Here is a 70,152-nt window from a genome sequence, read left to right as displayed (position 1 = left end):
CCACCCTTGCCCCAGGTGGGCTTGGTGCCTCTTCTGGACCCACAGAGCTCTGTGCTACTGTTTTCTTTATGACAGTACATGTCTGACATTACATGTCACCATGGATGTGACTGTTGATCAGTGTTCATGTTTGCCTGCCCCAATTGCATTGTGAGCTCCTGGATGGCAGATTAGGGGTGGGGGTGGGAGGGAGGAGGAGGCTGTTGATTTATCTCTGGGCTCCCTGCACCCAGCCGAGGCCCAGCACACAAGGAACTTCAACGGATGGAATTTAGTCCAGGGTAGAGCAGGGAGGAGAGGGGAGAGGATGGCGGTGAGATGCAGGGGGCCTGGGGCTGGGGAAAGGGGTCCACTGCTAATGGGCCAAGGGCACCCCTCTGCTCCCCACAGGCCTCTCCTTGGTGGTGGGCTTGGTTCTTTACATTTCCAGCATCAACGACGAGGTCATGAACAGGCCCAGCAGCTCTGAGCAGTATTTCCACTATCGCTACGGGTGGTCTTTTGCCTTCGCAGCTTCCTCCTTCCTACTCAAAGAGGTGATGTCTGTGGGGCCCAGACTCTAGAGTTTTGAATGGGGGGGGGTTGGGGGGGAGGGCATGATTCCTGGGTCCAGGAGGAAGAGGAGGCTGTGGATGTAGACTCTGAATTAAAAGGAGGTGGTGGCTGAGGTCCTAACCCCTGGGTCCTGGAGGAGGAGGGTCCTGGAGGAGGAGGGTCTGGGAGCTCCAACTCCTGGGATCCTGGGGAGGAGGTGACTGGGGCTCTACTTCCTGGGTTCTGGGAAAGGAGGAAGCTGGAGGCCTGGAATCTTGGGTCCTGGGAGAGGAGGGACTGGGGGTCTTGAGTTTTGGGGTCAGAGGGAGCCCGGGGCCAGCCTCTGCGACTCTGACCCTTTCTTGCCACAGGGAGCTGGCGTGATGTCCGTGTACTTGTTCACCAAGCGCTACGCGGAGGAGGAGATGTACCGTCCGCACCCGGCCTTCTACCGCCCGCGTCTCAGCGACTGCTCCGACTACTCGGGCCAGTTTCTGCAGCCCGAGGCGTGGCGCCGCGGCCGCAGTCCCTCCGACATCTCTAGCGACGTATCCATCCAGATGACGCAGAACTACCCTCCAGCCATCAAGTACCCGGACCACCTGCACATCTCCACCTCGCCCTGCTGAGGCCCCGCCCCCGGAGGGCCCCCCTTCCTCCTCTTCCTCCTCTTCCTCCTACTCCTCATGGGTCTCCCCACAACGCAGCTGCCCATCAAGTCCTCGGGACTCTTCGTCCCACCCGTAGGACGCTGCGCACGCGTGAGCCCCGCCCTCTTCCCAGTGGCCCCGCCTCGTCACCATAACCCCTCCCTCTTTCCTGACCGCTCCACTTCATTGGTCCCTGACACCTCCTTCTAGATGACCCGCCCCTTTTCCTTAGGCCACTCCCCTCCCGGCCTAGTACCACCTCCCAGGTTCCTCTGCTCCTTGGGCGAGCGGCCGAGCGCGCCCACCTACGCGAGCCATCCCCCAGCCTTCCGCCTCGCTGCAGGGGCTCTGGGCAGGAGAGTAGGTGCCAGCTGCCGCCAGAAATGCCAAGCATCCTCTTCTGCTCTCTGCCCTGGCTTCTCTCTTTCCCGGCCCAGTCTCACCTCCGGACTTTCGTGGTCCTCGGGTGTAGTGCGGCCGGGGTGGGGCTGGAGGCCACAGGTATGGTGTCCCCTCCCCCACTTCCCCACCCACGGGAGACCCCATTCTTTCTCACCTGCTGGACGCTTCTCGGCCTTTTGAAGGTTACCTGCCTTTTCGAGGGCTCTCTCTAACGGCTTTTCTTGCTCTCTCAGCTGACCTTGGCTTCTTTTCCTTCCTCTGTCTCCCGGCCTCCTCTTCACCCGCTCATCCAAAGCCCGTCGGTGCATCCAGCCCCACATACCACGCGACAAGAATGGAGACCCTAGGGTGGAGGGAATTCCTCCACGCCATTTCCACGCCTGTGCCCGCCTCTTCCCCCTCGAGGCCCCGTCGGGGGAGGGAGAGGCAGTAGCGGGGGTCGACGCCCCCCAAACCTCGAAGTCTTCCATTTTCTGGCCCTCCCCCTCATTGAAGTCCCCCTTCCCATCTCAGACCCCCAACTCTGGCCTCTTTCAAGGGTCCGTCCGCCCCCTTGGACAGATGGGGGGGGTCACCAGAAACTCACCCACCCCCTTATTAGGGGAGGAGGGGCGAGGTAGCACAGTGTTGTACACGGAACTAGAAAGGCCCCCTGGGTGGGGGGAGGGGGGCAGGGGAGGGACGGGGGCTTTTAGTTTGCATCTTAGGGGGGAGGGGGGAGGGGGGACCGCAGCAGTTAACCTGTCTTTACGCAGCGATTTTTAACGAGGCTGGGGGGAGGGGGACTTTGGGGGTGGGGAAGGGATGGGGTGGGGGGCCCGACTCTGTTATTTACCGTGTATCATATGTAAATACCGACAGAAACTTCAATAAACTTTATTTAAAACACGTCTCTGCCTGCCCAGGGGGAGGGCATTGGATACCGAGGGCGGGTCCAGGTCTCCACCCTGGCGGGGTGGGGGAGAGGCTGTGGCTAGAGTGCTACAAAATAAGGTTAGATGGTCGTTTGTTAAATAGCTTAATCATTGTAATTAACAGCCTCACTTTATAATTCAGGCCATGTAAAGCGTGTAAGACAGCAAATGACACAGGTCCGGGTCAATAAAAATTAACTCTTGGTATCACTATGACCACTTAGAGAACAGTTACTATTACTCACCTTCCTTGCTTCATTTATTTATTAAAAAAAATTTTGTTTTTTCTTGGCTACGCTGCGCAGGCATGCAGGATCTTAGTTCCCCAACCAGGGATCGAACCTGTGTCCCCTGAAGTAGAAGGGCGGAGTCCTAACCACCGGACCGCCAGGGAAGTACCTGCTTCACTTAATTTTCTCCCCAAGCCTGCATGTTGAGTTTATTGGACTCATTTTGCAGCTAGGTCCATAGAGGTGAAATGACTCACCCAGGGTCACACAGGTGGAACTTGGCAGAGCTGTGAGTTGGGACTAGGTTCAGCTGGTTCCAAACCTTGAGCTTCCTTCCTTTTGTACCGGGGAGCAGCGGCTTCTCCTAATGCCTGGTCACTCTGTGAAGAGATAACTGCTACTATTTATTGCACCTACTATGAGCCACACACTTTCCTCCCATCCATGATCTCAGGAGATGTTCCCAGCAGCCCTGTAGGTAGGAATTATCACACACATTGAGCGAGCGCGCACACACACGTTTTACAGGTGAGGGATGGAGGCTCAAAGTGGTCTCTAAGATCTGTGATCTCACCTACCACACTGAGGGATTGAAAACGGCCTGAATGTTTGATAAACTTTTTTTTTAATTTATTTTTATTTTATTTTATTGATTTTTTTATTGCGTCGGGTCTTAGTTGCGGCAGGCGGGATCTTCCTTGAGGCATGCGGTATACTTCCTTGCGGCGAGAGGGCTTCTCTCTAGTTGTGGTGGTGGGTTTTCTCTCTCTAGTTGTGGGCATGCGGGCTCCAAAGCACATGGGCTCTGTAGTTTGCGGCAGGCGGGCTTTCTAGTTGAGGTGCCCGAGCTCAGTAGTTGTGCGCGCGGGCTTAGTTGCCCGGTGGCATGTGAGATTTTAGTTCCCTGGCCAAGGATCGAACCCGCCTCCCCTTCATTGGAAGGCAGATCCTTTACCACTGGACCAGCAGGGAAGTCCCAGATAAGCTTATTCTTGAAATATATTAAAAAGGAAACACAGTGCTAGCTTGGATTCTACACCTCTTCTAGATTTAGTCTCTTGGGGGCAATCAGAACAACGTCTGCAACCACTACCGCATCCTGTAATGGCCACGGACACATTGATCAAGCTGTTGTGAGGTGTCAGAGACTGCTGAGCCCTTTTCATTTATCGGCTCATTGGGTTCTCCCAAACATCCTCTGAGCTAGGCATTCCAAACAGCCCCATTTTGTAGATGAGGAAACTGAGACTGGGAGGTAAGGTCACCCAGCTTGAAAGATGCTAAGAATTCACACCCATTCCTTTCTAATCCCAGAGTCTCCTCTCTCCTGCTGCTATATCTGACTTCGAATTTGATGCAAACTCATTCTGTGACCTTGAGCAAGTCTTTTAATCTCTGGAGTTTCAGTTTCTTTTTCTGTAAAAAAGGAGGGGGATGGGCTAGCAGGACTCCAAATCCCTCTGGAACAGGAAGAGTGGTGGGGATAGGTTAGCAGAAGAGAACTAAGAGTCAGCAGGATCAGATTCCCTGAGGGAAATACTCTGAGTCATTTTCAATGATTTCAGGAGTTTCTGTAGGTCATGCTCAAGAACTGGGATGGCAAACGTGTTTCAGCTTCTTTGTCAAGACTAACTGATCCTAGTGGCTTCTTGGAGCACAGTGTTAAGAAGGATTTGAACATCTGCTCAGTGGGAAGGGATGTCCCCATCGACTGGTGCTGTCTGCCATTCTGATCATTTGGTGCTGTCTGTCTTGCGTGCAGGATGAGTAGTTGTGGTGCAAGTGCTGAGGTGTTTGCTGATTTTGCCTGGAACTTAACAACTTAAAATCCTAAAGTCTGTGTTCTTTAAAAAAAAAATTAAGCTAGTGTTTTTGGTGGTTGTTTTGTTTTTCACATTTTGAAAATACAATGGGATTCCATAGTTAAAGATTTATCTTTTTTTTTTGAAGGAATGCTGTGAAAAGTCTGTCCTACTTCTGACCTCCTGACATCCAGAAATACCCTTCGCCCTAAGGTATTATCTTTTGATGTATAATTTCAAGAATTCTATATGCATATCTAAGCATATGTGTATGTGTTTAAATGCACACACAAGTGAGTCTGTAGCACATACATATTTATTTGACACAGAATTTATCATAGTATGCACATAGTTCTGTACCCTCCAATTTCACATGTGTTAATGGAGATCATTTAGCATCAGTTATATAACTCTACCTTATGCTTTGTTTTTTTTTAAAATTTATTTATGGTTGCGTTGGGTCTTCATTGCTGCAGGCAGGCTTTCTCTAGTTAGGGCGAGAGGGGGCTACTCTTCATTGCGGTGCATGGACTTCTCATTGCAGTGGCTTCTCATTGAAGTGGCTTCTCTTGTTGCTGAGAACGGGCTCCAGGCGTGGGCTTCAGTAGTTGTGGCACACGGGCTTAGTTGCTCTGTGGCGTGTGGAATCTTCCGGGACCGGGGCTCGAACCCGTGTCCCCTGCATTGGCAGGCAGATTCTTAACCGCTGCGCCACCAGGGAAATCCCTACCTTATGTTTTTTAAAGCTACTTAATAATAATAGTTTGCATAAATTAATTGCATAGTGTACTGTTTTCTATGTGCCAGACACTTTGCATTCAAGTCTTGAGCACTTTACATTGAATAACCCAAGGAGGTCAGTGCTTTTATTATATTATCATCCCCATTTTACAAATGAGATCCTGAGGCACAGAGAGGTTAATTAACTTTCTCCTGGTCATACAGCTAGTAAGTGGTCAAGCTAAGATTTGAATCCTGGGAATCTCCTGAGCCTACTGATACTTAACCCTAAGCGTATACCTCCGTGTATATTGAAGCCACGCAATCTCATCTTTTTATCTATCATCATGTTTACAAAGTATTTTGTACTCATTTCATTTACAGAATAGTACTATGCATCAGTGGTTCTCAAAGTGTGGCCACCACAAGGTCAAAACCATTTTCATAATAATACTTAGATATTACTTGCCTTTTTCACTCTTAGTCTCTCATGAGTACATGGAGTCCAGAGGCTGCTGGAGGCTTCACAATGGCTGAGAACACAATAGATTGAATGCAGAAGCAGATACGAGAACCTAACTTTCTTCTATTAGGCCAAACGTTGAATAGATTTTCTTCTTTCTCCCCACTCCCCCACCCCGGTGCTGCGAGGCTTGCGGGGTCTTAGTTCCCTGACAGGGATCGAAGCCAGGCCCTCCGCAGTGGAAGCACGGAGTCCTAACCACTGGACCACCAGGGAATTCCCGGAATAGATTTTCAAAAACATAAAGCATACACCTGAAACTGACACAACAATGTTAATCAACTATACTCCAATATAACATATTAAAAAGTTAAAAAAATAAACCGATACCACTATATTTTGGGGGGAAATAGTTATTTTTCACTAAAATAAGTGTTTATGCAAACATGCAATGAATTTATTATTTTACTTAAGTAATACATATTTTAAAATCTTCTCAGCTTCAATTTTGAATATGTTAAATACTGACAGACACAACACACATAAACAAAAGCTCTTTGGGGTCTGCTACAATTTTTAAGTGTATAGAGGGGTCTTGAGGGCAAAAGTTTGAATCATTGCTGCTGCATGCCATGCAGGTAATGTATCAGATGTAGAGATTTGCCTGAGTTTTTCAATGGCTGTATAGTGGTCCCTTGAATGGAGGTAATTTATTTTAACAATAAACTCATTTTTATTATAAATGTAACACAGTCATGATTTTCAAATTTAAGCAGCAGAGAAGTGTAGAAAGAAAAAAATAACTTTCTTTTCGTTTTTCTCAATCCCAGGTTTGTTCCTCGAAGGGAAAAATTGTTATCAGTTTCTTCTTCTAGATGAGTGGTTCCCTGCTCAGGGTGATTTTGCCCCAAGGGGACATCGGGCAATGTCTGGGGACATTTTTGGATGTCACAACTGGGGAGGGGATGCTATTGGCATCTAGTGGGACCAGGGATGCTGCTAAACACCCTACAATGCACAGGGCGGCCCTCCACCACAAAGAATGATCTGGTCCAAGATGTGACTCATGCTGGGGTTGAGAAAACCTGCTTTAGATATTACCTGTGCATTTATATATTCTCCCTTGCTTTTTTTCCCTTTTTTTCTTTTTGGCCTTTATTTTTATTAACACAAATGAGATTTTGCTAAATCCATTTATAAGAAGTAACTCTTAACTTGTAGGGGATTAGGGATCCCTTTGTGAATCAGATAAAAGCTATGAACCCCCAGAAAACAATACTCATATTCACAAAATTTTGTACATAATTTCAGGGGCTTCACAGGCACCAAAAGAGCCCTGCCAGAATTCCTTGGAAGTGTAGTTTCTGAATCACAGTCCTAGAGCATCCCATCCAGAGGGAGATCACTAACTGCACCCCTCCATCCCTTTTTAGACAAGAGGATGAAGGGTCAGAGAGAACAATGCTTTGGTTCTGGGTCCTTTAGGGAGGCAAGGCAAAGCAAAGATTGGAACTCAGGCCACCTGACTCACCAGAGCTGGAATATTTCCACTTCACCCTAAATGAGGACGTTTTAGAAACGCTGATCTTCCCTTCCTGGTACAGCGGGAAAACATGCCACCCGCACTCTGTTCCTCTTGAGAAGACACAAAGGCCCCAGCTGTTGTTGATGAGAAACACTCAAGCACCTGGGAAAAAGCACATTCAGGATGTGAGGCGGGGAGAGTGGTTGGGCAGGGACTGCTAGGGGGTAAGGACCCTGGAATATGTATCCACTCATTCCCTGAGTCATTCATTCATTCCTTCACCCACCCATCCATCCATTCATTCAGCACCTGTAAACTGAAGCTTCCTGTCTACCAGGGCTGGGCTCTGGGGGACACCAAAGTGAACCAGACACATGCCCATCCTGAACAGCTCCTACTCTCCTGGGGGAGACCGACCGATGTTCTGATTGCAATACAGGGTGACTGTGCTCTAATGGGAGCCCTATAGGGCATGGTGGAAGCACAGCTGTAATCCTTGATGCAGCCTTGGGGGGTCAGGGAAGACTTCCTGGAGGAAGAAGCATGTAAGCTGACTGTTCAAGAGCAGGTAGAGTGTTTGTCATATGGCTGGGAGATGGAAGAGTCCAGAAAGGGGAGCCACACTCAGAAACCTCAAAAGCCTGAAGGAGCTGGGCATAGAAGGGAAAAATAACTCCAGTTTGCTGGAGGCTGCAGTGCAGATGGCATAAGAGGAGACTGATGACCTTGACAAAAGGACACAGGTGAGGAGCTTAGATTTTTCTCCTGAGAGCAATAGGGAGCCATAGGAGAATCTTGAGCAGAGGAAGGAAAAGGTCAGTTCTGAATGTTACAAAGGAGCCAAGTGAAAATTGGACAGTGGTGTGGGCTGCTGGCACAGCCCAAACAAGAGCAGGACAGAGAGGAGGAAATAGATACGAAAGTGATCCAGGAGGGAGAGGGGTCCACATATGGAGCCTGGCTGGTTGTCAGGAATGGAGGAGAGGAAGGCGTTGAGGAGGCATTAACGCAGTATAGCCTGAGTGGCCCCTGTGTGAACTTCAAGGTGCTGTGTGATTTATAGGGAGTATTAGCTATCTACTGCTGCTTTAAAAATTCCCACAAACACAGGGGCTTAAAACAACACGTATTTACTATCTCACAATTTATCGTGGATCAGGAATCCAGCACAGTGTAAGGGGGTCTTACAAGTCTGAAACCAAGATATCGGCTGGCTGGGTCCTCACCTGGAGGTTCAGTTACGGAGAGATTCACTTCCACGCTCCCTCAGGTTGAGTAGAATTCATTTCCTGTGGTTGTATGACTGAAGTTCCTGTGGGGATTGTTTGCTTTTTGTATTTTTTGGCTGTGCCGTGCGGCATGCAGGATCTTAGTTCCCCAACAGGGATTGAACCCGTGCCCCCTGTAGTGGAAGCACGGAGTCTTAACCACTGGACCGCCAGGGAAGTCCCAGAAGTCCCTGTGTTTTGCTAGCAGTCCCCACCCTTAGGTCTTGACCACGTGGGCCTCTTTACAGTGGGGCAATTGGCTCCTTCAGGACAGCAGGAGAATCTCTTGCTTTGAGTCTCTGACTTCTTGACCCTCTTTTTAAAAATTGAAGTATAGGACTTCCCTGGTGGCGCAGTGGTGAAGAATCCACCTGCCAATGCAGGGGACACAGGTTCAAGCCCCGGTCCGGGAAGATCCCGCATGCTGCGGAGCCACTAAGCCCGTGCGCCACAACTACTGAGCCCACGAGCCACAACCACTGAGCCCGTGTGCCACAACTACTGAAGCCCGCATGCCTAGAGCCCGTGCTCCGCAACAAGAGAAGCCACTGCAATGAGAAGCCCGTGCACCGCAACGAAGAGTAGCCCCCGCTTGCCACAACTAGAGAAAGCCTGCACGCACAGCAATGAAGACCCAACACAGCCAAAAATAAATAATTAATTAAAAAAAATTGAACTATAGTTGATTTACAATGTTGTGTTAGTTTCTGGTGTACAGCAAAGTGATTCAGATATATATATATCCACACACACACATATACACACGCATATATGTATTACATATATACAATACATATATTTTTTCTTTTGCAGATTCTTTTCTATTATAGGTTATTACAAGACATTGAATATAGTTCCCTGTGCTACAGTAGGACCTTGTTGTTTATCTATTTCATATATAGTAGTGTGTATCTGTTAATCCCAAACTCCTAATTTATCCCTCCCCCACATCTTTCCCCTTTGTTAACCATAAGTTTGTTTTCTATGTCTGTGAGTCTGTTTCTGTTTTATGAATAAATTCATTTGTATCACTTTTTTAGGTTCCACATATAAGTGATATCATATGATATTTGTCTTTCTCTGTCCAAATTACTTCACTTGGTACGATAATCTCTAGGTCCATCCATGTTGCTGTAAATGGCACTATTTTATTCTTTTTTATGGCTGAGTAATATTCCATTGACTATATATACCACATCTTCTTTATCCATTCATCTGTCAGTGGACACTTAGGTTGCTTCCATGCCTTGACTATTGTAAATAGTGCTGCTATGAACATTGGAGTGGATGTATTTTTTGACTTAGCATTTTCTCCAGATATATGCCCAGGAGTGGGATTACTGGATCATACAGTAGCTTTATTTTTAGTTTTCTAAGGAACCTCCATATTGTTCTCCATAATGGTTGTACCAGTTTACATTCCCACCAACAGTGTAGGAGGGTTCCCTTTTCTCCACATCCTCTCCAGCATTTATTATTTGTAGACTTTCCATTCTGACTGGTGTGAGGTGATTCTTGACCCTTTTAAAAGAGATCACCTGGGGCTTCCCTGGTGGCACAGTGGTTGAGAGTCTGCCTGCCGATGCAGGGGACATGGGTTCGTGCCCCGGTCTGGGAAAATCCCACATGCCGTGGAGCGGCTGGGCCCGTGAGCCATGGCTGCTGAGCCTGCGCTTCCGGAGCCTGTGCTCCGCAACGGGAGAGGCCACATCAGTGAGAGGCCCGCGTACCGCAAAAAAAAAAAAAAAAAAAAAAATCACCTGATTAGGTCAGGCCCACCCAGGATAATCTTCCTTTTGACTAACTTCAAGTCAACTTATTAGGGACCTTAATTACACAAGCAAAATTCCTTCACTTTGCATATAATGTAACCTAATCATGGGGGTGGCACCCCATCCTATTCTCAAGTCTTGCCCACATTCAAGGGGAGGGGATTGCACAAGCGGGTGGGAATATTGGGGGTCATTTTGGAGTTCTGCCTACCACATGGGGTCGGGGGAAGTGAGGGTGGAGGACCTTCTCAAGGTTAGGGGCTTAGCAGACTTGTCTCTGAGTCTACAGCCTCTAGGTCTCCGGGTTAGCCCCATGGGAGACCTCGGCTAATGTGAGATGAATTCATGAGCAAATTTAGAAATGAGAGCTGAAGCGTCCATCACCTGCATCTTCTGGGACACCCCTTCTGAAGAGTCCGTCAGTGAGCTGAAGAGTTGCTCAGTGGGTCTAATATTTCTGTCTTGCAGAATGAAGTCCAGAGATGCTGCCTTATTTCTCAAAAGGATAAACATGTGATCCAGACATTCCACTCCTAGGTATACATTCAACAGATGTGAAAACATACCTTCCCACAAAAATGTGTACACAAATGTTCACGGCAGCATTACTCATAGTAGCCAAATCTGGAAATAACCCAAATATCCAATAGTTAAATGTGGTATATCCATACAATGGAATATTATCCTGCAATAAGAGGAAATGAAGTATTGATTCATGCTACAACATGAATGACCCTTGAAAACATTATGCTAAGCAAAAGAAGCCCATCACAAATGAGCATATATTGTATGATTCCATTTATATGAAATGTCTAGAATTGGCAAATCTATACAGACAGAAAGTAGATTAGTGATTACCTAGCGCTGGGTGGGGAGATTGGGGGTGACTGGCTGAGGGGTGTGTGATATCTCCTTGGGCAAATGAGAATGTTCTATAATGGATCTAAGGTGGATGCTTGCACTATTTTATGATTATAGTTAAAGCCATTGAATTATACACTTTGAGTGAATTGCATGGTATGTGGGTTCTATCTCAATAAAGCTGCTTAAAAAGGGAGAGAAAAGATATGCCCTCTGAAAGAAGAAATCATGATATAAGTCTATTAGTTAATACCACAAAATTAACCAATAGAAGAATTAAAAATACTTATAGGGAGGAAAAATGAGGTCTCCATGAGTTAAATCCTTATCTATCAGAGAGAAGAATCTACAATGTATATTGCTGACACATCTAGAAGATAATTATTATTTAGGGATGCAAAGGCAAGTAAGAGAAGAAACAGCTGAAAATGTTAAAAGACTTCCAGTATGGAGCAGGATTTGAGGTGGAACAGACTGAATTCTTTTGATTATAATCCCTTGCTACTGGCATCTAGTGAGCAGAGTTCCTGGATGCTGCTGGATATCCTACAATGCACAGGACAGCGCCCTCCCCACGCCCCGCCCTGCGAACTATCCAGCCCAAATGTCAATAGTTCCGAGATTTAGAAACCTCAGCTTATTTTATCAGCTTCATGCTGTTTTCGCCCTTTCAAAGTATTTGTTTTTGTGTTTGTTTATTTATAGTTCCCCCATTTAGGATATAAACACCCCCCTCCCCCCACCAAAGGACAGAGAAGCAGTGAAAATAGCACAGGTTCTGGAATCTGAAGACTTGACTCTGATTTACATTGTTACCGCTTCCTATGTGCAGGATGTGCTTACCTCTCTCAGCCTCGCATCTTTAAAATGGGGGCTAATAAGAGAACCTGGAAGACCTAGTCCGTGCAGGCAAATCACTTAGAGTCTGTAACATTCAGCACTCAGTTTATATCAATTACCATTATTGTCCCCAGCTGTATCCTTCTCCCTGGCAAAAGAACGGGGGGGCTGAACAAATGTTTCTCAAACGAATGAATTCCAGGCCCCTTCCCTCGAGGCTGGCATTTCTTTGCTTCTAAACCAAGGGTGTCACAATGCTTCTCTAAACTCCTTTCCCCTGAAGAAATTCCAGTGGAAATCTGAGATGCTCCTTCAGGGGAGGTGATTGAATGTGCGGGGAACTCAGGTTTTTTCTGTCTTCTGTCAGCCCCCAAAAGGGAGGAGCTGGCACAGGAATGGTTAAGTGGCTCTGAAGTTCACCTATTGCTGACTGTTCCTGGCAACTCCCCACAAAGAGGCTGCTTCATCTCCAGTGCTGACTTTGTATTTCCCGGGTGATTGTGGGCAAATCACTGCACATCTCCAAGCCTCAGTTTGTTCACCTGTAATATGGGAATATCAGTGCCCACATTACAAGGATTCTGTAAGAATTCCGTGAGACAGTATGCAGACTCCCTAGCCCAAGTCTGTGGTTATGGCTAGCTTAATTTTTGATCATGTTCCTGTGAAGACACAGTCTTGAAATAACTGCTTGTCTAGAGCAGCACGCAAAGACCTTTTCTCACCAGTGTTCCCGTTTAATTGCAGGCAGTTTTTGCACCCATTATAACTGAGTCTAGAAGAGAGGAAATGTTTTGCCCAAGGTCACACAGTGGCTACAGGCATCTCTGAGATTTGAACCCAAGACCAAACTTTCTGACTCTCATCTGAGATTTTCTCCCTGGAGTTGTCCCACCTTCTACCCACTGGCTAGTTCTAGAACTTGCAAATCCAGTCTTCTCAAAACTGTTGCATAGCCCTCCGACCCAACCCCAGACAGACTTCTTTAAAACTTATTTCCACTCAAGCTTTGCGCATCCTACTTTTCTCCTCACTCCCATCCCCATCTTGGGGGAATCTAACTCTTTGAGCTAGGGGTGGGTAGCTGGTAAGAAGAAAAAAAAATTCTTGGTGAGACTCAAAAGGCTTTCTATCCTTGTAAGTTTAGTATAATTTTATTTTCAGTGGCTCTTTGCCCTTGCCACTTCACTTGGTGGGGGGGAATGGTGGGAAGACTCGGGGAGGTGGAGCTTTCCCTTGGATTTTGGGAAAGGGGAGAGCTCCTGGGGTCCATTTTAAAAGGCCCTCCCCTCATTTCCGGCCGCTGCTGCCAGCCTTGGCTGGGCGCCTGGATCCTGTTGCTATGACGACAGGAAGAGGCGGTGGCGGCGGCAAGCGATGCTGTGGAGAGATGGAGGCTAGTGGGGGTGGGGGGTGGCTTTGAAATGGGGATGGGGGTAGGGAGCAGGGGCTGGGGATGCAGGTGGGGGAGGAGGCAGGGGTATCCTTTATCTCCGACCTCCTTCATTCATCTGAGACTGGCCCCTCTCCTATTTTTCTCCGGCTTCCTTTTGATGCCTCCCCAGTTTCTACCTCTGTCTCGTTCCCTGGGTCTCTCTCTCTCCCAGTCTCAGTCTCTCCCCATCTGTCTCTCTCTTTGGGTCCCTCTCTTTCCTTCTGCATCTGCCTTTCTGTCTCCGGGCACCTTCTGCCACTCAGACCCCTCTCCCCTAAATTTTTAAAATTTTCTCTCTCTTTTCTCTATCTCTCTCTCTCTCTCGCATTCTTCTCTCTGTTAAGACCTTTGCCCCATCCCCAATTTCTCTCCCCACTTTTTCCTTCTTTCTCTCCCTCTCTCTCTCTCCCATCCTCGCAGTCTCTCTCTGTCTTTCTCTCCCCATCTGTCTCTCCTCCCCCTCTCTGGATGACTCTCTCTCTGTCCCTTCTTTCCTTCTGTTACCCAGATCCTGACCCCCATCCTCTCCCTCGCCCCAATCTTTCCCCATCCCCCATTTCTTCCCCAGTCTCTGCGTTTCTCTGTTTGCATCTCTGCCTCTGTCCCCTTCTCTCTCTGGATATTTCTCTGTGTGTGTGTGTGTGTGTCTCCCTCTCCAACTTCCTTCTGCTACCAGCCGCTGCCTCCCCCAAATTTCTCCCTCCCCCATTTCTGTTTCCCCGACTCTGGGTCTCTCTCTTTCCGCTTCTCCTGGCTCTGTCTCTCTCCCTCCCTCTCTGGGTCTCTCTCTTTTTCCCCAGCTTCTTTCTGCCACCCAGACCCTGCCCCCCATCACTTCCCTCCCCCCAATCCATCTCCTCTCCGTGGCTCCCCCATCCTCAGCGGCTCCCCTCCCCCTCCCTCCCTCCTCCTTCCCTCTCTCGTCCTCCAGCTCCGCACTTTACCCAGCGACACGGGAACCAAATTGTCTCCTCACCTTCTTTTCCCCCATCCCGACCCCCTCTCCCTCGGGGCCCGAGCTCAGAGCTGCCCCTCAGCCTCCCCTCCCACCTCAACACCCCCATTCCCCGGACGCCTCTTCATCTCCACCCCCCAACCAGGTCGGACGCCTGGGTCCCTCGCTGCTGGGGGAGGGGAGCAGTGAGAATTGGGAGCCACAAGGGTTTTCCTGGGGGGGTTGCCGACAGGGGGGCTCAACGTCCCCTCCCCCGTGCATCGGAGAGTTGACCTATCGTTAACAGAGGTGAGAGAGATCTTTTTATTAATCGGAGGTGGGTGGATGTAAAATGAAGGCTCTGTGACCCCCCTAATTCTGGAGGAAGGAGCTGGTCCCCTTCAGAGGGAGAAGGGATGATGACCCCTCTCACATCCCGGAGCTTTCGAATTGGGGGTGTCCCCTGCTCCCTCCTTTGCTGCTGCTGACAGATGGACTAAAGGAAGAACCCCTAAAACCAAGCAGAGTGCCCCCCAAATCGACAAAATGAAAAGATCTTCGAATCTTTATATGATGAAGAATTTCCATCATTCGCCTCCCCTCGCCATCCCCTCCTTATCCCGGTCCTAGGGGGCCCAGCAGGGGAATGGGTACATCCTGTGGTCACAGGCTCACCCTCCCACCCCCCTTGGAGGCAGAAACCTGCTAGGACAGTGGAGGTGGTGGTGCTGGTGGTGAGGGGGCACAGAAGCGGGGAGAAGAGGCCGAGAGATGGAGAGGAGAGGAAACTCAGCGTCTTTCTGGAGAGGAAAGACAGGAAGCGGCCAGAAGTGAGGCCAGGGAGGCCACAGGGATGTCAGTGTCCAGGGCACTGTTGAATGGGGCCAGGGCAGGGGCCGTGCGTGGGCAGGCAGGAGTGGAGGTGAGGAGAGAACACACGTGTGGGGCACTAGGCCCAGTTGCCATGGAGACACCCCCCCCATAGACAACCTTTCCAACACCCCTCCTTGGAGCAGACCCAGTGAGGGCCAGCTGATGGGGGCGGAAGAGGCCAAGGTCACCCTGGTACTGGGACCCAGAATCAGGTTTGTTTGTTTGTTTGTTTCCTCCTCTAAGGCTTCCAGGCTCTTAACTAGAATAGGGGGTTTGGGGGAAGAAGTCTAGGATAGATAGAGTGAGTGGTGGAAGCTGGTAAGGGATGCATGCCTGGAAGGAGGGTTGGGGTAAGGTGGAAAAGGCAGGGCAGGGGGCGTGGTGATGGGGTGCTGTGGGAGAGGAAAATGAATGGACCCTTGGTGGCTGCAGAGTGGGAAATTATTCCCAACTGAAAGAGAGTTGTGGTCTTGTGGATCAAATTTTTCTAAGAGGCACTGTCTATGGAGGGGATCTTTTGAAATTTGGAAGAAGACTGAGTGTATGGTGTATGTTCCTGCACAGGTGAAATAGAAGGGGGAGTTCTGGGGGTGTTCCCAAGAAGGGAAGTCTGAGGGAGACATGAAGGGGATTCTCCTGAGCAGAAGCGATGCTGGGAGCTAGAGTAGGTGGAGGAGGGTGGCAAGAGTGAAGGGGATTCTTTGTGATGTAAGAGAAGTCAGGGTGTGTGGGGGGGAGGTTCTTATAAGTTCAAGAGACAGCGGGATGTCGAAGGGAGCTGGGGAGATCTGGAACTGGGGGGTTCATCCCCATAACAAGGGCTACGGAGAGGAGATTTGGAGGTCGTGGGAGATGGTGGAAGGGCAGAGGAAGGGGGTGGGGGATGCTGGGTAGAGTGGGGGGATTTCCTTCCACAACAGTGAATATGCAGGTCAGAGCTTGGGAGATTTCTGAATGGAGAGGAATTTGGGGTCTAGAGAAAGGGATTCCTGTGAGTAGAAAATGCCCTGCAACTCACGGAAGAAATTTTTCTTAATGGAGGAGAAAGTGATGGCTATGATGAGTTTGTCTAAGTTGTAGAGATACTGAGGACCAGATTTGGAAGACTCCTATAAGCAAACGAAAGAGTGGAGTATTTTCCTTGAGTCAAAGACATAGTAGGGGATGGGAGAGTGGTCCAAGGAAGACAAGTGGGGCGGTTAGAGGGAATGTGATGGAGATGGGGGGCATTCTTCTAATCCAGGGGGTCCAGCGGTGTTGGATTCTTTAAAAGAATCCCCCGGGGAAGTTTTAAAAACCTAGATGCTCAGGGCCACACCCCAGACCAATGAAATCGGAATTTCTCAAGTATCAGTATCCTCTGGTGGTTTCAAGGTGCCACCAAGGTTGAGAACCCTGGTCCAGAAACATAGGGTTCTGAGTGGGGTAGGGGTTCCCATGCAGAGGAGACTGTGGAGGTGGGGTGGTAGTGATGACAACTGTGTGGTTTTCTGAGTTGTGCAAACTGTGGGGATGAGTTTGGAAGATCTGAGTTTTGTTGTGTTTGTTGTTTTTGTTTTTTTCAGCTGAGGAGAGATTGAGAGATTTATTTTTCCTAAGTAGGGGCCATAGTAGGTGAAGTGGTGGGCCTTGCAGGGGAAGGTAGGGAGTGGGTAGAGCTTTATGAGAACATTTTATAAGAAATGAGTAACAGGACAGGGGTTCCTGGGGAGGAAGAGGCACTGGGGGCTGGAGTGAGGGACGCTTTCCCTGTGGGGAGGACGGTGAGACCAGGGGGGCGGAGCTGGAGGGGCCTGGAGGCGTGTCCTACGGCACTCAGGGATGCCGAGGGGTATGCCTCAGAGTGGGATTAGTGGGAAGAATTTCTTGGACACAGGGAGATTGTTTTTCAGAGAAGTGGCAGTGGCAAGCAGAGTGGAAGGAGTTTCTTCAACAGAGGAAGGAGTCGGGTTTCTTTGGGGGGCTGGGGTGCAGGTAAAGGGGTGTCCAGGGAGGTGAGCCCTCCTGTCTAATCCTTTATCTCGCTCCCTGCCCTTCACCAGCTGCCGACCATGGCTGCCTTCTGACCCCGTCCCCGGCCTCAGCCTCCTCCTCGCCGCCCCCTCCCCAGCCCCTGGCCCCGGGCCCCCCACTTCTGCCTGCGCTGTGACCCCCCCAGCCGCCGGCACGGCCCCGCCCCCGCTGCCCCGGTGGTGGCCCACGGCCCCCCGGCTGCCCGTGGTCAAACTGGAGTCGCTGAAGCGCTGGAACGAAGAGAGGGGCCTCTGGTGCGAGAAGGGGGTGCAGGTGTTGCTCACCACGGTGGGCGCCTTCGCAGCCTTCGGCCTCATGACCATTGCCATCAGCACGGACTACTGGCTCTACACACGCGCCTTCATCTGCAACACCACCAACCTCACGGCTGGCGACGACGGGCCCCACCACCGCGGGGGCAGTGGCTCCTCGGAGAAGAAGGACCCCGGCGGACTCACCCACTCGGGCCTCTGGAGGATCTGCTGCCTGGAAGGTAGGGTGGAGGGGGCCCCGGCCTTGCGCCCCTCCATTTGCGGCCCGGCCCCTCGTCCCGTCCGCGGCCGGCTGGGCTTCCTCCCCGGGAAACCTCCCAGTTTCCTGTGGTCCCCACTGCGGCCTCCCGTCTCCTCCTGGGGCTCCTTGCCACGCCTGCCCACACACCTTCCCCAGTCCTTCTCACTCTTCTCTGCGTCCTGACCCTCTTCTGAATCCCGCCCCCCTCACCTCGACCCTCCCCACTCACGCCTCTCCGTCACTCGGCACGTCCTGCGCCCCCTCCGCTCGGGACCCCCCTAATCTTATCTTTCCTTCATTCGTGGGGAAAGCCCCCTCTCCTCCCTCCCTCTCACCCCTGTAGGTGCCTGGCCTCCCTGCGTGAGGGGCTCCCTCTGCCTCGATTCCGGCACTGGCCCTCTCTGCTTTGCCTCCCCGCTTCCCGCTCACCCTTGAGCTGGGCCTCCCTCCTCCTTTTGCCCTTTGCATCTTCTCTCCCCCACGTCCTACCTCTGCCCTCTGAGCGCCCCTACCTCTTATGGACCCAGTCACAGTGTCTTCCCCATCTCCTCCGTCCCTTTGGCCTCACTTTGGCTGTTTCTCTCCTAAAACATCCCACCCTAACTGCCCGTGACTCACGGCCCGTAACTCACGGCCCTCTCCTCTTTCCTCTCTGTGGCTTGTCCTCCGGCGGATCTTGTCTGCCCGCCTCTCCCCATCAGGCCTCCCAGCCTCCCCTGCGGGTCCTTGTCCTCCTTGGTCTTTAGAAGCTTCTTCCTCATCTTCCCTCCATTCATCCTCCCTTTGACGTCCTCCTTCCAGACCCTGTTTCTTGACGCTGAGGCCACCGCCTCTTCTAATCTCCATCTTTGCTCTTTGCTTGGTCCTACTCTCCTTGCAGGCTCCCTCCCAGCTGGCTCCCTCGGCCTCCCATCTCCCCACACCAGGCCTCTTCCTCTTAGCAGCTCCTCTGTTTGTTTTGCTCTCAGCTTTGCCATTTCTTTCCACATAGCGTGGAAGTGATGGGCTGGGAAGCAGGACACCTGGGTTCCAGTCCTCCTGTGCATCTGTCCCCCTGTGTGCTCACTGTCTTGTCACCTCCCCAAGCCTCAGGGCCCTGGTCTGCAACATGAAGGAGTGGGACCAGCCAATCCCCAATTTCCCCTCCAGGGCCAAAAAGATCAAAATCCCTTCACTTCTCTTTTTATCCCTCTCTTTTCCCCATCTTTTCCTCCTCCGTTTTGCTAGGCACTCTTTTTTTTTTTAATTTTTGGCTGCGTTGGGTTTTCACTGCTGCGTGCGAGCTTTCTCTAGTTGCGGCGAGCGGGGGCTACTCTTGGTTGCGGTGCGCGGGCTTCTCATTGAGGTGGCTTCTCTTGTTGCGGAGCACTGGCTCTAGGCGCGCGGGCTTCAGTAGTTGTGGCACGAGGGCTCAGTAATTGTGGCTCACGGGCTCTAGAGCGCAGGCTCAATAGTTGTGGCAAAGGGACTTAGTTGCTCAGCGGCATGTGGGAATCCTCCCGGACCAGGGCTCGAACCCGCATCCCCTGCATTGGCAGGTGGACCCTTAACCGCTGCACCACCAGGGAAGTCCCTTGCTGGGTACTCTTGATGAGCAAGGAATGTTATTATCTCATTTAATCCTATGGGGGGGTCGGCAGGGCACCACCCTCCTGTTGAGGATGAGGAAACCGAGGCTCAGAGATGTTAGGCTACTTGCCCAAGGTAACCCAGCTGTGACTGGGGAAGAGCCAAGAGAACTCAGGTCTGATGGATGGGATTTGCAGATAGGCTTTGTCTGGTGTGTGGAGTGTTTAAAACTGAAACCAAAATCTGAATCGGTTGCCAACACTTAAAAATAGGGAGATTGCACATTGAAAATCCGATTTCCAGCTTCTTTTGAACTAGTGGAAGATCTGACAACGCAGGGCCAGTAGCCTGCAGTGGCCACGGTTGGCTGGATCCGAGTAGCAGCTGCTTCCTGAGATCAGGCATGAGGGTCTCCCTTTCTCCCATCACCCCTGGTCCCTATTGCCTCACGCCCATCCAATTTTCTCATTATGTTATAATTTGACACCCAGTTTCTCATTATACACTGATGGACAGTGTACAGCAAATAGCAGTCATTCCATGTATTCATCCCCTCCCCAACAACCACTATTTATTGAGTTTATACTGTGTGCCAGACACTGTTCTTGATTCTGGAGCTATAGAAGTGGAAGGAGAAAAAAACCAACAGCAAAGAAACCTGTTTTTTTTTTTTTTAACTTTTTATTTTATATTGGAGTATAGCCAATTAACAATGTTGTGATACTTTCAGGTGCACTGCAAAGGGACTCAGCCCTACATATACATGTATCCATTCTCCCCCAGACTCCCCTCCCATCCAGGCTGCCACACAACATTGAGCAGAGTTCTCTGTGCCATACAGTAGGTTCTTGTTGGTTATCCTTTTTTTTTTTTTTTTTTTTTTTTGCGGTACGCGGGCCTCTCACTGTTGTGGCCTCTCCCGTTACGGGGCACAGGCTCCGGACGCGCAGGCTCAGCGGCCATGGCTCACGGGCCCAGCCGCTCTGCGGCATGTGGGATCTTCCTGGACTGGGGCACGAAACTGCGTCCCCTGCATCGGCAGGCGGACTCTCAACCACTGCGCCACCAGGGAAGCCCTTGGTTACCCATTTTAAATATAGCAGTGTGTACATGAAAGACTGCTGTTTTTATATGTCTTATATTCTAGAAGGAGAGACAGATAATAAGGGAGATAAGTAAATACAACACCTAGGGTGTTAGAGCTGAGTGCAAAGGAGGAAAAAGAGCAAGGGAGGGGATGGGAAGTGTTAGGGGCAAGGGTGTGACACTGCAGAAATTGGAGATAAAGGGGACTGAGCAGGTGACATCCGAGGGGTAGGCTAAATGAACCCAGAGATGGAGCCATGTGGCTTCTGGAGGGAAATGCTTCAGGCTGTAGAAACATTGCTCAGGCTCTGCAGTGGGAATGTGCCTTGTGTCTGACCATCATGGGAGGCCCGCGTGGCCCAGGCAGAGGTGGTGAGGAGGGACATGGTAGGAGGTGCAGTCAAGGCGATAACACGAACTTCCAGGTCCTGGAATGTAATTTGCTTTCCACATCGGAGGGGAGGAGTGACAGGAGCTGGCTTAAAGGTTAAGGGCATCGCTCTTGCTGCTGTGTTGATTTAGGAGGAAAGGAAAAGGGAGAATGGGAGGTGGCTTATCTGGGGTGGGAGCCATAGAGTTTGGGTTTCAACTGCGAGTATGTTCTGCCACTACAGCGGGCAGGAATTGCTGGTGGGGCAGTTGTAGGATATGAGGGAGAAGTGTCGGGGCGTCTTGAAAGCGGGTTTCCCAACCTCAGCGCTGTTGACATTTGGGGATGGATAATTCCGTGTTGCGGCTGTGGGCTGGGGTTGGGGGGTGCGTCCTGCGTGTTGTAGGATGTGTAGCAGCATCCCTGGGCTCTACCTTTTAAACACCAGCAGCATCCACCGGTGTGGACACCAAAATTGTCAACTGTCTCCAGACTAGGAATAAAATCGCCCCTAATTGAGAGTCACTGCTCTAAGGCTGTGGCCTGAACACCAGAGAATGTGGTGGGGTAGGGGTGGGGGAGATTCATCTGTTGGAACAGCTGGTATTTTATTGTATTTGTTTTATTTACTCTTACCCAATTTATTATAAGGAGGGCTATTATGAGCTCAGTTTTGGACATGTTAAATTGAGGTGACTTTACCCCCCAAAATTACAAAAATAAATTGAGGGTGCCTATTTGAGATACTGTGTAGGACAGGAGTCAGTATAGGAAAGGACTCACAAAGTGCCGTACAGTCAGTTTCTTAGGCTTTGTGGGGCGTGTGATCTCTGTTGCTGCTACTCCTTAAAATAGCCAGAGATGATGCGTGAGTGGATGAGTGTGGCTGGGTTCCAATTAAACTTCCTTTACAGGCACTGACATTTGAATTTTATATCATTTTCACATACCACGAGATAGTCTTCTCTGACAGCTTTTCAATCATTAAAAAAAAAAAAAAAAGTAAAACCCATTCTTCGCTGGATTTGGCAGGCTGGGTTCAGCCTGTGGGTCATAGTTTGCTGACCCCCTGATCTAGGATGTTAGCGATATGATATATGAGGTCAGAGTTCAGGGGAGAGTCTGGGCTGGTGGGCGGGTCATGGCATGTGGATGGATGAGCAGAGACAGAAACAAACCAAAAAATTAGTTGAAGGGCTGAAGCCTGAGCTAGTCCAGTATTCAAAGACAATCAGAAAGATGAGAAGAGCCAGCAAAGGGAGCTGAGAAAGGAGTGACCACAGAGGTTTGGGGAAAATGAGTAACTGGGTCCTGGGAGCCAAAGGAATTGTGTTAAGCAGGGGGTAAATGAAGGTAGACTTTATTGTTATTATAGTCATCATTCATGTGTCATTGGATGCTCACAATAATTCTGTGCGCTATGTACTACTATTACCCCCATCTCCTAGAAATGAACGCTTAAGGCTCAGAGAAGGAAAGCACCTTTCCCAAGGTCACACAGCTAATATGCAGTAGAGTCTGGATCTGAATCCAGGTCTCTTTGGTTTCCCAGGAGTCAAAGCAATATAACCACTAGCCTCCATCCTATCGGGGATCCAGGGGTGTAGAAACTGCCCCCCCCGGGCCATTGCCCCCTGAAGACACTCTGTCCCCAGGAATTCTTAGGTCCCATCCTCTTGTCCCTCCGTCTTTCTGAGAAGTGCAGTAGAAAGCTGTGATTGGGACATAGACTCGAGAACAATACTTATTGGGTTACTTCCTGTCTGCTGTGCACAGGAAGGTGACATTGAGCCATATATTCTACTTCTCTGTGCTTTATTTCCGTCATCGGTGAAATGGGGATTATAATGGCCCCTAACCCACAGGGCTGTGGAGCGAATTCAATGAGTTATTACATGTAAAGCATTCAAAAGGCCAGCAGGCACAGGGTAAAGGCTAGACTATGTCGTTTATATTCTGTTCTTCTTCTTCTTAGTATTATGAATTCAGATGACCAACCCCTGAGTTTCCCCTCCTTGATAACCCAGAAGTCCCAGCCTCCCAACCAGCACTGCCCAATAGAAACATCACACAAGCTGTCTACATAACTTAAATGTTTCTAGCAGTGGCATTAAAACAAGTACAAAGGGGAAGGTTCAATGAATCTAATTTAATACATACAACTTATACAATATAATACACTAATATAAACGTTAGTAATACATTTTATCTAACCAAGCGTAGCCAAACCGTTATTTTAACATGTTAGCAATATAACGATTATTGATGGAATAGTATGCATTTTTCTTCATACCAAATCTGAAATCTGGTGCCCACTTTACACTCACACTCCGTCTCAGTTGCCACATTTCAAGTGCCCCGGAACCATCCCCAGGGCTGGGGGATCCGTATGGGTCTAGCTCCCTTCTCAGGAATCTCAGCCTCCAGAATCTAGACCCACAGCCCAATTTATTCGAGCGGACTATATAGAGCCCCTGTCCTCAGCACTTTGCGGGCCTTATTATCTCATTGAATCCTCCCAGTTGCTCCAGGGGGAAGGTATTATTATCACCCGAGTTTGTCAGAGCAGGAAGCTGAAGGCCAGAAAGGGGAAGTGAGTCAGCCACGTGGCCACCCAGCGTACGAGGGGCAGAGCCGTGGTCCTCGCCGCAGTACACACCCCTACGCACCGCCCCCCATCCCGCTTCCCCACTCCCCCCCACCGCTGCCTGCCCGGGTCTGTGTCAGGCGGGCCCTGGGGAGACTCAGACGCATCACCACCACGCCTGCACCTAAGGAGCTCCCAGCCCAGCTGGTCGGATAACACGCAGAGGCGTGCCGCATAACCCCCGTGCGGTCCGCGCTTGACTCTGTCATTCGTGTGTCACTGAGTGCTCGCAAACCGTATGTGGTCATTATCACCATCCGCATTCTCCAAACGAGGAAGCCGAGGCTCAGGGGTGTCCAAATCCCCAAAGCCACCCAGCTGGGAAGTGGCAGCCCTGGCATGTGAGTCCAGAGAATGTGATTCCAAAGCCCGTGCTCGTGGCCAACATAACCACTACACTCTACTGCCATAAATATGCTCACCTCTGGGACTTCTCCGGCGGTCCAGTGGTTAGAACTTTGCGCTTCCACTGCACAGGGGTTGATCCCTGGTTGGGGAACTAAGACCCCCGCAAGCCGCATGGCTTGGCCAGGAAAAAAAGAAAAAGAAAAGAAAATGCTCACCTTAAAAAAAAAAAGCTCACCTTTGAGGCCCAGAGTCTCCTCCCCATGATTTACCATCTATAGAACTGAGCAATTTCTTCAACTCTATGCCTCAGTTTCCTCACCTGTAAAGCAGGGACACTATCACTGCCTGGTATTTCTAAGGGTTGGTCATGCATACTGTGTTAATACCTACCTGTCAAATGCTTGGAGCCGTGCCTAGTGTGTGGTTAGCCCTCAGTACGTACTAGTTATCATTACTGCCAGCATGACTAGTCTGTGGAGAGTCTGCATGCCGTGTACTCTCCATGCTCAATCTCATTGAATTATCATTCATGTTTTGAGAGAAGTACTATAATCCCACTCAAGAAAGGAGAGAACTTGACCCCCCCCCACCACACCATACTGGACGTGCTGATGGGTAAACGTCTGCACTCAAAAGGTGTATCTTCATTCATTCATTCAATGGCTTTTTTTTTTTTTAAGTAAAATGCACAGAATGTGAAATGTACCATATTAACCATTTTTAAAAGCACAGTTCAGTAATGTTAAGTAGATTCACATTGGGTACCCAAGCTCCAAAACTTTTCATCTTTCGAAACTGAAACTCTGTACCTATTCTTCCCTGCTCCCAGCCCCTGGCAACCATCATTCTACTTTCTGTCTCTGTGAATTTGATGACTCTAGATATCGCACATGAGTGGAATCATACAGTATTTGTATTTTTGTGACTGACTTATTTCACTTGCATAATATCTTCAAGGTCCATCCAGGTTGTAGCATGTGTCAGAATTCCCTTACTTTTAAAGGCTGAACAACATTCCCTTCTACATATATGCCACACTTTATCCGTTCATCCATTGACGGACACTTAGGTTGCTTTTGGCTGTTGTGAATAATGCTGCCACGAAAATGGATGTACAAATATTTCTTAGAGACCTTGCTTTCAGTTCTTTTGAGTATATACCCAGAAGTGGACTTGCTGGATCATATGGTAATTTTAATTTTCTGAGGAACCTCCATACTGTTCTCCAGAGCAACTGCACCATTTTACATTCCCACCAACAGTGCACATGGGTTCCAATTTCCCCACATCCTCACCAACACTTATTTTCTGTTTTATTTTGTTTGTTTGCTTGTTTATAGTAGCCATCCTAATGGGATGGTATCTCATATCTATGAGAGGGTATTTCACTGTTGTTTTGATTTGCATTTCCCTAATGATTAGTGATATGGAGGATCTTTTCATGTGCTTGTTGCCCATTCAATCATTCATACATAAAAATATTTATTAAGCACTTACTATGTGTTAGGCATTGCTCTAGATGTTGAAGAGTGGTGAACAGCCTATAAGCTTACATTCCAGTGGGGGCAAACTGCTGTGTGTTTGGATTCTGCTTCCACCACCCATCAGCTGTGAATTGATGAACCCTTGTTATGCCTCTGCTTCCTCATCTGGACAATGGGTATACGGCGTGGTATCAGCTGAACACTTAATTGTGTTCCAGGCAAAGTGCTAAATCTCTATACCTGGATTCAACCCTCACAACAACCCAGTGAGGTAGGTCCTAGTAGCCCCTTGTTATAGGAAAAGGGATCGAAGCAAATTGGCCCAAGTAAGGCCAACAAGGTCACAGAATAAGGACATGATGGATTCAGGCTTCATTATCAAGCAGTGCGACTCCAATTCTCAATGTTTGGTCACTGCACGACACCAATAACATTATCTATTTCGTGGATCTCCTGTGAGCTGTGGATGAGTTAATCCACCTAGGAAGCACTTAACAAATGGTAGCTCTTAGTGGAATTATTCACTGCCTTATAGTCCTTCTTTCCAATCTTTTCCTTTACCCCCTTTTCTTTCCGTGTCATCTTTTGCCTCGAATCTCCCCTTCTGTCATCCTTATATTCATTCATAATTTAATTCTTTCAACACTCATTTCTTGAGGCCTCCTTTGTGCCAGGCAATGCTAGGGACACACGGAGGAATCAGACCCCATGCCCTCCCCCTGCAGGAACTCCTAGCTTGCTGAAGAAGATCATAAATCAAACCAATGCATGCTAAAAAGGTGGTAGTACAGGGAGCTGCTACACCCCAGAATGGGTGGGAGGTGTGTGTGTGTGTGTGTGTGTGTGTGAGCGAAAGCTTCCTCAAGACGGTGTCCCGTGCACTGCTCGCTTGCAAGGGTAAGTTTTTCGCCAATGAAGAATGTAAGCAGGATGTTCTGCAGCATTGGGCAGTGGCCGGGAGGTTGGAAGGAGCCTGGAGAATTGAGGAAACAAAATGTATTTAAATTTATACTTATTTATACATCGGTCTGCAGCTGTGTAAGGAAGTGGGTTCTTGGGGGGAGGAAGGGGCTGAGACTGCAGGACCACTGGAGGCATACTGCACCCCTAGCGTGCCTCTGCTAGCTCCGACCTCTGCATCTCTTCCCAGAGGACCCCAGGTGCAGTGCGTAGAGAGCCGGGGAATCCCTCTCCCGTATGGAGGATTGAAGAGACTACCATCCCGGTGATCCACTGGGGCTTCTCTCTCCTCACAATTGGACTCGAAGACTTCATAGGGCCTCATGGGAAGTGTAGTCCTCCTGGCCCTCTGCCGCCTCTTCGTTTTCCCACGCATTTTCAACCGATTTTGAGTTGAAGAGTGACGACATGGCTGAAAGCAACGCCTTCTTTCTTACAGAGGTGGAAACAGAGGCCAGAGAGACTGTCCCCGTACAGGTTACAGGGCAGAAGTTCTTGTGGCCTTTTAGTGAGTGTTGGATGATTTCCTCCCTCCCTTCCTTCCTTTCTTTACCTTTTTTCTTTTTTTTAACTGGTAGGGAAACCGGGGCCGGGAGGTTGAAAGTTTGTCCCAGGTGCACAGACAGGCTCAGGAGCCATTACTTCCTGTCTCCCAATCAGAAGGGGTTTCAGGAGGGTCTTTTCTTACCCGGGGTTTCCGCACTCTTAAGGTTGCCCACGACTATCACTTCCATTCCCCTCCAGGGTTGAAAAGAGGCGTCTGCGTGAAGATCAACCATTTCCCGGAGGACACGGACTACGACCATGACAGCGCGGAGTATCTGCTCCGTACGTGGGGGTCGGGGACAGAGTGGGGGGACTGCCGGGCTTGGGCAAGTGCGAGGGGAGAGGGGGCTGTGCTTCGGCACTTAGAACCACACGCAGAGATGAACTTATCAGCCAATCCAAGCCCAGATACTGAGATCCTCTGGTCACCGATTGGCTCAGTGGTCTCTCCCGCCCCCTCCTCTCACCTTGGGGCGGGCTGAGAAGGGATCCCGGGAGCTGATTGGCCGTCGTGATGGCCTGGGTACTCGAGGCAACTCAGTGCAGTGACTCTCTGGGTTGGGATTGGCCGCTGCGCCCTGGGGCCGTGAGGCAACCTGAGGCGCGGACGGCGCGGACGGGCCGTTCTAGGGAGCTGGCTGGGGAAGCCTGTGGTGAGATTGGTTAGCTACCCCAAGAACGCGGCAAATCCAGAGTTATGATTGGCTGCGGCCTCAACCGGGCTCAGAAATCGCAGAATCTGGTTGCCTAGGGTTTGGGAGACGGTGGAAAGGACTGCAGAGAGGGGGAGAGAGAGAGAAGGGAGAAAGTAAGAGAAGAGAAACCCAGAGCTACAGATGGAGCCAGGCAGGAAGGGGTGCGGGGAGGGACAGAGAGGAGGAAGGGAAGTAGAGAGCGGGAGAGGGAGAGAAGGAGGGGGCAGGGGAAGAGAGAAGAGAAACCCAGAGAGATAGGTGAAGCCTGGCAGAAGGGGGGATGGGGTGGGAGGGAGAGAGGTATTTAGAGATTTGATTCAGAAAGATCTGGAGGAAGGAAAAAATGCGCAGGAGAGGAAGGGAAAGAGCGTGCGAGAAGGAAAAAGAGAGGCAGAGGGTCCACAGAGAAATAGAGAAGTTCCGAGGGGAAAAAAAAGAGAGAGGGAGAGTGATTAGAGAAATAAAAGGGAAGAAAAATATGCCAGGAGAGAGAAAAATAGAGGAAGAAAGAAAAAGACACAGAAAAAGAGAGAGGCATCAGATCGAGAAAGAGAGAAATTTTAAAGAGGAGAGAAAGTGAGACAATAACAGAAAATAACCAGGTAGAGAAGGAGAATTGGAGAACCAGCGAACCAGCGAGAGAGAAGCGGAGACGGAGGCAGCAGGAGGCGCGGGGCGCCAGGGGGCCAGGCGGCCGTGTCTGACGCCCTGGTTCCCCCCCCCCAATCTCTCCCCATACTCTCCTTTCTCCAGGAGTCGTCCGGGCCTCCAGCATTTTCCCCATCCTCAGCGCCATCCTGCTGCTGCTCGGGGGCGTGTGCGTGGCGGCCTCCCGGGTCTACAAGTCCAAGAGGAACATCATTCTGGGAGCAGGGATCCTGTTCGTGGCAGCAGGTGAGAGGCAGAGGGAGGGGGCGGCCCACCTGCGAGCGCGCACGTGTGTGTGTGCGCGCGCGCGCGCCTGCAAAGCTACCCTGCCCGGGCGCTCCCTGGGGCCCGGAGCCTTCCTAGGCTCTTCCCAAGCTCCATCGCCACCCGCTGGGCGAGGTAGGTGTCGCCTTCCGGTAGTCTTCTGGGCGAGTGAACCCAGCACAGACAGGTGTCTGTCTACCGCGTAATCCGGGATGCCAGGAGTTTAGATTCCAAAGCTTGCGGTCCAGGAGACGGAAGGGGAGGAGCTTGGGAGAGGGGGTGGGCCCTTGAGGCTGAATTGCGGTCTTGAAGACAGAGAAGACAGACCTGAGAGGGAGAAAGTGATTTGGATTCAGATGGGGAGGAGCCTGCTCTAGGGGGCGGGGCCTCGTGGGCTCCGGTGTACCCAAAAAAGGTCTGGTCCTGCGAAAGCATCCAGACCAACTCGGTAGTGAGGGAGGGCATTAAGGGGCAAGACCCCCTTTCTACTCGAAGTGAGTAGTATTGGGAAATTCGAGGAGTCAGCCTTTCTGAAGGGATGGAATCCAGAGGAGAAGGGGGAAGATTTAGCATAAACAGCAGGGGATGCTTTGGAGTTGGATCAAGATCTGCAGGGGGTGGGGCTTGGAGGATTTGAAAGACCGGGCTAACTACACCTGGGACGGGGGAGGAGCCTGGCCGCGATCCTCAGGGGGCAGGGTTTAGCAAGCTGGAAGCGGGGCTTAGAGTAGACGGGAGACCTGCTTTAGTAATAGTATGGGGGAGACCTAGAATAGAGGATAATCATGAAAGAGTTCAGATCAGCCAGAGTCAGGGCCTAGAGAGTCAGAGCGGGATTACCTCATTAACTAGACGAGCGGAGGGTGAGGCCTAGGGAACACCAAGATTTATAAAGTTAAGAGTGGAGTTAGACCAATCAGGGTAGGGCCAGGAAACCCCAGCCAGGGTCATCTTATCAAGGGCAGAGTTTAGGCCAGCGAGGAAAGGGCCTGGGCCATCTGGGGAGGAGTTTAGACCATCTGGGGCAGGGCTTGGGCCATCCCGGAGGGATCTGGACCATTAAGGGTGATCCTGAACCTTCTGGGGTGGGCTCCGGACCAACTGGGGCGGAGTTTAGACCGACCAGGGTGGGCTTTCGACCAACAGAGTAGGACCTGAATTAGCTGGGGATGGTGGACCATCCGAAGCAGGATTTGGGGCCCTTCGGGGCGGGGCCTGGGCCACCTGGGAAGAAATTTAGACCATCTGGGAAGGGGCTTGGACCATCTGACGGTGGAGCTTAGGCCAACATGGGGCGGGGCCTGGGCTGGCCAGTGGGCGGGGCGGTGTGGACCATCTGGGGCGGGGCCTAGACCATCAGGGGTGGGGCTCAGAGCGGGGCTGGGCCTGGGCCGGCGGGGCCAGGCCGGGGCGGGGGCGGGGCCAGGGGTGGCCTCGAGGCTCCCGTCTGACCGTCCCCGCCCAGGCCTGAGCAACATCATCGGCGTGATCGTGTACATCTCGGCCAACGCGGGCGAGCCGGGCCCGAAGCGGGACGAGGAGAAGAAGAACCATTACTCGTACGGCTGGTCCTTCTACTTCGGCGGGCTGTCGTTCATCCTGGCCGAGGTGATCGGCGTGCTGGCCGTCAACATCTACATCGAACGCAGCCGCGAGGCGCACTGCCAGTCTCGCTCGGACCTGCTCAAGGCCGGCGGGGGCGCGGGCGGCAGTGGCGGGAGCGGCCCCTCGGCCATCCTCCGTCTGCCCAGTTACCGCTTCCGCTACCGCCGCCGCTCCCGCTCTAGCTCCCGCTCCAGCGAGCCGTCGCCGTCGCGGGACGCGTCTCCCGGCGGCGCCGGGGGCCCGGGCTTCGCCTCCACGGACATCTCCATGTACACGCTCAGCCGCGACCCGTCCAAGGGCAGCGTGGCCGCGGGGCTGGCTAGCGCCGGTGCCGGCGGCGGGGCGTACGGCGGCGCGGCGGGGGGCGCGGGGGGCGGGGGCGGCGGCGGGGCGGGCTCAGAGCGGGACCGCGGGGGGGCGTCCGGCTTCCTCACGCTGCACAACGCCTTCCCCAAGGAGGCGGGCGGCGGCGTCACGGTCACGGTCACCGGGCCGCCCGCCGCGCCTGCGCCCGCCGCGCCCGCGCCCGCCGCGCCAGCCCCCGGGACCCTGGCCAAGGAGGCCGCCGCCTCCAACGGCAACACGCTCAACAGGAAAACCACGCCCGTGTAGGGGCGCGACGGGGGGCGCCGAGGGGGGCGTGTCCGGGGCGCGTGCGCGGGCGCGCGTGCAACGAGGCTGCCGGGGGTCGGGGGTGCCCCCCTCCTTCCCCGTGAGCGCGCTGGAGACTGCTTGGTGCTCCCCCGCGCCCCTCCCCACCTCTCGGGCGTGGGGGAGCGCCCGCCACCCCCTCCGAATCAGGGACCCTGAGGGAGGGGGAAGGGAAGGGAGGGGGCCGTTGGGAGGGAGCGTCGTGTTTTATTTATTTATTTTTTGTGGGGGGGAGGGGGAGGGCTGTGGTGTTTTCTGCAGTTTTGAGATGTTTTCTTTTTAATGTTTTGCTGTGTGCATGTGGGGGCGGGGCACGGACAGCCCAGCCCAACTCCTGGAGAGGGACCCATAACACACGACTATATAGTTATACCTGCAGACTATATATATGCTCTATGTAAAGAGACAGAAAGATAAAAGAGGGATGCAGAAAGGCAAAGTGACAAGGGACAGACGTGGGCATTCGTTCACTTCTTCACTCATCCTTCCACAAGGGCTTTAAAAGCACCTGCTATGTACCAGCATGGCGCTGGGGAGGGAACGTAAACAGTCCCAGAGACAGACCTGATCATTCATTACCAGCAATTTATTTGTGTACTTAAGTGCCAGGCATTGTGTCAAATGCTGAGCCTACAGAAGGAGGGAAGTCAGATAGGGTTCCCAACATCCTCATAGAGTTTACATCTTGTGCATGAGACAGACATTAATCCAAGAAATGTATACACCACAGTAAGTTACAGTTAGGGCAAAGGAGAAATCCAAAATGCTCCTTCAGGGAGGCTTAGCCCAGTTTAAAAGGAAGGGATACTTTAGCTAACACAAAAGGATGACAAGAAGCCAGCCAGGTGAAGCTGGAGGGAAGTGTCTTAGCCAGAGAACAGCATATGCAAAGGCCCTGGGGCAGGAAGAGCTTCCAGAGAAGGCTAACATGTACTAGTGAGCCACATGCAGACGGAACAAGATGAGGCTGGAGATGAAGGCAGGGCCAGACCGCCCAGGGACTTGTAGGTCAGGTCAAGAGTTTAGATTTAATTTGAGGGCAGTGGGGAGACATGGAATGGCTTTAAACAGGATCATAACATGAATGGTACAGAAAGGGAGGAAGGAACTCAGAGATGAGAGTGAGAGGCAGAGACATGCTGAAATACAGCATCAGACACAGGCACTGGCCCTTCAAACTCTCACTCGTGGGAGGGAGCAGATAATCACACAAATACTGAAGCACAGGCATGGTGTCTGGTGTGCAGGAGAAACACTAGGACTTAGAGATTCATGTTTCACTCATCCATTAATTCAGCCATTCACTCCTTAACGTTTTTGAGCATCTGCTAATGTACCAGGCAGTGTATTAGTATCAGGATCCCCACTGGTGCTCTCAAGGAGGAGTCAAAAACCGAACTCCAGGCAGGGCGATCGGTGCTGTAACAGGGGCCAGGCTGGGCAGCTTGACCAGAGAAGAAGAGACAGAGTGACCAACTGACAAGAGTGGGTAGTACTTGGGGAAACTTCCTGGAGAACATTAGACCCAAGCTGGGTTTCAAAAGGATGAGTGATGAAGGGGGTGAGGAAAGCTTTCATGGGAAAAAAACAACTCGAGTCAGCTTGTGGGGGGGATATAAGAGCATGATGTATTGGGGACAGGGCTCATCCTTTGGGGATGCAGAAGGTCAGGGTAGGGGTGGGAGATAAGACCAGAGAAGCAGCTAGAAGCCAGAGTCTAAGGATGCTAGGGTTCCTGGCTGAGGAGTTTGGACTTTATTCTAAGGGTAGCAGGAGACACGGGAGAGCTTGGAGCAGGTGAAGGGCAGGATTAGACGTGGGTGTCAGAAGGAGGCACCTGGGACGTGGGAAAGGGCTAGACAGGAGGCCAGTGCTGTGGGATAGATGAGAGAGGGTGGCAGCTGAGCTGGGAAAGGGCTCTGGGGGTAGAGGGATGGGGGAATGGATTTGAAGGTCACTGAGGACACAGAAGGGACAGTGCTCAGTGGGTTTCCCTTCATTTGCTCAGCAAAGATTTCCCAAGGTCCCCCATCTGCCAGGTCTTGTGATGGACTAGAAGACTGGAGGGCAGGGGACCAGGGAGGGATTCCATGGGGGCAATGTTGGAAAGAGATGCTGGGAAACAGAGGGAAAGGAATACAACTAGCGGGACAGAGGGGAACTTAGTGTAGGGATGACAAATGGAGGGAAGGACAGGGAGAGACAAATTTGGTGGAAGACGGGGGCAGAGCTGGCTAGGGGGTAGTGGATTCTAGAGTCCAAAGGCCAAACATAAAGCAAGAAAGGTGGAGGATGGGCAGAAGGGAGAGCGGTGGGAAGGAGGGAAGGTGGGGGAGGAAGGATGAGGGCAACAGAGACCAAAACTAGGTGAGTCACAGGGACAAAGGAAAAGATCAAAGATACAGAAAGGTGATCCAGAAAGGAAAGGAAAACGGACAGGAGAGAGATTGCCACCAAGATACACAAGTCAAAACAGAGAAGTCGGGCTTCCCTGGTGGCGCAGTGGTTGAGAGTCCGCCTGCCGATGCAGGGGACACGGGTTCGTGCCCCGGTCCGGGAAGATCCCACATGCCGCAGAGCGGCTGGGCCCGTGAGCCATGGCCACTGAGCCTGCGCGTCCGGAGCCAACGGGAGAGGCCCCAACAGTGAGAGGCCCGCGTACTGCAAAAAAAAAAAAAAACAGAGGAGTCTCAGAGATGCAAATATATATATATACACAGCAATGGAGGGGTAAAGCTGCAGAGAAAAATGCAGAGATGTGCCCAGAAAGCCATGTGGAGACTCAGAAGCACGCACAGGGTATAGGATCCATCTATTTCTTTTGTTTGTTTGTTTTCAGTATTCAAGAAAGTCATTGAGTCCCAACCTGTTCTAGACCAGTCTAGGTGCAAGGAATGTGGTATGGAACGGATAGCCAAGGTTTTGCTCTCCTGGAACTCACAGGAGAGACACAATAAACAATATATATAAGAATTTCAGTTGCAGAGAAGTGTTTTTCAAATGAAGCAGGAAAGAGAGTTCCCTGGTAGCCTGGTGGTTAGGATTCCGGGCTTTCCCTGCCATGGCCAGGTTCAATCCCTGGTGGGGGGAACTGAGATCCCACAAGCCACACAGCACAGGTGGGGATGGGGTGGGGGGAAAGCAAAGCAGGATGTGGCGACTTTAGGGGAGGAGCCTGAGGAAGAACCCACTGCAGCAGTAACAGCAGTGGGTTGTGAGAAGTAAAGGAACGCGACAAGCATTCTGGCCAAGCAGAGACCCCACAAAAGCCCTGAGGAGTCGCCGATTTTTGAGGAGACCCCATGGCGAGCAGATGAACAAGGATGAGAAAATTGGGGTGAGGTCGGAAGCGTGCGCCGGGGGCCTGTCATGTGGGGGCTTGTAGCCCTGGGAAGAAATTGGAATTTTATTCTAGACCCCATGGGATGGGCATAGGAATGACATGCTCCTGTTTTCATTTATAAAAACAAAACAAAATAACAGAACCGCGTCGCTGAGAATAGATTTAGGAGTGAAGCTGGAAATAAGGAATTAAGAGGCTGTCGTCCTTGGCTAGTTGAGGCTGATGGTGGCCTGGACCAATGTGGAACTGGTGAGGGTGGAGAAAAATGGAAGAACAGGAAATGGGATTTTGGAGGCAAAGCCCATGGTGGTGGCGAACTGCATGTAACAGAGGAGGGAAAGAAAAACCAAAGAGAGAGAAGAGAAAAACTCAGCTGTGTGAAGTTGGGTGGTGCTGCTATGTGTTGCCTGGAAAGGGGTCACTGGGGGAAGGGATCAGGTGGGAGGGGTCAAGCATCCTCCTCGTGCCATGACAAGTTAAGAGAGGCCTGTGAGAAATCCAAGCTGGGGTATCAGGTAGCCAGTTGGATATGTGAGACTGGAGCTTGGGGGAGAGGTCATGCTTGGAAATATAAGTTTTGGAAATGTCAGCATATAGGAGACAGCGTATTTAAAGCCTCAGGACTGGATGAGGTGACCTAGGAGATGAGTGTGGATGACAGAGAAAGAACCCGGCCAGAGACTCGGGGCCATCTGCATGGTGGGGGGCAGGGAGGAAGATGTAGTTAAGGGGGCAAGGAGTGACCATGAAGTAGGCAGACGCCAGTGCTGAGAACCAGAAAAGGATCTGCGGAGCAAAGATAACATGACCCTGACTCGAGGTCATCGCCGTGCAGCGGTAGGAACTGGAGTTTTGCCTGAGTGAGTGGAAGGAAGAGATTGTGGGAGGGGAGGTGGAGGGAAAGGGAGGCCAAGCCATCCTTTTGGTATGAAAGTGACAAGAACTTTCCCACCAAAGAAAGTTCATACCCTTTCTGTGAAAGGAGAGAAAGGAAGGCTGGCAGACAGGGAGATGGAAGAAAGAAAAATAACTCCCGAAAGGAGTAGAGCCATTAAAGCAGGCAAGATTGAGAAGGATGGGAAGGCCCAGGGCCGGGAGGGGAAGATGGATTCAGGAGGCAGGGCAGAGGCACTGCAGGAAGGTGTCTGATTTCTCAGAATGGAGACGCTGGTGGATGTCACCCAGCCCGACTCCCATTTCACGTTGCTGCCAGCACCAGGCACTTTCTCCGATTCCCCTCTGAGTCCTGCCAAGGCCTGGGAATACCCGGTGAGGTGAAGGAAAGAACAGGTTTCACTCATTCATTTAAGAAATAGTCCCTGAGGCCTTCCAGGCACCAGGCCTTGCAATCTCAGAGCTGGGAACTCAGATCTGAAGACAGGCAGCGCGGCCAATCGGAATGCAGAGGGAGGTGTGCTTTGAAGGGGGGCCCTTCCCTAGCTTGGGAGGGGATGTCTGTGTGTCACCATCTCCCTTCATCCGTCCATCCATTTGCTCATTCATTCATTCATGCAGATCACCTATGCACACTTCCTAAGGCCTCCTGTGTAGCATTTTGGGCTGGGTGGTGCTGAGGCCAATGAGATGGGGTTCTCTTGCACCCGAGCCCTGCCAGAGGCTTATGGGAGAGCCAGACACAGATGTACACAATCGCAATCACATCCCAGGGCCATGCATGCTCCAACGGAAGCAGCACAGGGCGCCCGGCGGACAGAGAAGGTTAGGATGCACCGGGCCGGCTGGAGCCGTCAACCATGGGCAAAGGAGTTGGTGAAAGGTGGGTCCCCCCTGGGCCATCGTAGAGGGGCTGCGGGAGGGAGTGAAGGGGTAAAGATCAGGTCCTGCTGCCATTCCACACGGCTGTCCCCGTCCCTGTCCCTGGGGGAGCTGAAACTGCATGGAAGGTCCCCCGGGGGTGCCCCGTCTAATAAACTCGATGAAGAGGACTGTGGCTCTGGTTCCCACGCCCCTGACACCAGCTTCTCCCTGAGGCCTGCCCTTTCCACCTCCTGGGGAGCTGAGGACCCCGGCCCGGGACTCTCTCTTACCATCCTTCAAGATGCAAGGGATTTGGGCCCCAGTCTTCTCCTCCTCAGACTAGGGGTCCAGGCCCCCAGCCCCTCCTCCCTCAGACCCAGGGGTCCAGGCCCCCAGCCCCTCCCCCCTCAGACCCAGGGGTCCAGGCCTCCAGCCCCCTCCCTCCCGTCTCACGAGTTAAAGTCCCCAGTTTCTTCTCTTTCAGGGACCCAAGACACCGGCCCCAGCTTTCTCCTCCCTCATACCCAGGAGTCCTGCCTCCCCGCCCCTCTTCCCCTGGACCGAGCAGTTCGGGTTCCCAGCCAGGCCTGCTCCGGACCAAAACTCCTGGTTCCCCGCCCTGCCCCCTCTCCCGCCAGCTGGGAGATGGGACCCTCAGCTCCCGCCCTTGCCCCTTAAGGAAGTAAAAGTCCTTTCGGTCTCCAGCGGGTCAGGACCTGACCCCCAGCCCCTCCTCCCAGGGCAGACGTCCTTCTCCCTGCCCCTCGTTCCCTTAAAATACCCGGGATCCCTATGGCAACAGGCGGCGGCAACAGGTGCGGGTGTTATTTACGGGTCGAGCCCGAAATAGCCGGCGATGGTGAAGGGGGTGGGCGGATGGGGGCGAGGCTGGGAGTGAGCGGAGCTGCCGGGCCGGCGGGCGGAGGCAGTGGCGTGCAGAACCGACGGCTCGGAGGCATCGCGGAGCTGGGGTCGGCGCCGCGCAGAGGCAGGAGAGCGAGAGGGGTCCCTACCCAGGAGACGGGGGTGGGAGGCCTGAGGGAGGCGCCTGGCCTGGAGCTGAGCCTGGAGCCGTCCCGACCCGGCCGGCCCTGGGAGCCCGGGGGAGGGGAGCCGAGTGATCCCAAAGGGACACCGAGTCCCTTCCGGGTACCAGTTGTCCTTTGAGCCGCGTGAGGGGACTTGGTCCCTATTTCCTGAGCCGCATTGCGGACCACAGCACCTTCATCTGAGCCCCAGCAGGGACCCCAGGTCCCCCTCCTGAGCCTTGGGGGTGTCCCTCAGCCCCTTTCTCTCAGCCCCTAGGGCAGACCTTCTCTGGTCTTTTCTCTGAATGGCCAGGGAGACCCCCCTCCCCTCTTCCTGAATTCCAGCAGGTCCCCAGCCTCCTGTCTCTGAACCCCAGCCAGGACTCTGCTGGTCCCCCCTGTGAAAGTTGGGGGAATCCTACTGCCTCTCTGAGACTCCGAAGTAATTCTGACCTCCCCTTCTGAACTCCCCGCACCCCAATTTTTCCTCTTCTGAACCCCAGGGCGGACCCAACTTCTCCTTCACCAGACTCTGAGCCCCAAAGCAGCCAGGAAGCATCTCCTCTCAAACACAGAGAGGACCTCAGCTCCCCTTCCTGTGTATCTCAAACTTTGAGCCCTAGTGGGAAGCTCGGATTCCCTTCCCCCAAGGAAACACAGCTTCCCTTTGGTGATTCCCTCCAGTGGGGACCCCAGAGCAGCCCCTCAGAGCTTCAGCTGACACTCAGTTCTCCTGCTTCTGGAGCTCTCAGGCCCCCCTCCTGGGTACCCAGGTTCTAGCCGTGAGGCTGGGGGAACCTAGCTTTATCTCTAGTCTCATCTTCTTTGCTGAGCTTCTGTGGGTACCCCAGGCTCTTCTCTGAACCTCAGAGGGTTCCCAGCAGAGGATCTAGGTCCCAGAAGTGACCTCGATTTCCTCATTTGAGGTTCCAGGGAGGATTCAGATCTTCCCATTTCACAGACCAGTGGAAACTGAGCCCCTCACCTGCTTCAAGACCCCAGGCGCTTCCCTCCCCACTCCCACCCCTCAGGAGCCCGCCTCAGCTCTGCCTCTTTTGCACCTGGGCCCTATCGCCCGCGACGAGGATGATGATGTGGTCCAACTTCTTCATGCACGAGGAGGACCGCCGGCGGCGAGCTCACGGGGCGCGCAAGGCCAGGATGACCCCTGAGCATGAGGGGAAGATCAAGCTGGCGCTGCTGCTGACCTCCGTGGGTGCCACGCTGGCAGTGCTGGCCGTGGGCACCGAGTTCTGGGTGGAACTCAACACCTACAGGGACAACGGCAGTGCCGTCTGTGATGCTGCCCACCTGGGGCTCTGGAAGATGTGCACCAAGCGACTGTGGCAGGCGGACGTGCCCGCCGGCAGAGACACCTGCGGCCCAGCGGAGCTGCCCGGAGGTGAGAGGCCGCCGCCCCCGCGCAGGGCTTGTATCCCGTGTCTGAGAAACCCGTGCCTGAGCCCCGAGGAGAGAGGCTTGCACCCTCAGAATGCGCCCCTACCCACATCAACCTGTGCTCCGGGGACAGCCTCTGCCCCAGGCACAAACTGTGCAGAGAGGGAGTCTGTACCCCCAAACTAGCCTGCACCTCCAGGCCAGTCTGTAGCTCTAGACCAGCCTCTGCCCCCAGAGCAGCCTGTTCCCCCAAACCCGTCTGTGCTCCTAGACCAGCCTGTACCTCCAGACCAGCCGGTGCCCTCAAACTGTCCTATGACCTCCAGAGCTCCTATGCTCCCAGCACAGCGTGTGATCCCAGACATTTCTGTGTCCCCAGACCAGCCTGTACCCCCAGCAAGCCCATGTTCCTAGAGAAACCTTGTGCCTCTGCACACAGCCTGTGCCCCCGGACCCAGCCGATGACTCCGGACACAGCTGGTGCCCTCAGACAGCCTTTGTCTCCCAGAAACGCTCGCGCCCCTGAGACAGCCTGCACCCTTAGAGAAAGACTCTGGGTTCCTGGTGTCAGCTTGCTCTCCCCACACTGGAGACAGCCTGCACCCCCAATCCTGTGGGCCCTGGGGAGAAAGACCGCCTTGATGCCCACCCCAAAGTATGCTGTTCCCTCCTGCCGATTCCACCAAACAGCTCTCACCAAAGACCTCCCAACATCCCAGGGCAGACCTTGTGCTTCCTGGAAAATCTGCTTCATTTCCTACCCATTTCACCTCAAATTCCCCAACTGGACACTCCAGCCCTTCTCATTTTCTCTTCCAGGCACCCCGACACCCCTCACTTCCCTACAGAGTGGCTGTTTCACCCATACCCATGCCAGAGAGCTATCCCGTACCTCTTACTCTCCCAGACAGGCCACGCCATGCCCTAAACTTATACCAGAGAGACATCCTATACGCCTAGGGGACAGGAATGGGATCTCACTCCACCTCTACTGACCCAAGGAAACTATCTGACACCGCTCAGAGCCCATTTAGGATGTCGCATGCTTGGTCACCCGTATGGCATCTGCAACACTCTTTCCTCTCCAAAGGATGTCCTATAATCTCAGTACCCCTCAAAGAAGATCTATCCCTCTGGGATCCAGATGGGATTTCCCTCCTCCTTCACTTTTCCGGATGTGATCTGTTACATCCCTAGGGTCCAAATAAGGATGTTCCAAGCCTTTGATAACAAAGTGGGATGCCAAGCACCCTTGTTATCTGAGGTACCACCCAGTCAGCATGCAGACTGGCTAATTCTCACCCCTCAGAGCCTCAAGCAGGAAGTTCCCAAATTTTTGACAAGTGGGATACTCTGGCAATAAAAAATATTAGATGCTAATGTAGTGCCCGGCTCTGTTCTAAGTATTTCACTTGCATGAACTCATCAATCCTCATAGCAACCCTATGAGTAGTTATTATCCTCCCCAAAATGAGGAGCAAGAAATACAAATGTCACAGTCTATGCACCCAGGCTAGTCATATGGGGTTTGAACCCTGGTCATCTCTGTTCTTTCTTTTTCTTTTAAATTTTAAAAAATGTTAAAAAATATATTGGAGTATAGTTGATTTACAATGTTGTGTTAGTTTCAGGTGTACAGCAAAGTGAATCAGTTATACATATACATGTATCCACTCTTTTTTAGATTCTTTTCCCATACAGGCCATTACAGAGTATTGAGTAGAGTTCCCTGTGCTATACAGTAGGTTCTTATTATTTATTTATCTTATATATAGTAGTGTGTATATCCCAGTTTATCCCTACCCCCCTTATCTCCTGGTTACCATAAGTTTTTTTCCTACATCTGTGACTCTGCTTCCGTTTTGTAAATAAGTTCATTTGTACCCTTTTTTTAGATTCCACATATAAGCGATATCATATGCTATTTGTCTTTCTGTGTCTGACTTATTTCACTCAGTATGGCAGTCTCTAGGTCCATCCATGTTGCTGCAAATGGCATTATTTTGTTCTTTTTTATGGCTGAGTAATATTCCACTGTATATATGTACCACATCTTCTTTATCCATTCCTCTGTTGACAGACATTTAGGTTGCTTCCATGTCCTGACGATTGTAAACAGTGCTGCAACGAACATTGGGGTGCATGTATCTTTTTGAATTATGGTTTTCTCTGGATATATGCCCAGGAGTGGGATTACTGGGTCATATGGTAGTTCTATTTTTAGTTTTTTAAGGAACCTCCATACTGTTCTTCATAGTGGCTGCACCAATTTACATTCCCACCAACAGTGTAGGAGGGTTCCTGGTCATCTCTGTTCTTAACAGCGACACTGTATTGCATCTCACTAGTCCATAAATATGTCCCAAAGGTCCTCACTGCACTGGGGGGGCTGTCCCGCCCCACCTGACTGCATAATATGGGGTCCCTCACATCCCTTGATGTCTCCCTAATGGTCAGAAAGAGCTTCAGTCTCCTTAAAGGACCATCACCATCATCCCACAATCCTGACCCTTCAGAGGACATCTCCCAAATTGCAAGATTTCAGAAATATCCCACACATCCCATGGCCCATCAAAGGACATCCCAAAGGGGGGTGACCCATATCCTACTCTTTTCCAAATGGGATATGCCATATCCTCTGGGGTCAGAGACAAGATGCCCTAAATCATTAGTAGCCAAAATGGGATGCCAGACACCCCATACTCTCTCAGAAAGATGTATCACACCTTCTTATTCTCTAGTTGAGACTTCCCATTTCCCTTGTAGAGGAAGACCGCTTTCCCCCCACCGACTGGTGGCAGATAGCATCCTCGCCGTTTGTTCTGCTGCACAGAGCATCCTTTACTTTTTGCTGCTGCGGGGTCAGGACTCACATTTCCCACTGCTCCTGCCAGGACATCTCATGCCCTTTTCTTTCCTTGACAGTACCAGGTGGAGTGTCCCACACCACCTCACCTGTCTCTGGAATTTATCTCTTGTCCCTCAGCATCCCCCTTCAATTCGGAAAGTTCCTTTCCACTTCCCCAGACCACCTGACCTGTCTCCTATTTCTTAATACCCCTCTTATTCTCGACCTCTCTCCTCCCTTTCCCTCTGTTCTCTCCTCAGTTTCCCCATCTGTGGAATGAGAAAGTTGGAGTAGGTGAATTCTGTGGAAGTTCTGGTCTTAAAATGCAATTTAGAAAGCACCATTTTTTTTTTTTTTAGTGTGGGCTTTCTTGAACTTCAAGTACACAAATTTGGATGAATCATACTTTTCATTTTCTGCCACAAAATCATTACCAGCCTTTGCAAGATCCTTCATGTGCTTTATTTCACATCCTTATTCTTTTTTTCCATTCTTTCCTAACTCATCTCTTTAATGCATTTGATATGCATCCATGGATGTGTGTTTTAACTTAGAAAAATAGTGTTTTTAATATATGTATGTATTTTAATTTCCATAAATGATATCGTGCTATAGATTTTTTCCTATTTTTGATTTTTTTCCTCAACACTGTTTCTCAGATCTTTCCGTGCTGCTTTCTGTTAGTCTAGTTTGTGGCTACTAGGTGCTGCAGAGACTTGCCCATCACATTTCCTTGTCTATTCCAGTAGAGATGGGCACCTAGGTTGATTCCAACTCCCTGTTTATTTATTTCTTTCTTTTTGGCTGTGCCGTGTGGCATTCGGGATCTTAGTTCCCGGACCAGGGATCGAGCCCAAGCCCACTGCAGTGGAAGCGCAGAGTCCTAACCACTGGACCCCCAGGGACGTCCCCCCACCTCCCTATTATTATAAACAGTGTAGCAATGAACATGATGCAACCCATATATGTTCCTGCACGTGGTTTTTTTCTGAATGTATACCCAGAAGTGAAACTGTTGGGTTATAGGGATAAACATACTTCACTTCATAAAGTATGTCAGAGTGCTTTCCAAAAAGGCTAGTACCCATTTACACCCCCAGCTGTTTCCTCTTATCCTTCCAATGCTTGATATTATCCTTTGAATATTTGCCCATCTAACTGATCCAAAGTGCCATGTCCTGCTGATTTAAGTTGCATTTCTGTGATCCCTGCTGAGGTGGAGCATCTCTTCATGTACTTGTGAGTAATCCACGCTTCCTCTTCTATGAATTGACTATTCATATCCTTTGCCCAGTTTTCAGTTGGGTTATCTCTCTTTTCTTGCTGATCTGGAAGAGTTCTTTGTGTAGTCTAGACATGAATCCTTTCTGAGATAAGAATCTCTCCTGAGGGCTTCCCTGGTGGCGCAGTGGTTGAGAGTCTGCCTGGCGAGGCAGGGGACGCGGGTTTGTGCCCCGGTCTGGGAAGATCCCACATGCCGCGGAGTGGCTGGGCCCGTGAGCCATGGCCGCTGAGCCTGCGCGTCCTGAGCCTGTGCTCCGCGACGGGAGAGGCCACAGCAGTGAGAGGCCTGCGTACCAAAAAAAAAAAAAAAAAAAAGAGTCTCTTCTGAGTCTTCTGCCTGGATCTTGGGGTGCTTTGTTAAATAAAGCGATTATCCATTTCTTTCTTTTTTTTTTTATTTTGTGGTACGCGGGCCTCTCACTGCTGTGGCCTCTCCCGTCGCGGAGCACAGGTTCCGGACGCGCAGGCTCAGCGGCCATGGCTCACGGACCTAACTGCTCCGTGGCCTGTGGGATCCTCCCGCACCGGGGCACGAACCAGTATCCCCTGCCTCGGCAGGCAGACTCTTAACCACTGCGCCACCAGGGAAGCCCATTCATTTGTATTCTCACTGGACCCTACACAAACTCATATGACAGAGCCAGGAAACAGACTGTTAACTCACTTTATACAGGAAGAATTGGAAGCTCAGAGAGGTCAATAGCCCACTCAAGGCTGCAGATCTGGACCTCAAAACTCTGGATTTGAATCGCAGCTCCTGTGATAGCAGGTGGTTTCACTTCTCTGAGCATGAGTTCTCTCTATCAGGGATGTTAATTTCATATTTCTAGGTTATTGTGAGCTATGTTAAATGTCCAGCCCTGAGCTTACACTAGGGGCCTCCATGTCATTACCTCTCTTTTTCTCTCTCCTGCTGCCACAGAAGCAAACTGCACTTATTTTAAATTCTTCACCACGGGAGAGGATGCTCACATCTTCCAGAGAACCACAAAGAAAGGTAAGAACTTTTTGCCCGGTGGAGGGGATATGCTGACCACGCTAAAGGATTCCTTTTCTTTCTTTTTCTTTTTTGTAAATTGAAGTATAGTTATTTCCAATATTGTGTTAGTTTCAGGTGTACAGCAAAGTGATTCAGTTATTTTTTTCAGATTATATTCCCTTATAGTTTATTAAAAGGTATTATAATTCCCTGTGCTATACAGTAAGTCCTTGTTGCTTATCTATTTCATGTATAGTAGTTTGTATCCGTTAATCCCAGGGGGGTTCTTGATAGCATTGTACTCTTCTCTGCTTTGCCGCAGGATGGGCACAAGCTCCTAAATCCTGGCGAGGTCTCATCTTTGGAGAGAGGTGGTTCTCCAGAGCCCTGTGTCCAACATTCCCGCCTCAGCTCTGCTTTTGCCACATGCCGTGTTACTTTGGGCAAGTCCCAGCCCCTCTCTGTGGATAGTACGTTAACATCTCACAAGTGTGCATCTCCCACGTGCTAAACACAGTGCTGGGTGTTTCATTTATAAGAGTTCCAGTCCTTGCCATGACCCTGCAGGGCAGGGGCTTTATCTTAATCTTCCAGATGAGAAAACACAAGTCCATAAATGGTTTAATTTATTTCCCCAGGAAGTGGCAGAGGCAGAGGCAGGATTTGAACCCAAATAATTCCAAATGTAAAGTAGTGCTCTCCAATAAAATATTCCATGAGATTGGGAATGTTCTGTATCTGCACTGACCGATATGGTAGCCACTGGCCACATGTGGCCGGTGCAACTAAGACACTGAGTTTTAAATTTTGTTCAATTTAAATCCATTTAAAATTAAAAGACCCTCCGTGGCTAGTGTCTACCATTCTGGACAATAAAACTTTTAAGGCTTTACCCTTTCTACTCTAACCACAGTCTCTCCATCACCCCAGTATGTCAGTATCCCCACCAGTAAAGGAACTGCGGTCAGTATGTCAATATCCCCACTAGTAAAAGAACTGTGGTATGTCATGAACCTTATCTGGTCTTTGTAAGGATTTAATGAAATGATGCAGCTAAAATATGCAGTATGGTGCCTGGCACATAGTAGGTCCTCCATAAACAGTGGAGGACTCTTTATGGAGGACCTACTTACCCTCTCCACTCCTTTCTGTCTTATCTTGGTGCTAAGCGAGCTTGGGCAAGTCGCTGTGCTCCCCTAGGATAGCAAAATAATCACAGGGCACACATATGGAACAAGTGCTATGTGCCAGGTGATGCACTGGGTACATTACATATGTGATTTCTAATCCTCACAGCAGTCAAGTAGAGATTTTGATCTTGATTTTCCAGAGGAGGAAACTGAGGTTCAGAGAGGTTCAGTGACTCTACCAGAATCTTCCAGCCAGGAAGTAGCAGGGGAGAGTTCTGACTTGGATCATTCTGCTGTAATGTACCACCTTCTCTGTTGTCTCCCACACACCCCACTGCCTCAGTTTCCTCACCGGTAAACAAATGGTGACCAGATCATAAGTAATACTTGGTAGTTCCCATCTCCTTCTAATTCTGGCTCTGTCCTTTCTTTGCTCTGTGACCTTAAGCAATGAACTGACCCTTTCTGAGTCTTAGTTCTTCCTTCAACAGTATAAGTAAAACATTGAACTGGATGATCTTCTACTTGAAAATTCTTCTCTAGTCCTGGATCTTCTGGGAGTTCTCTCTACTCCCTACATCCTGTATTCTCTACTTCCCCTTCCCCTCCTCACAGAGGTAAATATGGCAGCTGCGGTGATAGCAGTGCTAGGCCTGGCAGTCATGGCCCTGGGGTGCCTCTGTATCATCATGGTGCTCAGCAAAGGTGCAGAGTTCCTGCTCCGGGTTGGAGCCATCTGCTTTGGCCTCTCAGGTGAGGGTTGAGAGCCTGCAGACTGAGGACATTGCATGCTGGGAGGTTGGGTCTCCAAACACCATTGCATGTTGGGAGGTCAGGTCTCCAAGCACTGTTGCATGCTGGGAAGTTGGGTTTCCAAGCACTGTTGCATGCTGGGAGGTCGAGGGAGGTCTCCAAGCCCTGTTGTAGGCTGGGAGGTTGGGTCTCCAAACACTGTTGTGTGCTGGGAATTGGTGGAAGCTCAAAGGCTATAGAAGTCTCAAAGATGGGAGAGTTCTAAGTTCTGTTGTTGACTGGGAATTGGGGAGTCTCCAAAGACTTCTTTAGATTGGAATCTAGGGTCCCCAAGTACTGTTGCAAGCTGGGACGTTGAGGGAGGTCCCCATGCACTGTTGCATGCTGGGAAGCACAAGGCCTATAGTAGGCTCAAATATGAGGATGGCCCAAGCACTGTTGTTGGCTGGGAATTGAAGGTTCTCCAAACACTCTTTTAAATTTGGACCTGGAGTCTGCAAGAACTGTTGCATTTTTGGAGTTGGGGGTCCAAAAAAGTTCTGCATCTTGTGAAATGTAACCCTCATTGGATCAAATGTTTTCTAAGGTGGATAGATAAGTCATAAACTATATAAGCTTCATTTATTTATCTTTCGTGTATCTACCGAGCACCTACTATGTTCCAGGCACTGAGCTAAGGGCTGGAGATATAAGATTAATAAGACAGACACTGTGCCTGCCCTCATAGAGCCTAGATTCTGACAGAGATAGACAGTAACCAACAATTACACATATAATAATCCAACTATAATTGTGATGAGAGTCACAATAAAGCATATAAGGGGTACACACTGGGGTTGGGGGGCTTGTCAGAGAAACTTCCTGAGAAAGTGATATTTAGGCTGACAATCGAAGGAGGAATAGAAATTATCCAGTCAGAATATGGAGTTGACAGTAGTGGTGGCCATGTTGGTGATGTTTGTTGTTGTGGTGGTAATGTTGGTGATGCCCTTGATATGGTAATAGTGGTGATGGGACAGCATATATGTAGTCTGTAAAAGACTTGGCAAGTTTAAAAGAAGATGAATGAACAGAATGAAGATCAGAGCACAGAGCGGGGCAAAGTTTGCGCAAATGTACATGGTAACCTTAGTTAACAAATGAAGTAGAGGCTTGGTGCAAGATGAGTCAAGGGAGGTCCCTGGTGGTCCAGTGGTTAGGACTCTGCGTTTTCACTGCAGAGGGCATGAGTTCAATGCAGAGGGTGTGGGTTCAATCCCTGGCTGGGGAACTAAGATCCTACAAGCTCCGCGCGGACAAAACGAAAACAAAAATAAAGGAGACAGGGAGATATGAATGTTCAAGAGCACACTCGAATAGAAATTATTAGGAATCACATTCTTATTATTGTTTTGTGCCTTAGAGAGCTTCCTAAACAAAGGGGGAAATTCAGTCATTCCCTGTCTTTCATTTATTCATTAGAAAGGTGTCTGCCCTTAACGAGATTATCATCTGGTTAAGGACAGAGAAATGATACAAATCATCCCACAATTACAAACTGCAGGAAGTGCTATGAAGGAAAAGTAGAGTTCTGTGAGGATGCATAACGAGGGCACTTCATTTAAAGCAGAATTAGAGAAAGGCTCTCTGAGGAGATGGCACTTAAAACATCAAAGTATGGGTAACCAAGCTACAAAGAGTTCGGCGGATTTCGAGTTCTGAAAGAATGCCAGTGAGGCTGGAGCGTGGAGAGTAAGGAGGATACTGGTTTAAAAGACAAACCAAGAAATCAACAGGGAATCAAAAGATCTGGGTTGGAGTCCCAAATTCCAGCCCAGGGAGGAGATAGAAATTAGGCAGATAAATAATGCTCATATAAATTAATATATGTTAACAATTACCAATTGTGGTAAATGCTATAAATGAAAAGTAAAGAGTCTAATGAAAATGTATAACAGGGAGACCCAACAGAGACTTGACTGGTGGTGGTCAGGGAAGCCTTCTCAGAAGAAGTGTAATTCAAGTAAGGAATTCTGTAGAGAATGAGGATGTGTAAGGTGGGCTCAGGGAGGGGTAAGCAGACAGTTATTCCAAGCAGCACAAAGGTCTCCAGGCTTGAACAAATTTGCTGCATTTAAAGTCCTGAATGGGACTTCCCTGGCGCTCCAGTGGTTAGGCCGCCGCACTTCCACTGCAGGAGGCTCGGGTTCAATCCCTGGTCCGGGTGACTAAGATCCCGCATGCCACGCGGTACAGCCAAAAAATAAAACAAAAATAAAGTCCTGAAAGAAGTCCTACTCCATACTGCTGTAGGATGGGAAGGGCAGCTTGAGAGGAGGCTGAAGAAACAGGCAGGGGCCAGGTCACGTGGGCCCTTCTAGGTCATTCGAGGGAAGTCAGGTTCGATCAGGGAGAAGGTAAAGTGATGTGCCTAAGAGAAGAGTCTTGGAGTAGACCTGTCTGGGCTCAAACCCACATGGCTCTTTTCTAGGCTTCAATTTTCCCATCTGTAAAGTGGGGATAATAATAATAATACCCATTCATAAGGTCTAGTGGAAGAGGTGAGATGTGGGAGCATTTGGTTAGATTCTTGTTGCAAAGCTAGTGTGTCAAAGCCAGAGCTCCACAAACTACAGCCCATGGTCAAATCCTACCTGCCTCTTGTTTTGGAGTTAGTGACTTTTTTTTTTTTTTTTTTTTTTTTTTGCAGTACACGGGCCTCTCACTGTTGTGGCCTCTCCCGTTGCGGAGCACAGACTCCAGACGCGCAGGCTCAGCGGCCATGGCTCATGGGCCCAGCCGCTCCGCGGCATGTGGGATCTTCCCGGACCAGGGCACGAACCCGTGTCCCCTGCACCGGCAGGCAGACTCTCATCCACTGCGCCACCAGGGAAGCCCTGGAGTTAGTGACATTTTAAAACCATAAATCATATTGTGGTTCCTACCTAGATCGAAAGCCACGGATGAATTTCCACCACTAGAATAACGTGGCTGCGAGGTCTTATGTGGTCTGGCTCCTACGTGAGACTTCACCTCTTACCATTTGTTCTCTCTGTTCTGTCCATATTAACCTCTTTGCTGTTCTCAGACCCTCCAAGTTCATTCCCTCCTCAGAGCATTCTGCACTGCTGTCCCCTCAGCCTGGAATGCTCTTCCGCCAGCTCTTCCCATGTCTCATTTCTGCAGACCATTTCAGCCGCTGATCATATGTCACCTCCTCAGAAAGACCATTGTTGGCCACCTTGTCTAAAGTAGACCCCTTCCCTGCTGTGTCCCTACCTTGCCTTATTTTTCTTCGTAGAATTGATCACTACCTGAAATTATGCATTTATGTATGCCTTTGTTTGCTAGGGCTGCCATAACAAAGTACCACAGACTGGGTGCCTTACACACCAGAAATGTATTTTCTCACAGCTCTGGAGGCTGGAAGTCCAAGATCAACATGTCAGCAGGTTCGGTTCCTTCTGAGGCAAATCTCCTTGGCATGTAGATGGCTGTCTTCTCCCAGTGTCCTCACATGGTCCTTCCCCATGCTTGTCTGTGTCCTAATCTCCTCTTCTTATAAGGGCACCAGACATACTGGATCAAGGCCCACCCTAGTGACCTCATTTTAAGTGAATTACCTCTTTAAAGACCCTAGTCATATTCCAAGGCCCTGGGGATCAGGACCCCAATGTGTGAACTTTTGGGGGGATGCAGTTCAACCCACATCAATACATTTACCTGATTTTTGTCCATCTCCCCTTTTGGGGTGAATTTCCAGGAGGACAGCCCCTTCATTAGGTTTTTTTTTTTTTTTTCTGGGCCGTGCTGTGTGGCATGCAGGATCTTAGTTCCCCGATCAGGGATCGAACCCGTGCCCCCTGCATTGGGAGCACGGAGTCTTAACCACTGGACCTCCAGGGAAGTCCCTAGTTTTGTTCTTGTATTTTATATATATTTTATAATGAGAGTTCAATTAAGATCTATTGACTGAATGAGAGAATGCATGAATTAGCAGTGGAATGAAGGGGACTGGATGGTGTCGCTCCCTCGTACAGATGCTTTTCCACCTCCAGTGCTCTGATGCTGACCTGCATGAGGTCAAGAAAGGATCACAAAGGGACCACTGAGCCATGTTACGCAGACTCCAGGCTGTATTCTCCAGGCCCCTGACTTAAAACCATGGGGGAGGGCTTCCCCGGTGGCACAGTGGTTAAGAATCCGCCTGCCAATGCAGGGGACACAGGTTCAATCCCTGGTCCGGGAAGATCCTACATGCCTCAGAGCAACTAAGCCTGCAAGCCACAACTACTGAGCCTGCAAGCCACAACTACTGAAGCCCGGGTGCCACAACTACTGAAGCCTGCACGCCTAGAGCCCGTGCTCCGCAACAAGAGAAGCCACCACAATGAGAAGCCCGCGCACTGCAACGAAGATAGCCCCTGCTCACTGCAACTAGAGAAAGCCTGCACGCAACAACGAAGACCCAACACAGCCAAAAATAAAAAATAAATAAAATGAAATAAATTAAGTTTTTGAAAAAAGTTAAAAAACAAAACCATGGGGAAACTGGGAGTGTAGGGAGGAAGGAAGTTCAGAGATCAAGGTTGAAGTCAGACTCTGGGGTCTGAGAGGGGAGGCAGCCAGGATGCATGAGCCATGCATGACCATTGGAGGGTCCTACGTGATCTTACTCCGCCCACCTCTGTACTTCCGCTGCCCACCACCCCCCTCCCCTCCCCCATCCTCTTTGCTCCGCTGCACTGACTTTTCTTTTCTTCCCTCTAACACACTCTACTCCACCCTACCGCAAAGCCTTTGCACCAGCCATTCCTTCTGCCCAGAATAGCCATTGCTGTTTTGTGCATGGCTGGCTTCTTTTTGTCCATTTGGGTCTCAGCTCCAATGGCTTTTCTGATGACACCATGTAAAGCCCCAGCCCCACCCCTGGATGTCACGGCCCTTCCCACCACTCTGTTTTTATCTCCTTCCTAGCGTGCATCACTGTCTGAAATTATCCCGTCTTCTCACATGTTTACTTTGGCAGTTACAACCTGGTCGCCCGCAGGCCAGCGACGGCCCATAAATGTCCTTTGTTTGGCGGGCAGCGTCTAAAGATTTCTCTGAGCCAATATTTAAAGACTGGGTGAATTCCCGTAAAAATCATAATCGTTTAAAAAAATGCTAGCTGTTCTTGAAAACTCAGAAGACCTGGTCTACTAAGCCGCCGTTTCTGACGGGCTGCAGTTGGCTGGAGCCGGGTTTGGGCTATGCTTTGTCATGGTCCCCACCGCACCTGCCTGCTCACTTGTTTGGACTTTCTCATTGTCTATTGGAGACATTTGAGTTTTGCAAGCCTTGGTTTATTTGTGTACCATTTGTCTCCTCCGAGTAGAACATAGGTTCTGTCAGGTTAGGGTTCTTTGGTCTGTCTTGTTCCTTTCTTTTCCTTTAATCAAATTGCATTACATGACTGATTTTCTTTCCGTTTTGTAATCCACCATCACTCTCTTTTCTTTTCAACTTTATTGGGATATGATTGACAAGTATAAATTGTGTGTGTGTATATATATATGCACACACATATATGTATATATATATGTATACACAATTGTATATAAGGTATACAACTTGCAGGATCTCAGTTCCCTGACCAGGGATTGAACCTGGGCCATGGCAGTGAAAGTGCTGAGTCCGAATCACTAGACCGCTAGGGAAGTCCCCTACAGCTTGATGTTTTCATATATTTTGATATACATCCTGAGGTGCTCAACACAATCAAACAAGTTAACACATTCATCACCTCACATAGTAGCTTGTTTTTTGCAGTGAGAACATTTAAGATCTACTCTCTTAGCAAATTTTATGGACACAGTATTATTAACTATAGTCACCATGCTGTACCTTAGATCTCCAGAATTTATTCCTCTTCAGACTGGCAGCAGTCTCCCCATTTTCCCCCTCCGCTCAGTCCCCGGCAGCCACCATTCTGCTCTCTGCTTCTATGGTTTCAACTTAGATTCCATCATCCCTCTTTACTCAAGTCTGAATGGAGTCTTAATTTGACTTTTGTGATTCTTGATTCCTTGGTTTGCTTTGTTCTTTTCTTAAGTGGTGAAAGACACATTAACATAAAACTTAACCATTTGAACCATTTTTAAGTGTCCACTTCTGTGGCGTTAAGTCCATTCAGGCAGTTGCGCAGCCATCACCACCATCCATCGCCAGAACTTTTGCATCTTCACCAATTAAAACTCCGCCCCCATGAAACACCAACTCCCCATTCCTCTTCCCCACCCCCGCACCCACCTTCTACTTTCTGTCTCTCTGAATTTGTGTCTTGTTCTTTCTTTCTCTCCAGCGTTCTAAAATCGTGCCTGCTATAGAGTAGGTGCTTAATAAGCAGTAGTTGAGGAGGTGCTGGTGAAACTGCAGAAATGCATCTCGGGGGTCTCCGAGGAGCTCCGGTTCTTTATGTCTCAGCACAGAAAGAATTCAGCGAGAGGCCAAGTGATAGATAAGAAGTGATTTATTAGAATAAGATGCTTGTGCGCCTTACAAGCGGGTGAGCTAGAGGGTGCCACGCCGAGAAGTTAGTGGGCTAGAGTTTTATAATCAAAGGAGGGTGGGGAGGGGGAGAAGACCACCTCCTTCCTCATTCTTGAGTAGACGTCAAGCTTCCATCATCAGCTCTGCCTCCAAGTCAGGCGGGAGGGTTTTCTTGTCCCTACGTGGTCAAACTGGGACTGTCATGGCCCAATGGAAATGAGCAAAAAGGCGGTAGCATATACTAGAATATGATGAATCATCTCAACTTTCAGCATAATGTCAACTTTTCCTTATATTTTTGTTTTTAATGTGCGCAGAGGAGCATTACCTTAGGAATCAAGCCTCTCTGGGCAGGATGTGGGTCTTATTTCACCATTGTTTCATTGTCTGGGGGCATGTCTCAGGCTTCTGTTGCATGGTTGTGTTGCTAAGCGAGCCTGCTTGGTTTTGTGGTTAAGCGAACCTGCTTTCTTGAGCGATCATTAACTTACAGGGGTCTCCCATGCTTTTTTTCCTTTACTTACAGTCCCCTAGTGGGATTAACTATGTAATCACCTACTTTGTCCCTTTACTCTGTTCCTATCACTAGGGGGTCCCCCAGGTTTCTTGTCTGAGTAAGCATGTGATGGGGTATATTGGGGGAGAGGCTCAGACCTCCGTTGGGGACCCCAGGGGCCTGAGGGCCACATCTGTTCTCCTCTCCCCACAGGCCTGCTGCTTCTGGTCAGCCTGGAGGTGTTCCGCCATTCCGTGCAAGCCTTGCTGCAGGGAGTTAGCCCTGAGCCTCCCCCGTCCCCGGCCCTGACCTATGAATACTCCTGGTCTCTGGGCTGTGGCGTGGGGGCCGGCTTGGTCCTGATCCTGGGGAGTGGCTTCTTTTTCCTGCTCACCCTGCCTCCCTGGCCCTGGGGCTCCCTCTGTCCCAAGTGGGGGCACAGGGCCACCTAGGGTCATCGTTGTGCTTTCTCTAAGCAACTCCCAAACCCTTCGCCTTTCTCCATTGTGCCCCTCAGAATCTTTTGCCCCATGTCCTAGAGAAACTGTGTTCTCCCTGCTCTGGGGGCCCATGCTCTTTGCACAGAACTGCCCCTCACGCCCTCATCTTTTTTCTCTGTAAATATGTCTTTCTCGGGGGCTGAATTTGGGTTGCTTAGGAGTGGGACGGGGAGAGGATTTTTGCAAACGAGGATCCCCAGGGAAGGCTGGTGGGGACCTGATGGGGTAACTAGGGAGTGGGGGGGGGTGAGGTCAGGGGGTCTTGGGAGGGAGTTGGATCTATTTGTTCCACAGATTTGGATGTATTTGCTTGTGGGAGAGACTTCCTCCAGGGAAACAGGGGAATGGGGGAGGAGAGAATCTCTGGGTCTGACCTCACTGTGGCCTGATTTGGGATTAAAGGTTTGGAAATTTAACAACTTTGATTTGGAGTCCGTTGTGATGTGATTTGTACACTCCAGGGTAGAGAAAAGGGGTCACTTGTGCTCTCCAGAAACCCACTACATGCTACTTGTCAGCCCCAAAGTCACATGTCAATGAACCCATAGAGAGTGACAGAAAACTCAACAGTTTGGAACACAAACACTGTTATGGATTGAAGGGGTCCCTCCTGAAAGTATTTGTTGGGGTCCTAACCACCAGGACCTCATAATTGACTTCATTTGCAGATAGGGTCTTTGCAGATGTGACCAAGTGAAAATGAGGTCATTAGGGTGGGCCCTAATCCAATAGGACTTGTGTCCTTATATGGAGAGATTAGGACACTGATACATGCAGAGGGAAGATGAGGTGAAGAGACACAGGGAGAAGATGACCGTCTACCAGCCAAGGAGAGCTGCCTAGAACAGATTCTCCCTTGCAGCCCCCAGAAGGAACCAGCCCTGCAGACACTGTGATCTTGGACTTCCAGCCTCCAGAACCGTGAGACTGTGCATTTCTGTTGTTTAAGTCCCCCAGTCTGTGGTACTCTGTTAGGGCAGCCCTAGCAAGCTGATACACCTGTTAGTCCCTGGAAGTGGGGTTCTGCTGCAACAAGTACCTAAAAATGTAGAAGTGGCTTTGGAATTAGGGAATGGGTAGAAGCTGGAGGTGTTTTGAGGTGCATGCTAGAAACAGCCATGATCGCCTTGACAAGACTGTTGGTAGGAATATGGAAGTGAAAGGAAATTCCTAGGAGGGCTCAGGACTTGCTGTAGAGGAAGTGTACATCATCTTAGAGAATATACGTATCATTATGAACAGAATATTGGTAGAAGCTGTTCAACCACAACTAACAGTAACCAGGCCTTGCAGACCTGGTGTCAAGGGTTGAAATCCTTCAGCCCAAGGGCCCAGCCTCCTCTCATGAAGTCCAGTGTATGTATTTCACCTCAAAAATCACAACTCGAATGAATTCTTCAATTAGATAGGAATTGCTGAAGCTGATCTCAAAGGCCAAAGTCTCTTAAACATTTAAAAATATTTAAAATATGGAATATGTGCCATCTTATGAATGCAAATATTGTGAGTGTGGTTCTCTTAAATGCTTCTATATTTAATTATACATTATATGTGTAATTATATATATTATATATTACATAAAATATATATAATTTTAAATATTTACTATAAATTCAATTAAATGTAATATTGTAAAATTAATATATTTAGTAAAGTAGAAGATTTATATTATAATATAAAATTCTAACAGAATATACTATATTTTAATATAAAATTCTATATAATATTATACCAATATTATATATAATACATGATTACATCATAATAAACAGATTATTATATTGATATTATGGATATTATAATATATTAATATATTCACATAAGTGTTTCTCTATTTAATTATAAATACAACCATATGTTATATAATCATATATAATTATAACATATATTATAATCTTTATATAAAATATATTAATATTCTGTCATATTATATAAATAGAGCATTCATAGGATCACACTGATGTAATATAATATTTATACAATATAACATATTATATAAATAATATAATATGTATATATGTAACATGATATTTATATAACTTATTATATAAATATAATATATATGTAACATGATATTTATACAATATAACCTGTTATGTAAATATAATACTTATATATATAAAACATGATATTTATACAACATATTATACTACATAAGTCTTGTAACATTTATAATGTAATTATGACTTGTCCCAGGGTTGGAAGCAGCTTCCTCCACGAGGAGATCATCTGTCATCCAAGAGGTGTGGGGTAACCCTTTCTTGATTAGCTGAGGCTGCACCCCATCTCAGATTCAGTGGGGCACTCTGGCAGGACATTCTCTTTATTTCTTTTTTTTTTTTGGTACTCGGGCCTCTCACTGCTGTGACCTCTCCCGTTGAGGAGCACAGGTTCCAGACGCGCAGGCTCAGTGGCCATGGCTTACGGCCCCAGCCGCTCCGCGGCATATGGGATCCTCCCGGAACGGGGCACGAACCCGTGTCCCCTGCATCGGCAGGCGGACGTTCAACCACTGCGCCACCAGGGAAGCCCCTCTTTATTTCTTTATGCACGGAACTCAGCATCATGCTAAGGATACTGAGCGGAGAGCTGGGGATGTGCATTCGCTTCTGATTCAAGGGGCAGAAGAAGTGTCCGGCTGTGGTTGAGAATGTGGGCTCTGGACCCGGACTGTCTGGTATGAAACCCTGGCCCCCCTTTTCATAGCTTGAACAACTTGCTTACCCTCTCTGTTTCCTCATGCTCATTGCAGTGCTTACCTCCTAGAGTCCCTGTGAGGAGTGAACACTGCAATAATCTCTGCAAAGCCCCTGGAAGACTGTCTGGCACAGGTCATAACTCCACCAGTCTTGCTGTCACTATTATTTATTGAGTGGCACTTTGGGCTGGGCATACAGTAGAGTGTATAGGGACCCCTGCTGGGCTGAAAGTCTGGTGATGGAAACAGATATTAATCACATAATCACACTAATGAATGTGTAGTTATAAAGTGAGATAAGTGCTAGGAAAAGGGATCACAAACAATTTTTCTTTTCTACTTGACTTTGTGCCCAGTGGACTGAGGGAAGCCCCGAGTTGTCTGCCTTGGGGATGGGATCCTCTGGTCTTGGGGGAATGACTTTTGGTCCAGTGGGGTCTTCACTCTGCACCCTCTTTCCCACTTGGGATATTTGTGGATTTTCCAAAAGTGGGAGAAGGAAATAGAGACCCCTCTGAGACAAATAACTGGAATCACATTATACTATGGGATAATTTATCAATTTGCATCTGGTCACCTCATTTTTTTTTTTTTTTTTTTTTTGCAGTACGCGGGCCTCTCACTGTTGTGGCCTCTCCTGCTGCGGAGCACAGGCTCCGGACGCGCAGGCTCAGCGGCCATGGCTCACGGGCCCAGACGCTCTGCGGCATGTGGGATCTTCCCGGACCGGGGCGCGAACCCGCGTCCCCTGCATCGGCAGGCAGACTCTCAACCACTGCGCCACCAGGGAAGCCCCCACCTCATATTTTCTGAAGTGACGGGAAATAGAAGCTTCTTGAAATCTACCACCTTTTCTGTCCTTGTTGTTTACATTTACTTTTTTGAACATAATCTCAGACTTACAGAGAAGTTGCAAGAACCAGAATAGCGTATAGGAGACCCACATACTCTATTCAGATTCACCTATTGCTAACATTTCACCCGACATCCAAATGTGTAGGGTTTTTTATTCCGCAAACATTTATTTTTAAATGTGAAGTGCACCATGTATGTGCTGACTTATGGATACAACTGTATGAATAGTCCGAGTTTGATTCTCTTAAATGCACACTCAACATCCCATTGAAAGAATTAAAATTAAAAACACCCACTAATCTCAGAACCCAGGCTAAGGAAAAGAACTAGTATCTTGGAAACTGCTGGTATTTCCTTACTAATATCCCCACCTTAAGGCACAACTCTCACAGATAAACAGCCACACCCTGAATTTTGACTAAATCATTCCTTATCTCTTCTTCATAGTTTTACAAACTAAAATTCTGTCCTTTTGAAAAAAAGCTTGTTTCATTTTGCTTAGGTTTGAACTTCATGTAAATGGAATCCTATTGTATGTACTTTTCTGTGTAATTGTCTTTTTTTGTTTTTTTTTTAAAGCCCAAAGAAAAGGATTCAAACTCATGGCCAGAAGGCTGGATAAGACCTACAGGCACATTTTCTTTAGCCTTCAGAATGTTTACTAAGGTATTTATTTACAACCAAGTGGGGATCTAAAATGCTTGGGGAAAAAAATTCCAGAGTTCCAAAAAGCAAAACTTGAATTTGCCGAGGCAGGCTACTATTATCTGCGTAGCATTCACCTTGTGTCAGGTAATATAAGTAATCTAGGGATTATTTAAAGTATAGGAGAGGATACGTGTAGGTTATGTGCAAATACTATGCCATTTAAATAAGGGACTTGAGCATCCTTGAATTTTGGTACCGGCAGCAGGTCCTGGAACGATTTTCTCTTAGATATTGAGGGACAACTGTATTTAACTGAGGTAAAATTCACATAACATACAATTAACTATCAACCATTTTTTTTTAAGTCATACATTAAAAAAAATTTTTTTTTACTTTATTTTTGGCTGTGTTGGGTCTTAGTTGTGGCACGTGGGATCTTTCCTTGTGGCACGTGGGCTTCTCTCTAGTTGTGGCATGCAGGTTTTCTCTCTCTAGTTGTGGCCGGCAGGCTCCAGAGAGCGTGGGCTCTGTAGTTTGTGACAGGCGGGCACTCTAGTTGAGGCATGTGGGCTCGGTAGTTGTGGTATGCAGGCTTAGTTGCCCCGTGGCATGTGGGATCTTAGTTCCCCGCCCAGGGATCAAACCCACATCCCCTGCATTGGAAGGTGGATTCTTTACCACTGGACCACCAGGGAAGTCCCAACCATCAACCATTTTTAAGTGAACAATTCAGTGGCATTCGTTACATTCCCAAAGTTGTGCAACCATCGCCTCTACCTAGTTCTAAGTCCCTGTGCCCAGATATTTGGTCAAACGTTATTCTGGGTGTTTCTGTGAGGGTGTTTCTAAAAGAAATTAATGTTTAAATGGATGCACTTTGGGGACTTCCCTGGTGGTCCATTGGTTAAGACTCTGTGCTTCCACTGCAGGGGGTGCGGGTTTGATCCCTATTTGGGAGACTAAGATTCTGCATGCTGAGCGGCGTGGCAGAAAAAAAAAAAAAAAAGGATGCACTTTGTGTTAAGCAGATTGCTTTCTATATGATGGATGGGCCTCATCTAATCAGTTGAAGGATAAAAAATAGAAGAAAAAGCCCAGCCTCCCCTGGGCAAGAGATAATTCCCCAGCAGACTGCCTTCACCCTGGAACTGCAACATCAACTCTCCCGGGTCCCTAGGCAGCTGGCACAGCCTCTAGAGATCTTGGACCTGTCAGCCTCCATAATCACGTGAGCCGATTCCTTATAGTAAATCTTTTTCTGTGTATGTTACACATCTTATTGTTTCTATTTCCCTGAAGAACCCTGACTAACAGAACACCCTGTGTAGTGCCCTCCTACACTGCACTAGGATTGATCTGTGGGACCCATAGCATATGGCAGAAGTGATGGTATGTCACTTGCAAGATTCGGTTATACAAGACACTGTGGGTCTCATCTTGGTTGTTCTTTTATTTTCTCTCTCTCTCTCTCTCGGACTCTGGGGGAAAACATGTCATGAGCAGCCCCATGGCGAGCCCACGGGGCTGGGGACCAAGGCCTCCTGCTAGCAGCTGTGGGAGTAGCTCCTCTGGCTCGCATCAGACCTTTGGACCCCGCATCCCTGACCAAGAAACAGCCTGTATGAAAACTCACGGGTGTCCCTGCACCAGTACCACCCAGCGAAACCCCATGTAAGCTTGTACAAACCAGTCTTAGCTTGTGGCTGTATGAAAACAATCTGCAGGCTGCATCTGGGTGAGGTTTTTTTGTTTTTTTTTTTTTTTTTTGCCGTACGTGGGCCGCTCACTGTTGTGGCCTCTCCCGTTGCGGAGCACAGGCTCCGGACGCGCAGGCTCAGCGGCCATGGCTCACGGGCCCAGCTGCTTCGCGGCATGTGGGGTCTTCCCGGACCGGGGCACGAACCCGTGTCCTCCGCATCGGCAGGCGGACTCTCAACCACTTCGCCACCAGGGAAGCCCCTGGCTGAGGTTTTGACCTCTCTGGTCTTGTTTAGGGAGATTGGCTCCGGGGACAATGGCTCTGAGGGGCACATTCTAGTCCCAGCCTTTCTTGGGTCATGCCTGGCTCTGGCTCTGTCACCTCTGCAGTTGTCTTGGGGTTGTGCTTTTGTTTCTGTTGTGTGTACATGCTGTTTGTGTGTGCACATGTGCGAGGTGTTGTGTGTGTAAATTTCTCTGTGCACGCACATCTCTGTTTCTGTATTTTTCTCTGTGTGTGTCTGTGTGTGTTTGTGGTGTACTGTCGTGTTGAAGACTCTCATTATGTTTTTGTGTAGCTGTTTCTCTATGGGTTTCTATTTGTGTCTATGCAATTGTGTCCATCTGTGCTTTGGTGTATCTCTGTATTGGTGCCTGTCTACGGGTTTGCATCTAAATGATTTGTGTGATGTCTTTCTGCTTCTTTTTTGCATGTCAATTTATGCATGGCTTTGTGTTTCTTCACAGAGAGGGATTGGGAGAGAGGAGTTACCCTCTCTCTTGCAGAGAGACTTGGTCAGCCTTGTGGTGAGGAAACAAGAGGAACTGGTCCCAGCCTCGTGAAGGAGTCACGCTTCCTGGCTGTATGTTCTTGGGCAAGTTGCTTCACCTCACGGTGCCTCAGTTTTCTCATCTCTTAAGTAGGGATAATAACGTTACCTACTTTATAGGGTTGTTGCGAGGATTCATGAGTTAATCCGTGTAAAGTTTTCAGTAGAAGACCTCTAAATAGTATGTGTTCTGTAAATGTTAACTGCTGTTGATAATAATGCATAGTGCTAATGTGTTTATATAATAAGTGTTTAAGCAGTAGCTATTTTAATGTTACGATCTCTCATATAATCTCTCTTTCCTCACCTTGTCCTCCGACAGGCACCAGACTCTGACTTTAGCCATGATTGACAGAGGCCTGATGCTCCATGAAAGTTGAGTGCTGGAGATGTAGTAGAAGGTTGCCTAGCAACAGAGGTGTTAGGGTAGATAGGAGCAAATCCCTCAGTGGTTCCTGAGAGGAGGAATGTAGGCAGGATTGGACCTATTTGAGGCAAAATAGGAGGAGACTGACACGGGCCACCCTGAGAGTCAGACTGAGGAATTTCTCAGTCCTGCTCCCAGAGCTTCTGGACATATTCCATGTCTTTCTTTTCTCTTCTGCTTCTCACCTTCTCTTCCTTCTCCTTTTCCTCCTTTCCTCTTCCTCCTCCTTCTTCCTCTTCTTTTACTATTACTATTATTATTGATAATAATAACAGCTAACCTTTTTAAGTGCCTCATCGGTGCCAGGCACTGTTCTAAGTGTTCTGCATGAACACACGTAAGCCTCACAACCCTAGGAGATGCTCCTACTACTATTCCACCTAACAGATGAGGAAATAACAAGAAGCCAGCTGGGATTCTGGGGTGGATATTTCTCCCTGAGAAGAACACAGAAGGCAAGGAGGGATGCTCTTTTATGCTCGAACGTGCTTGTGCCAGGACAAGATGCTTGGAGCTGCCCCAGCTATAATAAGGTCTGGAGGCGACAAGCTAAACATTAAAGATGTCAGAGTGGTAAAATAGAAAGGGCTTGGTCCTTATTGGCATGCCTCGAGTGTTTGTATAAAACCGTCCTGTTGGGCAAGATGATTAATTATCTTTATTGCTTAAGCCAGAGTTAGGTAATCGGTTCCTTGCAACTGAGCTCAGCCTAGCTGATAGAATTACCCTGCCAAGGGACAGAACGTGGTAAGGCACCAAAGCCCATGGGTACAGGTAAAGAGGATGCCTCTGAGAATACTCTTTCATTTGCCACACTTACCTTTTGATAGCTTAGAGTCTTATTAGAGGAGAAGAGAGAATCAGGGGAAAGAAAAAAGCACGAGATGTCTCATTTCAGTACAGGGCACGTGAAGGGGCCGAAGTTGACTGGGGGACTATGGTCTTCTCTAGGGCTCTGTAGCTGGAGAGACCATATACCTCATCAATTCCCTTGGAAGAAGGTAGATGCTTTGATATCCACTTTATCCCCCCAGGTGCCAATTTCCTTCCAGCATTCCAGCATTCCTCACCAGACTCTCTTTGTCTCCCTGGAGGAGCCCCGAGATGGTGCCATAAGAGCAAGTGAATATCCTTCCTCTTTATTGCCTGATTGACTGTAGCTCCTTGGGGAACATACTCCCTTTCTCAGCACCTAGAGGAAGGATAGTGGTACCAAGGATCCACACCGTCATCTTTAGCAGAGCCTGTAGGTTGGTTAAGTCGACCCCAGCCATAACTCTTACCTCCTTTATATTTCTCTATTGTAGAAGCTGGAAAGTGGAAGACTTGAAAGATTAGAAATGCAAGGTAAGAAACGGATCAGAAAAGATGCAAGGAAGGGAGGATCAGAATGGCTGGAGGGTGTTGCGAATTTCAGTAGGATACTGTATAAGCTTCCAACTGCTGCTGTAACAAAGAGACACAAACTGAGTGACTTAAAGCATTCTTTAAGTCGTTCTGCCTTCTGGAGGGCACAAGTCCCAAGTGGGTCTCACTGGGCTAAACGCACAGTGTGGCAGGGCTGTGTTCCTTGCTGGAGGCTCGAGGGGAGAATTCATTCCTTGCCTTTTTCACTCTGTCTAGAGGCTGCTGCCATTCCTTGGCTCGTGGAAATCTAAAATCTTCTTTTGTTCTCACATCTCCTTCTCTGACTCTGACAGTCCTGCTTCTCTCCTATAAGGACTCTTGTGATGATTGCTTTGGGCCCTTCTGGATTATCCAGAATAACAGTCTCATCACAGGATTCTTCCCCCAGGACTTCCCTGGTGGCGCAGTGGTTAAGAATCTGCCTGCCAGTGCAGGGCACATGGGTTCGAGCCCGGTCCGGGAAGATCCCGCATGCCGCGGAGCAACTAATCCCGTGTGCCACAACTACTGAGCCTGCGCTCTAGAGCCCGCGAGCCACAACTACTGAGCCCACGTGCCACAACTACCGAAGCCCACGCACCTAGAGCCCGTGCTCCGCAACAAGAGAAGCCACCGCAATGAGAAGCCTGCTCACTGCAACGAAGAGTAGCCCCGGCTCGCTGCAACTAGAGAAAGCCCACGCGCAGCATCAAAGACCCAACGCAGCCAAAAATAATAAATAAATAAAATAAATTAAAAAAAACAAAAAACAAACAACATCTCAGGCAATGTACATCAGATACTGTTATCTCGGTACTTCAGGGAGGAGCTAAAGCAGAGGATATGGGGGAAGCCCTTTCCCAGGAAGGCCCCATAGCGTCCTGCTAGGTTACAATAGCTGAGCAAAGACTTGAAGGAAGTGAGAAAGTTAGTTATACCTTTATCTGGAGGCAGAACATTTTAGAAAGAGAAACAGCCAGCTCAAAGACCAAAGGCAGAGATGCATCTTGTGTGTTTGTGGAGTGACCTAGGAAGTCACTGTGGTTGGAGAAGTAGGAGATGAGGCTATAAGGAAAGAAAAACAAAAGTGGGGAATGAGGCTTTTAAAGATACTTTTATTCATTCTAAGGACTTCGGGTTGTTCTTTTTCTCTGAGTAAAATAGGGAGCTGTTTCAGAGTTTGGGGCATGATCTGACTTAGGTTTTAAAATAGGGTTGCCCCAGGAAGTCCCTGTTGGTCCAGTGGTTAGGACTCCATGCTTTCACTGCCGAGGGCCCAGGTTCAATCCCTGGTAGGGGAAATAAGACCCTGCAAGCCACTCGGCCTGGCCAAAATAAATAAATAACTTTTAAAAAATAGGGTTGCCTGATTAAATATAGGCTTCCCAGTTAATTTTTAATTAATTAATTAATTATTTTTGGCTGCGTTGGGTCTTTGTTGCTATGCGCGGGCTTTCTTTTTTAGTTGTGGCGAGAGGGGGCTACTCTTCATTGTGGTGCGCGGGCTTCTCATTGCGGTGGCTTCTCTTGTTGAGGAGCACGGGCTCTAGAGCGCAGGCTCAGTAGTTGTGGCGCACGGGCTTAGTTGCTCCGCGACATGTGGGATCTCCCCGGACCAGGGCTTCAACCCGTGTCCACTGCATTGGCAGGTGGATTCTTAACCACTGCGCCACCAGGGAAGACCCTCCTGGTTAATTTTGAATTTCAGGTAAACAGTGAATATTTTTTTAGTATGAATATCTCCCTAAAACTACAAGGGACGTACTCATACCAAAAATTTGTTGTTGTTGATCTGAAATGTAAGTTTAACTGGGCATTCTGGATTTGAATGTGCTAAATCGGGCAATTCTATTTTTAAAGGATCCCTCTGTCTGCCGTGCTGAGACCACATGGTTGACGTGGTGCATGAGCCAGAAGCAGGGTCATCATTTAGGGGGTGATTGTGATAAGCTGGGTGAGGAATTTTGGTGGCTCAGGCTGGGGGATACCTGTGGAGGCCGAGGGCCGCCCCCTCCTCAGCCCTGCCCCTCTTCCTTGCTTTAACAGATGTTGCACAATCTTTGTGAAGAGGAGGGGAAACGCTGCAGAATCTGACAACAGCAGCTGTAAAAAATATTCCTTGCCTACTCGTTTTTCACGTGCAAGGAAAAACACTGAAATGCGAGATGTGAAAAGCCACAAGATAAGACGGGCTTAGGAATTTGCGTGGCTCCCTCATCAGTGTTAATGACTGCGTTTTCCACACTGCACTTCTTTTTTCCGCTTAGACAAAACTTCAGATTTCTTATTGTGGCTTGCAAAGTTCTGTGAGGCCTGACCTCTCTTTTCATGCTAAGTTATTATCATTATTTTTTTTAAATTTATTTTATTTTTGGCTGCGTTGGGTCTTCATTGCTGCGCGCGGGCTTTTCTCTAGCTGTGGCGAGCGGGGGCTACTCTTTGTTGCGGTGCGCGGGCTTCTCATTGCGGTGGCTTCTCTTGTTGTGGAGCACGGGCTCTAGGCACACGGGCTTCAGTAGTTGTGGCACGTGGGCTCAGTAGTTGTGGCTCACGGCTCTAGAGCACAGGCTCAGTAGTTGTGGCACACGGGCTTAGTTGCTCCGTGGCATGTGGGATCTTCCCAGACCAGGGCTGGAACCCGTGTCCCCTGCATTGGCAGGCAGATTCTTAACCACTGCGCCACCAGGGAAGCCCTCGTGCTAAGTTCTGACCAGCCTTCTCTGCTCCAGCCACACTGACTGAGTGTCCCTTTTTAGAACTAGAACATGCCAAGCTCACCCCTGCCTCAGGGCCTTTTCACTGCCTGTATCTTCTGCCTGAAATGTCATCCCCTTTACATTTCTCACGGCTGGATAATTCACAGCCTTTAATTCTCAGCTGAAACACATTTCCTTCAAAGCGCTCCTTGACTGTTTCCTAAAGGTAAGACCTACCGTCCACAGAATTATGTTATATAGCACCACCCTGTTTATATGTAGCATAACGCTCATCACAATCTATAAATATTATTTGCTTGTTTGTGCCCATCTTTCCAAGTAGAGTATAAGCTCCACGAAGGTGGGGATTCTGATTACTTCCCCCCAAATGCTCGGCACAGCATACATGCTCAATAAATATTTCTTTTTTTTTTTTTAAACATCTTTATTGGGGTATAATTGCTTTACAATGGTGTGTTAGTTTCTGCTTTATAACAAAGTGAATCAGTTATACATATACATATGTTCCCATATGTCTTCCCTCTTGCGTCTCCCTCCCTCCCACTCTCCCCATCCCACCCCTCCAGGCTGTCACAAAGCACCGAGCTAATATCCCTGTGCCTTGCGGCTGCTTCCCACTAGCTATCTACCTTACTACGTTTGTTAGTGTGTATATGTCCATGACTAAATATTTCTTAAATAACTGGATAAATGAAATAGTTCCAGAAATGAGCAGGACTTGCTTAACAGGATTCTGGTGCACCAGTATTCAGTCTCCTGTTTCCCCAGCCAGAGTCTAATCCCTACAGATTCAATTCTCATAAAGTGCAATGAAAGCCCCAAAGCTGGGGTTCATCCCAGGGTAATCACTCAAGGTGCTTTGACCGACCACATCACTTGGTTAGAAGTTTTGCTCTCCTGCAGGTTTGCTTTGCAGTTTTTTTGTTTTGTTTTGTTTTGGTTTTGGCCACACCACGTGACTTGTGGGATCTTAGTTCCCTGACCAGAGATTGAACCTGAGCCCCCTGCAGAGTCCCTGCTTTGCAGTTTTCAGTATTCATATCACCAGGGTACCCATAACTTCTCCATCTTATTCTGTCTACTGCAGTGCCTAGGAATTTTCTGGTTAATCCATATGCGTTAGAATTTTTTTTACCACGTTAATCATTTTAAGGGTACATTTCAGTGGCTTTAAACCCATTCACATTGTCATCAGTGTCCAGAACTTTTCTCATCTTCCCAAACTGAAATTCTGTATCTACTAAACAATAACTCCCATTCCCCTCTGCCTCAAGCCCCTGGCAACTATTTTCTGTATAAATTTGACTACTCTGGGTACTTCGCATAAGTGGAATCATTATACAGTACTTGTCTCTCTGTGACTGGCCTTTTTCACTTAGCATAATGCCTTCAAGTTTCATCCATGTTGTAGCATGCATCAGAATTTCTTTCCTTTTTAAGACTGAATAATAGTTCATTGTATGGTGTTATGGACTGAATGGAATCTCCCCAAAATTCATATGTTGAAGCCCTAACCTCCAATGTGACTATATTTGGAGATAGGGCCTTTAAGGAGGTAAATAATATTTAATGAGGTCCTAAGGATGGACCCTAATCCCATAGGACTGGTGTCCTTATAAGAAGAGAAACCAGAGACTGATCTCTTTCCCTCTCTCTCTCTTTTCTCTCTCTCTCCCTCCCTCCCTCCCTTTGTCTCTTTCTCTCTCTCTTTCTCCCTCCACCCCCCCCCACCCCCCCCCCCCACAGAGAAAAGGCCGCGTGAGGACACAGTGAGAAAGCACTCATCCGCAAGCCAGAAAGCGAGCTCTCACGAGAAACCAGCCTACCAGCACCTTGATCTTGGATTTCTAGCTTCCAGAATTATGGGGAATACATTTCTGTTGTTTAAGCTACCTTTTGGTTATCGTGAATAACGCTGCTATGAACACAGGTATACAGATATCTGATGCAAATATACATATCCGAGTCCCTGCTTCCAGTTCTTCTGGGTATATACCCAGAAGTGGAATTGCTGGATCGTACGGTAATTCTATTTTATGGCTTAGAATCTGATAGTGAATTTTTATTGTGTCAGTGGAGGACTCATGCCAAGAGAGGCTCAGTAGGGGATGGCTTTTAAGAGTACGATGTAGAAATAAACCACGTCTCATTTCCTGTAGGGTCAGCAAAAGACAAACCAAACCGTGGGGCAGAAGACAGAAGCTGGGGAGAGGGAGTGACCTCCCCAGCTTTGCTCCCTTTCTCAAACCGCCGAACTGAACAAGGGTCTTTGGAACAGGACAAAGGGACCCCATGTGTCCAAACCCTTCTCTGCTTTGGGGCAAGGGGCTTGAGGCTGGAAATGAGAGTACATCACCCCTTGGTATCTGTGGGGGATTGGTTCCAGGATCCCCACAGATACCAAAATCCCACGGATGCTCAAGTCGTCTATATAAAGTGGTGTAGTACAGCCGGCCCTTCCCACTGGCACATTCTGCATTCGCGGTTGGCTGAATCCGCAGACGCAGAACCCATGGATACGGAGGTCCGAGTGTATTTCATGTAGGATGAAGTTGAGTTTCTGTAAGGAAATATTAATTACAGTTCTAAGTGTTATTGTATTAGACGCTAGGTTTTAGGGCAAGAGCAGCTGGTAAGTCTTGCTGCCCCGTCTGCATCCCCCTTGGGCTGAAGACAATCACTGGCTTCCTCCTAGTGACAAAAAATGGCAGCAGGGCTTCCCTGGTGGCGCAGTGGTTGAACGTCCGCCTGCCGATGCAGGGGACACGGGTTCGTGCCCCGGTCCGGGAAGATCCCACATGCCGCGGAACGACTGGGCCTGTGAGCCATGGCCACTGAGCCTGCGCGTCCAGAGCCTGTGCTCCGCAGCGGGAGAGGCTACAGCAGTGAGAGGCCCGCGTACCGCACACACACACACACAAAAAGGCAGCAATGACCTACAGCAGGGGCCACAGGACAAAAGGCTTTCACCACTTCATCCCTTCAAATTGGGATCCTTGACTCTTCCCAATGTTGCTTCTCTGCTCTGGGTATCTATTGATTTATACCAAACCATCCGAAACTTAGTGACATAAAACAACCTTCACTGTATCATGCTCACAGATGCTACGGGTCAGGCGTTTGGACAGAGCGTAGAGATGATGGCTGCGTCTGCTGCGCCGTATCTGCAGCTCCAGCTGGGAAGACTTGACCAGCTGAGGGTGGCATGAGGGGTGGGGTACTGGGATGAACTAGAATCACCTGGAAGCTTCTTTACTTACATATCTGGTGCCAGGCTGGGGTGACTCCGAGGTTGGGCTCGGCTAGGGGACAGGTGACTGGAGTGTGTACACATGGCCTCTCTGTGTGTCTTAGGCTTCCTCATGGCATGGTGACATCAGGGTAGTTGGACTCCTTGCATGGCGGCTCAGTAAACAAGGCAGAAGTTGAATCACGTCTTATGACCTAGATATGGAAGTTGCCTGGGGTCAGATCTGCCAAACTGTTGACCAGAGCAATCACAGACCCACTAATATTTGAGGGGACAGGGTCACAGACCCCATCTCTTGAAGGAAGGAGGGTCAAATAACGTACAGCTGTGTCATAAAACTGTCACATTCTCCCCATGGGTTTGACTATAAAGCTCTGTCCCTAAAGAGTTGATTGGTGGGGTGAAGCCGTGATTATTGGGGGAGGGGTGTTAGGTGGACCAAGAATTTAAATAAGTATAAGAAATATACTACAAACAGGGACTTCCCTGGTGGTCCAGTGGGTAAGACTCCCCACTCCCAGTGCAGGGGGCCCAGGTTCGATCCCTGGTCGGGGAACTAGATGCCGCAACTAAGAGTTTGCATGCTGCAACTAAAAGATCCCACATGCCACAACTAAGAGCAGTCGCAGCCTAAATAAATAAATAGTTTTAAAAAATGTTTTTTGAAAAAGAAATATACGGCAAAGAGATAAGGAAACGTTAGCAATGTGAAAAAAGAACAATAATCCATAAAGCAAGGGTTTTGTGGAAATACTAGGTATGGAAACATATGATGGTAAATAAAGAATTTAATATTAGCCTATAACAGGATAAACAGTAGAGTGGATACAGCTGAAGAACAAATTACTGAGAAGATCTGATTGAGGAATTTTTCCAAAAAGCCAGTGTAATGATACTAACAGAAGGGGGTGAAATGATGAAAGCCATTGTAACATATAGGAGACAGCCACTTCTCACAAGCTGCTTTGCTAAGAGAATTCTGATCTTGTTCAGGTATCGAGTAACCATCCTTAAGTCTTGGTGATATTTGGCCTTTTCTGGTCCCAGATGTGAATCTTGATTAGTCTAAGGTTTAGCAAGCCAGTGGTTCTCAAAGTGTGGTCTCCAGGGCAGCAACAACAGCATTGCCTGGGAACTGGTCAGAAATACAAATAATTGGGTCCTAAACGGACCTACTGAATCAGAAACTCCGAGCGTGAGCTTCAACAATCTATGATATAACAATTGCTCCAGGTGATTCTGTTGCATGTGAAACTATACACTGCTCTTAGCTCATCATGGTAATCCCATACCCTCTGCTAATGGTTAATTGAGGAACAGGGTGTGATTGTGCTTTCTGAGATATGAGCAGAGGTCTCGTGAAGACGTCAGCACGTTAGAAAGGCTTGCAGTGCACTAATATGCTTCTTTGTCTCATCCTTTAAATTTTTAAAAAACTTTTATTTATTTACTTATTTATGGCCACACCGCGCAGCTTGTGGGATCTTAGTTCCCTGACCAGATAGGGAACCCGGGCCCCCCGCAGTGGAAGCGCTGAGTCCTAAGCACTGGACTGCCAGGGAATTCCCTAAAATTTAAAAAAAATTTTAGAATAATTTTAGATTGACAGAAAATTGCAGAGATAGTGCAGAGATTCCTATTTACTTTATTACCTATTACCAGTTTCCCCTATTAATTTCTCACTCTTAGTATGATACATTTGTCACAAATAATGAACCAGTATAGATACATTGTTGTTAAGTAATGCCCATAATTTATTCAGATTTCCTTAGTTTTTACTTAATGTCCTTTGTTCCTTTCCAGGATATATTGCATTTATACAATGTGTCTCCTCTCGACTGCGACAATTTCTCAGACCCTCCTTGTTTTGAGTGACCTTGACCATGTTGAGGATTACCGGTCAGGTCCCTCAGTTGAGTAGTCGCTTTAGAGTGTGTGGGCTGAAAAAACAATGCACAACGTGGGAACTGTGAGTCAAGTTTTATTTGGGGCAAAATGAGGACTGTAGCCCTGGAGATAGCATTTCAGAGAGCTCTGAGAAACTGCTCCGAAGAGGCAGGGGGAAGGTCAGTATATACGGATTTTGGTGAAGGGTGGGTGGGTACATGCAATCAAGCACACATTTTTGCAGCAGGTTTCTGCTAGTCACAAGGAGCAGACGTCACCATGAAGGATTTTAGTGCTTTTCTAGATATGAGGAGATGCAAGAATTGGGCTCCTAAAATCTTCTCCTGAAAATCTCTAACTCTCTGAAGACCTGTTCTGCCAGTTTTCCCCAGAGCACAGAGCGCCTCATTCCTGATCTCCACGCTGAGCTCCTTTCAGGGCATGTGGAAGGTCAGCAGGGGCAGCAGCTCATGATCGGATCCTTGTAGAGGTAGATGGCAAGTGCCAATTTGTAGTTGGCAGGTGCATCCTTTAAAAAAAAGTCATCCCTCTTGTTTCAGAGCGTGTGTGCCATGGGGGTTCAGCTGAAGCTTTTTAATCATCATTCTCCGGAGGCAATCTCATTCAACTGGAGGCAAGCCCTCTGGCGTTTCCTCGTGTTACCGCGTCCAAGCTTGTTCTGCTCCACGCAGGACAGGCCAATAAATCGGGAGGTGTTGGAACAAGGAATAACAACTTTATTTGGTAAGACAGGAGTTCAAGAAAATGGTGGGCTAGAGTCCCAGAGAACTATCTTACCGGAGCCCGGCTGCTAGCTTTTTACAGAACAGAGAGGGGCGGGTGAGGAGCTAAAGTAAAAAGGCCGGAGGGTTTTGCAGATATCTCCTGGTTTGGCCAGACTGGGGAGGGGATGCGTTAATATCTTCTTTCCAGCAGCCATTCACAGGTGGGCTGGGTCAGGATATTTCCCTGGGAGCTGAACAAAGGTATTTTAGTTTAACATTCAGGCAGAGGCAGCAGGGTTCCCTGCAACAGGCCATTATGTATGCTTTTAGCATAGGCAACATCCTCTTAGTGAATAACTCGTAACAAAAGCCACAGAAAGTA

The 70,152-nt window shown here is 49.2% G+C and overlaps 3 protein-coding genes across 5 annotated transcripts in view; all 3 read left to right on the top strand.

Moving 5' to 3' along the window:
* The window catches only part of CACNG7 (calcium voltage-gated channel auxiliary subunit gamma 7), a 16,453-nt gene extending 14,314 nt beyond the window's left edge, over nt 1-2,139 (top strand). Inside the window, exons 4-5 of the mRNA XM_022586025.3 lie at nt 391-536; nt 906-2,139. Of these exons, the coding sequence (XP_022441733.1) occupies nt 391-536; nt 906-1,163 (404 nt within the window). The 3' untranslated portion in view covers nt 1,164-2,139. The remainder of the gene's footprint in view (nt 1-390; nt 537-905) is intronic.
* Nucleotides 2,140-17,455: 15,316 nt separating this feature from the next.
* CACNG8 (calcium voltage-gated channel auxiliary subunit gamma 8) lies at nt 17,456-30,583 on the top strand. Its single transcript, XM_030761318.2, has 4 exons — nt 17,456-17,729; nt 26,958-27,041; nt 28,208-28,348; nt 29,832-30,583. Exons 1-4 carry the CDS (start codon nt 17,552-17,554, stop codon nt 30,581-30,583), a joined length of 1,155 nt encoding a protein of 384 aa, XP_030617178.2. The 5' UTR covers nt 17,456-17,551.
* Nucleotides 30,584-37,837: 7,254 nt separating this feature from the next.
* Nucleotides 37,838-52,695, top strand: CACNG6 (calcium voltage-gated channel auxiliary subunit gamma 6). 3 transcript variants are annotated; one of them, XM_022586027.3, is made up of 4 exons: nt 37,838-38,153; nt 43,204-43,278; nt 45,006-45,143; nt 52,363-52,695. In XM_022586027.3, the coding sequence occupies exons 1-4, from the start codon at nt 37,838-37,840 to the stop codon at nt 52,599-52,601; spliced, it is 768 nt and encodes a 255-aa protein (XP_022441735.3). In that variant the 3' UTR covers nt 52,602-52,695. The 3 variants fall into 3 exon arrangements, with proteins under 3 accessions (XP_022441735.3, XP_022441736.2, XP_022441737.2); XM_022586028.3 differs by lacking the exon at nt 45,006-45,143 and having other exon boundaries at nt 37,841-38,153; XM_022586029.3 differs by lacking the exons at nt 43,204-43,278; nt 45,006-45,143 and having other exon boundaries at nt 37,841-38,153.
* The last annotated feature ends 17,457 nt before the right edge of the window (nt 52,696-70,152 follow it).

This window comes from Delphinapterus leucas, chromosome 20, assembly GCF_059928025.1.
Source record: "Delphinapterus leucas isolate spDelLeu-1000000601 "Yukka" chromosome 20, BTC_Dleu_Yukka2, whole genome shotgun sequence".
Classification (NCBI taxonomy): domain Eukaryota; kingdom Metazoa; phylum Chordata; class Mammalia; order Artiodactyla; family Monodontidae; genus Delphinapterus; species Delphinapterus leucas.
The sequence above is the reverse complement of the archived record's forward strand: the minus strand, read 5'-3'. Positions and strand labels throughout refer to the sequence as shown.

Bases quoted from the DNA above. Each gene is read 5' to 3' on its own strand.
- CACNG6 (XM_022586027.3), top strand. From the start codon at position 37,838: ATGATGATGTGGTCCAACTTCTTCATGCACGAGGAGGACCGCCGGCGG. The intron at 38,154-43,203 runs GTGAGAGGCCGC...CTGCTGCCACAG, and splicing joins CCCAGCGGAGCTGCCCGGAG to AAGCAAACTGCACTTATTTT. The intron at 43,279-45,005 runs GTAAGAACTTTT...CCCTCCTCACAG, and splicing joins CCAGAGAACCACAAAGAAAG to AGGTAAATATGGCAGCTGCG.
- CACNG8 (XM_030761318.2), top strand. From the start codon at position 17,552: ATGACCATTGCCATCAGCACGGACTACTGGCTCTACACACGCGCCTTC. The intron at 17,730-26,957 runs GTAGGGTGGAGG...ATTCCCCTCCAG, and splicing joins GAGGATCTGCTGCCTGGAAG to GGTTGAAAAGAGGCGTCTGC. The intron at 27,042-28,207 runs GTACGTGGGGGT...TCCTTTCTCCAG, and splicing joins CAGCGCGGAGTATCTGCTCC to GAGTCGTCCGGGCCTCCAGC.